Source organism: Aquila chrysaetos, chromosome 1, assembly GCF_900496995.4.
Source record: "Aquila chrysaetos chrysaetos chromosome 1, bAquChr1.4, whole genome shotgun sequence".
NCBI lineage: Eukaryota > Metazoa > Chordata > Aves > Accipitriformes > Accipitridae > Aquila > Aquila chrysaetos.
Window position 1 is genome coordinate 21,700,090 of NC_044004.1, and position 72,089 is coordinate 21,772,178.

A 72,089-nucleotide genomic window follows, 5' to 3' on the forward strand; every position below is an offset into this window, starting at 1 on the left:
AGCTCATGAATGGGAAATATTATTTAAAACTTCAGAAACACTCGACAGGTTCTGTGTTTAAACACAAGCTCAGATCTTGAGTGTTTGCTCTACATTTCTGTTAATTTAGTCTTGGGTTTTTTTTAAACTTGTATTGTTTACTTTTTGCTTATAATATAAATATATATTCCATAAATTTTGCCCAAGATTTGTCCCATGTAAGTCTTCATTAGCATAACATTATAAAGTGTTAAAACATATGAATGCTTAGGCTGGAAACATATAGTGTTAGGTTACTCATAATTATATTTTTAATAGCTTCTTTCCAGTCATGACCATTAGTCATGTAATAGACTTACAAATGTTATTTGTCTCCAAGTTTGCTTCAGCCTTATTCTTTGGTCATTGTCAACATCTTTGTCTCCCTCACTCTGCCTCACATTCTCATGAACATATTACTTCTCCCCTCTTCAGTTTCCTTGATGCTTTCCCATAGTTCTGTATTTAAATGTAAGAAACTTACGATATCGATTTCTCTTCTATACAATCTTTACAAACATGCATTTCATGAGAGTGTTTTTTTTTATGTTTCTCTCTCTGCTTTAGCCCAACCACTTATAAAAAACAAATAAGGGAAATGGGAGAGACTTCTTTCTTTTTTTGTTGTCTATTCTTATTTTAAATTAAGCATACATATGTGTATTAGATTCTTCCCTTCTGCAGTTCTCTGGCGTGGCTTGATGCCATCTTCTTTGTTATTGACATCTCTCTCTTCTTGGCTTATAGCACATGAGGACTTTATCTGAAAGTATGAAGTTTTGAGTATGTTCTCAAATCCCTGGTGAATTTCAACTTAGGAAGAGTGTGAATCATCATATTTGCTAGCATTTACAAAAAAATTGATCACTCTACATCATTGCCACAAACCCAGTAATACTTTCTGCTATTTGCCACCAATATTTTATAAAATCTATCTTGCTCAGCTGTCATAACATATAAAATAAATAGTACTTCTTTGAAAAAAAATGTTCCTTTGTTGAGCAGTTCCCCTGAACAGTTTTTGCTGGTTTGTTTTTATTTTGTATGGGTTTCTTTTCTTTTAAGTTATTTATTTCTTTATTGTCAGGAGTTCAAAGAATTAAATATGTCTTCTTATTAAACTTAAATATTGAAGAATAACCTTTTTTGCTTTTTAAAATATCTCATAGTGGCTAATTCTATCATCCTAAATATAAGTATCTTGACTGGCTCATCACTTATTTCATTTTTACATAGCACTCTAAAAATTATTTTTTTGGACAGAACATAATTTCTGGGTATGCAGAATATCATAACACTTCTATAGTCATCTTATTGTTCATTGTACTGGGTCTGGCTGGGATGAAGTTATGAAGTCTTCATAGCAGCCCCTAAGCTGCTGTGCTTTGCATTTGTGGCTAACACAGTGTTGATAACACACTAGTGTTTTGGTTACTGCTCAACGGTGCTTGCAGAGTGTCAGGGTTTTCTTTCTCTTTCGGCCTGCCAAAGCGAGTAGGCTGGGGGTGGGCTAGAAGCTGGGATGGGACACAGCTGGGACAGCTGACCCAAATTGACCAAAGGGATTTCCCATAGAATATCATGTCATGCTCAGCAATAAAAGCTCTAAGAAAGGAATAAGAAGGAGGGATGTTCATGGTTACTGCACCTGTCTTCCCAATCAACTGTTACACATGCTGAGACTCTGCCTTCCAGAGAAGTGGTTTTGCTTTTCTTGTTAAACAGTCATTATCTTGATTCACAAGTCTTTTTGCCTTCCTTCAATTTTTTTCTCCCCATCCCCTGGGAAAGAGCAGTGATTGAAAGGAAGGATAGGTGTTTGGTTGTACACTGTGTTTATATGGGGCAAGGTTTTGGTACCAGGCAGGGGGGCTGCAAGGGTGGCTTCTGTGAGAACAGAGCAGAAGCTTCCCTCATGTCTGACAGAGCCGGTTCCAGCTGGCTCCAAGACAGACCCACGGCTGGCCAAAGCTGAGCCAATCAGTGATGATGGTAACATGTCTGAGAACATATATTTAAAAAAGGATAAAGAAGTACTGTGCAGCAGCAGCTGGAAGAGAGGAGTGAGAATAAGTGAAAGAAATAACTATGCAGACACCAAGGTGTGAGAGACTGAAAGAGTTTGTCTCAAACATTGTGGCAGGGCAAGTTCCGCCTAACAGCAAACCCTGCATAACAACAAACTGTAGGTGAGAAGCTGGTCAGCAACAGGACAGGGAAGGCATGTGACACAAACTGAAGCCCCAAGCACGCACATCTTCTGGAACTGGACCTCTAGGCTGGCTGGACCAATGGAGAATGTGCAGTTCCCCTATTCTGATATGCTGAGCAGGGCAGGTCACCAAGTATGGCCAAAGGTCAAAGATGGGTCATGCCTGCAAGGAGGAAGAAGTTACTCCCCAAACGACCCCTAAGCCTGCCAACCCATTTCCCGAAGGTTCTGAAGATACAAACTGCGCATGGCACCTAATTAGCCTAATAAGTCTGAGTGCCTGCCCAAAAGAGGGGCAAGGAGATGATAAAAGGGCACAAACTGAAGCCCCACGTGCATGCGCACCCTCCGGAACTGGACCTCTAGGCTGACTGGACCAATGCTGGTCCCAGGACCAGTGAAATCTTTCTCTTTTCCTCTTTATCTCTCTGTCTCGCTCTCTCTTTCTCTCTCCTTTTTCATAATCCCTGCAACTCATCCTTTTAGACATAAAACCATTGACTAAGTCTGGGACTAGGAGTGGATTCAGCTGCCCCATGGCTTTTCTCTGAGAAGGAGTCTATAAACCAAGGGGGTCCACTCTGAACCTCGTGACTCAACGGGAGGGATCTTCTTATTTTCTTCCCTGAACTGATGTATATGGTCACCACGGGTTACCTGGTTTACTGAGGTAGTTTCATGCCAATTCCTATTGTGAGAAACCCCACCACCTACTGTTACACCTTCCAAGCTCAGGCTGCTTCTGCCATCAATAAGAAGTTTAACTGATCGTTTGGTGTTGCTTCACCTTAATTTAGCCCGAGGGAATTCTGAACTCACTACGACCCCTCCCTGGTGTGCCCAGCATGGGTTGTAGCACAAAGTCAGTGAAGAAGGAGGGGGAGGAGGTACTTCAGGCACCAGAGCAGAGATTGTCCTGCAGCTCATGGAGAAGACCATGGTGACACAGGCTGTCCCCCTGCAGCCCACCAAGGTCCAGAGTGGAGCGGATAGCCACACTGAAGCCTGGAGAGGGCCCCACAGTGGAACAGGTGGATGTGGCCCAAAGGAAGCTGTGACCCCATGGAGACCCCTCACTGGAGCAGGTTTCCTGGCAGGACTTGTGACCCAACAGGGTACCCACACTGGAGCACTCTGTTCCTGAAGGACTGAACCCTGTGGAAATGACCCATGCTGGAGCAGTTCTTGAAGAACTACAGCCCATGGGAATGTCCCACATTTGAGAATTTCATGAAGGACTGTCTCCTGTGGAAAAGACCCCATGCTGGAGCAGGGGAAGAGTGTGAGGAGGAAGGATTGGCAGAGACAAATTTTTATGAAGTGGCTGCAACCCCCATCCCCTGTCCCCTGCACCACTCAGAGGGAAGAGGTAGAGAAGTTGAGAGTGAAGCTGAGCCTGGAAAGATGGGAGGAGTGGAGGGAAGGTGTTTTTAGATTTGTTCTTACTTATTATCCTACTCTCATTAATTGGTAATAAACTAAATTAACTTTCCCCAAGCTGAGTCTGTTTTCCCTATGATGGTAATTGCTGAGTGATCTCCTTGTTGTTATCTCAACCCATGAGCTTTTTGTCATATTTTCTCCCCCTGTCCTGATGAGGAAGAAGATTGATAAAGCAGCTTGGTGGGTACCTGGCAGCCAGCCAAGGTCAACCCACATGAGGTTGCTGGCCAGCATCAACCCATGACATTTATAAAAGAAATAATTTAAGCATCATGGATTTTGTTCTCTGGAATTGTATCAGGACATAACACTGAGAAAATTCAAGAGGAAAATAAAATAAGACTTCAGTACACAGGCCATCATGGCTTTATAAGTACTGAAGGTTTTGCTTTGGAAGTGACGAAGTAGCATAGAGAATGTAGCAAGTATATAACAACCAACCAACAAACAAAAAGGTCCAGTTGTTAAAATAACATAGAAAGATAAAGATCTGTCACAGGATCCTGATCAGTCAAGTGGCCTAAAACAGAACTTTTGCAATCTGTAACTCTGTTATGTTTTTCTGGATGGATAGTTTATGCCACCTAAGAGAGATCTTCCTGAATAAGACACAGTAAACAAAACCAATGGGTAGAGAAAACGATTTGTGCAACTGGCAGTTTGGAGACTAAATAAAGACATGGGAATGAGACCGTCATGAAGAGTAATCCTCACTGTGACAGTAAGTTTGCAAAAGTCTTGTGCAATTTCTCTGTCTGCAGTATTTCACCTCACATGCAACATATGGCAAAAACTCATATAGTGCAATGCTAAAGGAGAACCTCATGAATAAAATAATAATTCTGCATTCAGGGTGGACCTTTGACACTATGCAGAAATACATGTTAGAATTATGCATTGAATGGTGAAGATAATGAGAAATACTATACAGCTGCCTTACTTTCTCAATATTTATTACATTCAAAGACCATGTTTCCCTCACTTTACGTGTATCTATACACATAGGCAAATACCAATATATCCATAAATGTGTCTACAGATCTTACATATATACATACATATGTACATATGTATATATGTATGTGTATGTACGTAAGTATATATATAAGCATATATATACACACTCACAAATGCTCCCTTTTTCTTTGGCACACATAGCATGGCTGTGCATTTAGTATATCTTCCAGAGAAAAAGGTCTACCAGCTTTCCACCCCAGATCCAAAATAAACAATAACACAATTTCTACTGAGGTCTAATCTCAAACAAATAAACGAACAAACAAAAACCCTGAAACTGTTAAAAAATTTATGTAAACCTTAAAGAAGCAGAGATTTCTGAACAGACTTTCTTCTTTTGGCTTGGTGCCTGGACTTGCCAGAGCATTCTGGTCCGAATTTTGCCAGCACCCATCTAGTCCAGTCCTGCGAATATTACAAAAAGTGTCTAGCATGACTGTAAACAACAATCCAGGTAAAATGGGCTTTTAATCTTTAAGCCTGAATGGTTTAAAATCAAACTCTCTGAGTTAAATCTGGACATCTGGATTATCTACCTATAATCATCTGGTGGAAGCTCTCACTGAGTAGGGAATCTGCTCTCCATCAATATTTTATCTTGTGAGGCAAGACTGCTTCAGTGTCCTGGCTTGTTTCAGCTTGTTACTTCTCATAAACCTGCAGTTATCATGCAGATTTAAAAAAAGGAAAAAATATATGAGGAAGTCAATATTGGCTTTGGAATAATACTTTTTAACTTCTACAAAAGGAACTAGTCTTGTTTAGAGAACTAAACTATCTGGAGACAAGAGTGCAAAAAAAATAGACCATGTAATATTTTTTCTTTTAGTATGTACAGAAGGTTGATTATTTTTCTCCTTCTATGTGGGTATAATTTACAGTTAATTACAAGCTTGCATCCCTTTCAGAATAAAACTATTATTTCTATTAACTTTCTGTGGGAATTCTGTGGGATGTGAATCACTAATTCTCTTTAACCTCATGAGTAACAATGCTTTTTCTCTGGTTCTTTTTTCCATATTGCTGATAACATTATGACCTGTTGAAACAAAACTATTTCTTAATGTTTTTTGGAGTTTATTTAGAACAGTAGGCTTGTGATCTAGATCAGAATTTTTAGAAAAAAATAATAACAAAGCATATTTGCCGTTTGTCTCATTTTATCAAGATAACCAGGTATGTAGGAATTTTCACTTAAAGAAAATAGAGTAAACTTCTCAAGATACATCCCTTGATACATTCTAACTGGCATGTTCAACTGGTCTTGTGAAATTTTAATCTGAAAATTGTTTTGCACTGACACATTTTGAATTATACTAAGGATCTACTTTTCAAATAAAGATCTAAATTAACAGACATTAACACAGACCAATTCAGATTTGCCTCAAATGTGTTCTTAACCTAGCATGTCAAACCTATTGCTATGGTGAGCTGTTCTATTATGACTTTTTTGTTTGTCATAATGAAAATGATGGCTTTTCTATTATAAATAATAGGAACAAACTAAAAAACCCTCTAAAGTGCAACCTGCAATAACAGATATACCATGTCTAGACTGGTATATTCTTATTATATGTCATCAAGCTTTTTTGACATATTTATATAATACAAATGTTTGTGTGTACTTTCTACTTCGGGAAGAATAGGTTACATAAGCTGAGAAATATTTCAGATATGGCCTTATGTCTCATAAGTACAAAATGAGTATTCTTGCACAATTATTTTGATAATTAAATATTCTGCCAAATTACATTCTAGAAACAGCTTTTGTTATTGTTTCTACAAGCAACCCAATAAGCTGGAACAATTGGCATTGTCAAGGAAGATTACCAGACCTCATGTGTATTGCAGGAGACAGAATGTGGCTGAAAGAAACAAAACCTATACAGAAGCAGTTATACTGATTACTTCTTCCATTTCTATAGAAACTAGGAAGCTTTTCTACTTCATTCAACTGTCTTTGTTAGAGAATAGGAGAATTTGCAACTACCCTCAAAGAAAGGCTGTTGTTTAGAATTCTTTATATCTACAAAACTAACCAGTAGTCTTCACGGTATTGTAAACCATCCAGAGCTGACACTGAGTTTCCACACAGTTTAGCCTCAGGTTTGAGACATATATGACCTAATATTCAGTTTCTATATAATGGTCGAAGGGAATGATCTCTGATGCTTGTACTATAAGCTAGAATAAGTAAAAACAATAGCAGCAAGTTTGTATGGAAAGATAAAAAATAGACAACTCTTTTAAGAGGCACAGAGCCTTAAGAGAAACAAAAGAGAAAGATTGGGATGTTTAAGTGGCACAAATAGGCATTTCCTAAGAAAAGAGTTTTCAAGAGAGCTGTCAAATAGCTAGGAAGAAAACCAAACAGAACACATATTTCTAAAAAGTTGCAAAAGATTTACAAAAACAAATTTCTTGCTGTTTTCTACCAGAGACCTCATTAAAAAATGGTGGTCCTGGGCGTCCTTAAACTTAACTTGGTTACTTCATATTCCTAGAAAATGAGTTTATGAAGGATTATATTAGACTGTTAAATTGTATTTCAGCAGATGTGGGAACATGGCATGACAAAGCTTGAGAAGACCTAGACTACAGAAACAATTTGGAAGTGGTTTAGGTTTGAATATTTCAAAATCAGAGTTCTTCACAAGAAAGTGATCTAAAATCCTAAGTTCTAAACAAAGTCTTTATGTGCAATTCCTTAGTTTCCTTGAAAAGCAAGATTCAAGGGGTTTTCATTACTTATTAAATTCAGGGTTTTTTTTTTATAGATAGGTTTGAAAATACTGTTTTCTTATTTTGTTCATGCCTTAGAATTGTCTTGTTGATCATTTCCCTTTTCTGCATCCCAGAAACATATTCTGTGTTCATTGCACTTTTGAAAACAGAGGAGGAACGTCTATTAACAGACAGAATGTTTTGTTATGCTGTACATTTATTTGTCTTTTGTATTACTCAATGTTCTTTGCAAAAATATGTAATGTATGATTCAGCAGAGAAAGCGAGGCTTTTATTAAACTTTCTAATGACTAAAATTAAAAAAAGTAATGCAATTCAGTTAAGGTTGCTTCAGAAAAAGGCTATGATCTGGATGGAAAATTAGAGCAATGTGTCATAGATTTACTGAGGAAGAGAACTGACTAAAAAAATTATCCCAAATGTGGAAATGCACACTTAGGATCTATCTTAGGCTGTGTAGCATGATGCTCATCTGTAAATTAAGAAGCCAAAAGGAAGCCTTTATGCAAGTGAGTTAAGTTTCTGGTGCCAATAGCTATGCCACTAAATACTTGAATAAATGAATTACAGAACTCTAAAATAGGAGTCAAGAAATGTCAAAACAATAAATGCTGCAACCAGAATGTTAAGGGAAAGACAGTAACATCATTGATTTGTAACAACATGCTAAAGCTTACTATATAAATAACAAAAATAATCTGTCCTTTCAAGCTTTGCAAGCAACAATCTCCAGCTCTTGACAAGACTGCAAACAAACTCTTAGCTGGTAATAATATCAAGATATTTTAAACGAATATTAGAAAAAATAATAATGCATTGTGCTCAGTTGCAGGAAAATCAATGCAACACTAAACTAGACCAAAAATTGTGGGAGGAATTTCTGGGAAAGGAAATACATATTTTCTCATTTTATGGATATGAGGTTTGGATCCAGTGGGGTATGTTTGCAAACAAATCTGCAATACATGGATATGGATGTATGGATTGGTGTGTTACAGGAGGAATGAGATACAGACTCATATCTTTATAACAGTGATGTTATCAAGGGTTCCAGCTTTAGACCTTGGGCTACAATTTATTTCTGTACTCCTAAGGATGTAAATGCCTCTGTTCTGTGCAAATTTCTCTTTTTTCTTTCTCTTCCAAATTTCCACTGTCTCATTCCTGTTTCTCCAAGGTTTATTTTCCTTGTACCTTCCTCCACTAAAAACATGTTCCTATAGTCTTCCACCAGCTTACTCATTTTTCTCCTTCAAACCTATTTCATTCTCTCATTCTCCTTCAGAGGCTTTCTGTGTTCTGTTGTTTTCCTTGAGCTCCTTTTTCATTTCTTGCAGACCAGACATAGATGCTGGCTGGGTGAGTGATAACTAAATAGAATAGAATAGAATGGAATGGAATGGAATGGAATAGAATAGAATAGAATAGAATAGAATAGAATAGAATAGAATAGAATAGAATAGAATATTTCAGTTGGAAGGGACCTACAACAATCATCTAGTGCAACTGCCTGACCATTTCAGGGCTGATCAAAATTTAAAGCAAATTATTAAGGCCATTTTCCAAATGCCTCTTGAACACGGACAGGCATGGGGCATTGACTACCTCTCTAGGAAGACTATTCCAGTGTTTGACCAACTGCTTGGTAAAGAAATGCTTCCTTATGTCCAGTCCAAACCTCCCCGGAGCAGCTTTGAACCATACCCACATGTCCTATCACTGAATACCAGGGAGAAGAGCTCAGCACCTCCCTCTCCACTTCCTGTCCTCAGGAAGCTGTAGAGAGCAAGGAGGTCACCCCTCAGCCTCCTTTTCTCCAAACTAGACAAACTCAAAGTCCTTAGCCACTCCTCGTAGGACATTCCTTCCAGGCCTTTCACCAGCTTTGCTGCCCTCCTCTGGATACATTCAAGGACCTTCACAGCCTTCTTAAATTGTGGGGCCCAGAACTGCACACAGTACTCAAGGTGAGGCCGCACCAACACTGAATACAGCAGGATAATCAGCTCTTTTGACCAGCTGGTTATATTCTGTTTGATGCTGGTTATATTCTGTTAGATGCACCCCAGGATGCGGTTTGTCGTTCTAGCTGCCAGGGCACACTGCTGATTTCTATTGAGCCTGCTGTCAACCAGCACCCCCAGATCCCTTTCTGCAGCGCTGCCCTCCAGCCACTCCTCTCCTAATTTATACTTGTGCCTGGTGTTACTCCATCCCCAGTGCAGAATATGGCATTTGTTCTTGTTAAATTTCATGCCTCTGATGATTGCCCAATGCTCCAATCTGTCTAGATCCCTCTGCAGGGACTCTTGTCCCTTGAGAGAGTCAACAGCACCTCTCAGTTCGGTATCATCAGCAAACTTACTAATGGTCATTCAACTCCTGCATCCAGATCATTGATAAAAATATTGAATAGCTGGCTCTCGAATAGAGCTCTGTGGAACAGCACTGGTGATCGGTCTCCAACCAGATGTATGCCCATTGATACAACTCTTTGAGGCCTGCCATTCAGCCAGTTCTTCACCCAGCACACCATGAACCCACTTAACCCACAGTTGGACAACTTGTCCAGAAGGATGCTGTGAGGAACAGTAGTATCAAAAGCTGTACTAAAATCCACAAAAACTACTTTTTGAAGTAAATCTTTCTGCCATTTGGTAATTTTGAAGTAATTCTTAGTGCAATCAACTTAGTTCCTCAGTCTTCTGTGATGTAGGCAGATAGAGGCAGTTAATCTGTTCCAAAAAAGCACTTGTGATTCTGGTCAGCTGAGAAACAGAAAAACTCATTTATGACTCTAACTGCTTCTTTCCTTAAGCAGGGAATACTCTAAATTAGCTTGTATAATGTGCATCTATACTGATGTAAGACATCTACACAGCATCTGATCTGGCTCGGGTATACCAGCTCTGTACTACATTATAAACTGGATATTTACTAAGCAGCCTCAGGGCTCAGACAAATGATCAAGTCATCCAAATCATCTGAGCTAATTAATTGGCTATGTTCTTAGTTCGCCTCTGACAAACATGAAGTGAAATGACAACTTAATCAAAGAAGGTTAAGGGATGTTATCTCTGGTACCAGATTTTTTAATTCAGCCTAGCTTATTAGCCAAGACAAACCAGATATTAGCCTGAGTCTTCAGGCTACCCTTCATGTAGGTAGACCTACCCGTTGGGTGTAGTGGCAATGGTACAAATGTAACAGCTCTTCTGCACAGGCTCCAGTAGTCTTATGAAATGTCTGTGGATTTCCATTAAAAATTATAATTTTAATACCTTTGTTTCTTTTAAGCTGCTAGACATTATTATGGCAGCAAAAGGCTGAAGTACAGAAGCCTGAAAAAACAAGACAAGTAAGCCCAAGTAACATTTCCAAAATCAGTTTTTAAAGTAATCCCACAACTTTCAATACAGTCCCACAATTCTGATGACACGGATGTCATTTTTTTCACTTCTGGAAGCTTTTTGCACCAAGTTTTGGCTGTCATTACCTATGTATCTCATTCATTCAAAAAATTCTTCATTCTTGTACAGCTGATGCTTTCCTAGCATGAAAGAAACTCATTAAAGAATGGAAAAATTCATAGGTTACACAGATTTTCTGCTGGTGGACACGGTCAATATCTGCCATATCCAGGTTTGTAACATCATGATACCACTGGAGAAGTCTTGTAGGTGTTCTTCTCCTTATGAACAGTTAAGTATGGCTTGGGCAAAATTTTTGCATAACTTACAGAAGAAAAAAAATAACATCACTAACGTCTTCAGTTTTCTTAGGTAAATATTTTGAAAAACATAAAAGAACTGTGTTGAGGTAGGTGATGAGCAGGTCTAAGTGAACAGTTTCATCAAGCAACTGAGAATCCTCCTCAAGGAGTAGGGACCAATAGAGCTTCATATGTAAGGAAAGTTCTTTTTTCACATGGACCTATGAAGGATTTTGTATCCCAAGAGAGTAACTAAAAAAGAAAGAGATATTGGATATGAAAATACTAACTTTTCTCGATATTGTGTGTAAGACAGGAAATGGCACTTGAAAGCATTTTTTCATTTGGCAGCGTTGCCATAATAGTTTAATTGCATTGACTGCATTATTTGAATACTTGTCTTTCAGGTGAAATAAAAGCATATTGAATCTGAGACCATAACAAAAGAAGATGATTTCAAGTCCAACTCCTTTTTCACTAATAAAGAAAGTAGACTAAGATATTGACTCTTAAAAAAAAAAAAAGTGCTTTATCAAACAGCAGGGGGCAATGAAACATAAATCAAAATAAAAAAGCTTCTTTACAAAGCAGAGGAAACATAAAATAGAATATTACTACCTGAACATTGTGTTTGCTTTAGTGAATGTTTTATGAGCAGATAAAAATACAATGGGGATTTTTTGGAGAGGAAAAGAAAGGACAATTTTTCATGTAACCTACAAAAGTATATGACCAGAGGTATATGTAGTTTGTGACATGTCAGAAGCATAATAAATTTTTTTCTGCAGAAATTTTTAAACATTTTTAAGTGGTTACCAATTTCAGATCTGTAAACATCCTTATGTATCTGTAGGCTGAATGATATAAAAGCTGTATGGAAATAAGATTCCACTGAAAACTGGAGTTTGGTTTCCTCTAAAAAAGCACATTATAGTAACTTGTCAGTCTTTCATTGCAGCATATGTTTAGTGTATGCAATTAGATTTTTTGTCATTCTTATTATTTATACAAAACAGTGTAGTACTTAGACATTTGGGACCCTTATTTATTATCAAAAGTGCTAACTAGTTTCAAATTTAAATGCAATTATCCCTATATGCTGCAACTCATTTTCACAGCACATATTTCAGAGTTAAATGTGTAATTGTACATTTTGTCATTGAAATGAAAGTTTACTCATCTCCTTAGCTTACTGTTTTGGATTTATGTGGTTGGATTTTTGCTAGTGGGGGAGGGGCTGCAGGGGTGGCTGCTAGAAGCTTCCCTGGCTCCAAGTTGGACCCGCCTCTGGCCAAGGCTGACCCAATCAGTGATGGTGGTAGCGCCTCTGGGAGAACAGATTTAAGAGGGGGAACCTGCAGTGAGTTGGGGAGTGGAATGTGAGAGGAACCCCTCTGCAGACACCGAGGTCAGTGAGGAAGGCGGGGGAGGAGGTGGGCCGGAGGAGGGGATGCCCCTGCAGCCCGTGGTGAGATGGTAGGCTGTCCCCCCCAGCCCGTGGAGGGGAGCAGGGGAGCAGATGTCCACCTGCAGCCTGGGGAGGAGCCCACGCTGAAGCAGGGGGATGCCTCCCAAGATGTCCATGACCATGGGAAAGCCTGCACTGGAGCAGTCTGTGACTGAAGATCAGCCTGTGGAAAGGACCCACGCCAGGTAAGTTCATGAAGGACTGCAGCCCGTGGGAAGGACTCACATGTGGAGAAGTTCGTGAAGGACTGTCTCCCGTGGGAGGGACCCCATGCTGAAGGAGGGAAAGAGTAAGGAGTCCTCCCCCTGAGGAGGAAGGAGCAGCAGAGACAAGGTGTGTCGAGCTGACCCCAACCCCCATCCCCTGTTCCCCTGCACTGCTGGGGGGAGGAGGGAGAGAGAACCGGGAGTGGAGCTGAGCCGGGAAGGAGGGAGGGGTGGGGGGAAGGCGTTCTGAGGTTTGGGTTTACTTCTCAGTATCCTTGTTTTGATTTGATTGGTAGTAAATCAAATTGATTTTGTTTCTTCCCCAAGCTGAGCCTGTCTTTTGCCCATGACCATAAGTTTTGAGTGATCCATCCCAGTCCTTGTCTCAATCCATGAGCTTTCTTTATATTTTCTCCTCATCCCACTGACCCGGGGGGGGGGAAGAGTGAGTGAGCGGCTTTGTGGTGTTTTGTTATCAGCTGGGCTTAAACCATGACACTTACTAATATATGGAGTATATAACATACACTTTTGTGTCTTAGAGTCATTTATGTGAATAATATGTGAGAATTTCTTAGGTTTGTAGTGTCAGGCCTTTAAGAGACATACTTTTACAGGTGGTACACACATACCATCTGCCAGAAGTATGAATGGTGAAATGAATTTATAGTAGGAGGAAGGGAGGCATTTACATATAAGAATGTTAAAGCCCCCCACAAAATAAAAAGGATGTAACGTGTCAATCGTAGTTCCCATTTTAGTAGTTGCATCCAAAGGGAAAGATTTGCTGGGAGTGAAATCCATTAAAACACCTAAGAGCCAAAGCTGACCTATGCCAAAGGCCAAAGCAGTGTTAGGAGATGATCTATATGAGAGTATCCTCAAAAATAAACACTTTCAGAGGTTGTAAGGCTTTCCACTATACCTAGCACTTAGTTTGTACCACCTTTTCTGCCTGTAAGTACCAGAAAGGAGAAAGCTTGCCTCAGCCCCTGCGTAGGATAATGAAAATATCCAGTTCCCGAGACAACTCCTTCATGACAAGTTAGCCTGCTCATACGTTTTACTAACCAAGACTATGCATGCCAGAAAACTAGGTGAAAATTAAAAATGTTTAGTCTATTTCAGTGAAAGATTGGGATGAATGTTTATGGTTGATATTAATAAAAGGAAAAAAAAGAAAGTATTTCAGATCAATCTTCGATCCTCTCTGATATTCTCATGTGATCTTACTTTTTTTTGAGGTAGAACTTTGTTAACCTACTTGATGGAAAACTCACCCTTTGTTGATTTCTATTACCTATATCAGCTTTAGTAAATAGGACCAGTTATCACTCTGGACCCCCTAACTGGTTCATCTACATTGCTACATACTACTTCATATAATTTCCAGCATTCTCTTTCCTTTCCCTAGCCTTTCCTCTTTCATCTGCTCTAGTAAGTGAGTTAGGTTTCCCAGTGTTTGGGCTAGGTTTCACAGGGAGCTCCAACAAGACCACCGCCAGCAGCAACACCAGTCAGACACAGCAGCGACTCTTGGCAGCTCTGGCACATGCAGGATTGTTTCGCTGCCACTTCTGGAGTAAGAAAAATGAAAAACTGCAGTAGGTTCTTGTACGTAATACACATAATCTTCCCTGAATCATGGGGACATTATCAGATGCAACATTTGCTTCTGCCATTGTCTTTTAAAAAATAATTTAAAAAAAATTAACGTTAAAATAAAACATAAAGCAAAACTAGGAGATGCTATCTACTTATTTTGTTATATATCACTGCACAAATAACCTTTAAGGCTGTAAAATGCACAGTTTGTACTAAATAGTAATTCACATATAGATAACTATACCGTATTCAGACAAGCCTGTATGTTTTTGTTCTTCAATTACATGACCACATACTCCATTCTTTGTGTACTTTTTTGTCTTGAAGAGATAACAGCCTTTGTCATTGTCAGGTAGAAAACACTGAGAGGTTGCAGTAATATTGCATGAAGAAGTACAAATCTGTCATCCCCTAATTTCAAAGTGCTTAATTTTTGAAAATTTAAATATATTAATTCAATGTATTTTTTAAAATTTCAAATACAACCCTTTTTTAAGAAATGTTATTTCATATAAATATTTAATGCAGTTATGATATTGACATTTTAATACCTATGTTACTTCTAGATAAAAGACTTATGTAATTATTATTTGTTGTCTGAAAGAAAGTGATCTAAACATTTTAACCTTGTGAGGCAGCAAATGATAACTTAAAAGCCCTTGAAGGCTATGCTGCCACTGTCATAACAAGAAGAAATGCATTAATTTCTAAGGAATTTGGACTGTTTCCCATGAGGACAAGGCTTAAAAAACTGGTAGTCTCTGTGATGCCTAAATTTCATATGTGTAATTATATTAGCAATGGAAAGATAATGTGTAAGAACATACTTTGCAAAGTATAAATAATGTCATAAGTAATGGAAGGTGAGGACGTGCACACAAGTGTTACACAATATCAAAGTTTATGGAGGAATTAGAACAATGATTGTCTCTGGATATGTACATAGCTGCAGTCAAAAGATGCTCTCAGATATAGTCCTTCTATATAGTAATCTGTACTTACATGTTTATGAAGATGTATCTCTTATAACCAATAGTAGACCATAACTTTTACAATGTTCTAGATATAGCAGATATGCTTCTAAGTAGTGTCTGCGATATGTCACAAACATTTTATGTTACATTTTGTATTCTACTGCAAAGCTCTACTGTTGTCATATTACATATTTAGCTTCTAAAATTGATTGATGGCTTCAGAGAAAAGTGTATATGGTATTCCACTTCTTATCTGAGTCAATGTTTTTCTCAATACTGTGAAGTAAATTAAAATAAAGTGTTTAAATCTACTGCTTATGATAAAGAAGACCAAATCTCATTCTAATAAATGTGAAATACAACTTGTCATGTTCCTTTCACTTTGTAGAAATGCTACCACAAGGCTTAGCCAGTTAAGTCTAATATGTTGACATTTATTTTTGCTGCAATAAATGTTAGGATTATATTTTTGCATTAAATTCTGGCATTTTTAAAGATCATGATGACAAGTAATTTATTCTTCAAATCACTCTGGTTTGTTTTTACTTTTTGAATATGGATTTGGCCATGTGTCTCCAAGGCACAGTACAAAGCATATTTCATATGTTTTGCAACCTATTAGTTTGATTTAAATCCACTTTTTTCTGTCAGGATTTATGCAAGCCTTTCTTGATGTTATTTGCTCTGAATTATTGCCCAGAAATAATCACACAGAATCCAATTTCACACAGGCTGTGTGGCCTATGAAGTCTGTCACTGTAAAGCTCTAAAGCTTTTAAAATTTTTTTCAATGGAGGTGATTCTTCAAATTTGTTCAGTATACAGCACTGTCTCATTTTGTTTTCATGTTTACCCCTTTCCCTCAAAGTGTGATGACTTTGAGTGCAGTAAGAACGTAGCAATAAGTGTGTTGCGTTGACCCCAGCTGGACGCCAGATGCCCACCAAAGCCACACCATCACTCTCCTCCTCTCTCCCTGGGCAAGGGAGAGAAAATATAATGAAAGGCTCATAGGTTGAGATAAGGACAGGGAGAGATCAGTCAGCAATTACCGTCATGGGCAAAACAGACTTGACTTTGGGAAATTAGCTTAATTTATTACCAATCAAATCAGAGTAGGATAATCAGAAATAAAACTAAATCTTAAAAACACCTTCTCCCCACCTCTCTCTTCTTCTCAGGCTTAAATTTACTCCAGAATTCTCCACCTCCTCCCCCTCAGCAGTGCACAGGGATAGGAAATGTGGGTTGTGGTCAGTTCATCACACGTTGTCACTGCTGCTCCTTCCTCCTCAGGGGGAATACTCCTCACTCTCTTCCCCTGCTCCAGCGTGGGGATCCTCCCACATGAAACAGTCCTCCATGAACTTCTCCACATGTGAGACCTTTCCATGAGCTGCAGTTCTTCACGAACTGCTCCAGCATGGGTCCCTTCCACGGGCTGCAGTCCTTCAGGCACAGACTGCTCCAGCGTGGGTCCCCCGCAGGGTCACAAGTCCTGCCAGAAAACCTGCTGCAGCGTGAGGTCCTCTCTCCACGGGACCACAGGTCCTGCAGGAGCCTGCTCCAGCGTGGGCTTCCCATGGGGTCACAGCCTCCTTTGGGCACTCACCTGCTCCGACATGGGGTCCTCCACATACTGCAGGTGGATATCTGCTCCACTGTGGACCTCCCTGGGCTGCAGGGGGACAACCTGCCTCACCATGGTCTTCCCCGCTGGCTGCAGGGGAATCTCTGCTCCGGTGCCTGGAGCACCTCTTCCCCCTCCTTCACTGACCTTGGTGTCTGCAGAGTTGTTTCTCTCACATATTCTCACTCCTCTCTTTGGCTGCAGTTTATCTTGTGCAGGTTTCTTTTCCCTCTTTTTAAATATCTTATCCCACAGGTGCTACCACCGTTGCTGATGGGCTTAGCCTTGGCCAGCTGCGGGTCCATCTTGGAGCTGGCTGGCATTGGCTCTGCTGGACATAGGGGAAGCTTCTAACATCTTCTCACAGAAACCACCCCTGTAGCCTCCCCACTATCAAAGCTTGCCACACAAACCCAATACAATCTGTAAAGAAGAAGGAGAAAATGAGAATTTTTTTTAAAAATAACTTTATTATTCTAAAATGCAAAATAAATGAAGGACTAATATAGTATTAAAACCGCACCCTTTTGAATTGTTTGCTCTTTCAAGACATGTGCAATCATTCCACATATTTTTACATATTTGCATGTTACTTTTCAATGGTTTGAAATTGAAATGTGTTCTTTGGAAGGAAATATGAAAAAAAAGGGGGGTTGATTTTTGGAAATGTACTAAACTTCTGTGCTCAAATGTCTCATTCAGAACTGACCCTTACAAAATGTCCACAAGTTTTTATTTTCCAAAACACTTAACAAAAGCCCTTGTAATATTCTATTGCTTAATTTGCATATGTAAGCATGCCCAGAGGCAAACTTAATTTGCATCCTGACTATTTGTGATTACCTCTTTCTACCTCATCTTCATTTAGTGCAGGTACATAAGCTGGCAGTACCTATACTGCAGGAAAAGCTTATTTACCTTTAACATTAAAACAAACAAATTAACAATTCCCTGAAACAGTTAAAGCTAACAAAGGGGGCTCTTTTAGGGTTTTTCTTTCTTTTTCTGTGGGTTTTTTTTCTGTTGTTTGTTTGTTTTGTCTTCAGAAACCATTTTAATTTTTAACCAAATACCTACAGGTTGCTTCATTATATTTATCGTAAATCAATAAAGCCCTCAATCAACACAGCACAAGAAGTATGAGGTAGTTCAAAGGATATGGTGTTTCTCCAAGAGAACTACAGTACTTATTTATTCACTACAAATGTAGCCTGATAGCAGAGTTTTTATGTATTTCCCAAAGCCCTGATCTTAGAATCTGGCTGCATGAAGTCGAACTGCCTTTAAAATAAACAAGCAAGCAACCAAAACCACAAACTCAAACATCATTTATAGCCTTCACAGCAGTAGATAGAAAAGCTAGGGAAAGAAAGACAAGGGCAGTCTAGAGACTTGGGAACTAGAAGATGAGTATTAGGAGTTCCAGGACTAAATTAGTTGTTTAAAGTTATGTCTGCACTTGCAGTCTGGATGGGAACAGTAATGAGGTTTTGAGGGAAGTCCCTTGATTGTCTCCACTTGTTATGTGTTGGGTTAGTTCTCAAAGCAGCTTCAGAACACACACACACTGGGATCCTTCCAGTGGAAATGAAACCAATAAATGCCTCCACTCAATGAACGCCAAAGTATTTCACACCTATCATGCAAGTACACTTGAATCTTCAAAATCTTCTCTGACACCACAAAGTGCTTTTCTTGATATATAGAGACCAAATGCCTTCATATTTGCTGTCAACTGCCAGCCCTCAACTCTTTGAGGTACCACCAGTCCTTCCTCATCTACCTATTCTATTCAGAGCTTATTATCAGCCATCCCTCACAGGAGCTGATCAGGGTAAAAATAGGTCTAAGATCTACAGAAACTGTGTTCTTCAGAAGCTGTGATCTGTGGCAAGGATGATGTTAAGCAGAAAGCTAATGTGTTTTACCTTCAGATACTGAAGGACTGACAGGCTTGTTCTTCTGCTCTCCTCTGATGAAGAGGTTTTGCAGCATCCATGTCCTTCCTGCTGATTTGGCCCCATGTTACTGGAGAAAGGAGACAGTGTGCACAAGAAAAGCCATCCTGAAACAGACGTTGCAGTGCCCCAGTGCCTAGGTGGTGATTTGGACAGAGGAGAAGACAAAGAGGAGGGAGACCATTGAGCCTGTCATCACAAGTGTCATCCAGGGTATTCAGCAGGAACTATAGTTTTGTGTCCACCTAGAGACCAGACAGAAACTCAGGAACAGGATGCACCAGAGCAGGGTGCACTGGATAGGTGCCAATTATGGCTGCTCCAGAAGGAGGTTTTCTTTTGAGAGCTGCCAAACCATGCTTCCAGGTAACAATACCGGGCCAGCTATAGGAAGAAGTAGCAATCAACCTGATCAGCTAATATGCAGTCCCAGACTATAGAGCCACTGTACCCAAGTGCTTTAGATGTCCAGGTAGCCTGGAATGACACAGGAGGCTGCTGGATTTGGAAATTGTAGCTAGGGATTCTTTCATTCTTACCACCTCTGCAAGTGTTGTGCTTGTCCCTTTAGTTAGACCATATTGGCCAGATTTTTCAGTGTTAGTCTCTAGGGGATCATGTTGGCTAACAGTATGATGTTGATTTTGGCCATGTAAACGCCACATATTTCTCCCAGTTTTCTGCCTCTGTTCTTTATTTTAGTAATTTTATGCCATGTTACCCCTTTCCCTCTACCATTCATATGTTTAACCTTGTCAAATGACAGTCTCATGAGCCAGTGGCATACGGGCATGCAGCATCTACCACAATGCAGAATGGCACCAGAATGTCACAGATGTTGTTGTCCTAGCCCAGGAAGAAAGCACCAGTTTCTCCTTTAAGTCTTAGTTCAAGAAGGTATTAGTCCTTCCTTTGAAACCTGCCATGTTTTCATAGATAAACCTCAGTAATACACAAGGGTTTGTGAAACAGTTGAGCGATAGCCCTTGCAATTTATATTCACATACACCTTAGCTTCAACAGCTTCTGGGTCAGTAGATTCCCTCAATGCTTTCTACCCTCTTATCCCCACAACAGAGAAAGCTATGGAAAACGAAGTCCTGAGTGACCTTATTTATAACACTCATCTGCTCTGTTCCAGGAAAGAGCGTGTCCTGAAACCTTGGAGTCTGCACTTTGCCTGTTCCTTTCCAGGCAAATACGTTGACTGAGGGTTCAGGATTAAATCTTCCATACCCTGTCTAGGGTGCCTCATGCTGAACACTGCCAAACTCAGTGGGAAGATGGAGGAGGCAGCAAGCACATGGTGCCACTTGAAAATTGCACAGGAACAGAATTAAAGTTTCTATACATTAGTCTTTACACAGGCAGTGGTGGTGGGGGCACCTGACATGTCTGTTGATCTGCTGTCATCATCTTCATGACACAGGAGAAAAATTAGTGTGATGCATCCAGGGAGATTCCCCAAAGAGACCACACTCAAGGAAGCAAAGCTTTGTGAGATGATAGTTCTTCAGAAAGCTTTGAACTACATGCATAGTGGGGACTTTACACCCAGGAGACCAAATTAAGCCAAATCTGAAGTGAAATCTTCCAAACAGCATATGATGGAAATAAAAGGAGCCCCAGCATCAACTTTGATCTACCAATAGACTCCTTGTGTGCCAAAGTATTTGTTAAAACAAATATAGCCTATACCAGTCATGGTTTTCTTTCACCAATACATTTTGCATAATGATTACAGTGACTTTGTTAGTACTTCAAGAGTCAATCTTCAGTTCTGTGCTTCTTTCTACAACCCTCTCATAGTTTCTTATGTCATTCCTGCATGTTAGCTACAGATAATCCATCATATTCAATGCTAGCAAATATGCAGATTATGTAATCACTGTACTGACATCTAGTATTGCCCTGTTTATACAATATATTAGCCCCTTTGGCTACTGTCACACTGGGAACTTTCTGTTCGGTCAACTTTTCCCTGTGACTTCCAAGTTCTTTTGAGAAACAATGCATGGAGTTTCCTACCATGAATTACAGCTTACATATTACTAGATATATGACTGAGGTTTAGTTATACTAGAAAACAATTTGCTTGCTTTCCTCATCCAATCCATTGATACAGATCAGTGTTCATCAATCACCAGCCCTCTTCATCTCTTCAGAAGAATATCCTCTATCACTCAATTAAAAGGCTAAGACTCATTCAGATCAGGAAATCACAAGAAGTATTTCCACTAGAAGTCCCATGTTTACTATTCTACTTTTGAGATGCCATATAGATGTAATTTGATTAGATTTCATATCATAGTTCCTCAGTAAATTTCTGAGTATGTTCCTCCTTGTGCATGTGAATGTACATATATATACCTTCTTGCTACTGCTACAGATTTACTGACTGTTCTATGTATATAAATAATGAACTGACACTAAGATGGAATATAATTCACTACAGTTCCTTGTACACTGCTTTCATTGGTCTTTGAATTAGGCTGCTGGTGCTAAAGATTTACTGCAGGAATTTGTATTTTAATAAGAGTTCTGTGAAATTCCCCCAAGCCCAGCTTAGGCCAGTGTCTCCTCTAACAAATGGTTGCAATGAATATGAGCCATCAATTGTGATATTGTATATTTTTCCAATTCTGTAGAACCAAAAAAGGAACAAAAGTTTCAGGATATTGTTGACTTATTTTGTCCAGAGTTGTGCTCCTGAAAGTTCCCTACAACATTTTCCAGGTGGATTACACAAAGATTACACCATTGGTTGACATAATCTCTAAACTTCAAGGAACTGGAGACAGGAAGATGACAAGAGGAAATCGTACCTAGATGCATGGTACATGGTTATTTAACCAGTTGGTATTCTAACCTGTACTGATGCATAGTGTTTATTTTGTCCAAAGTGCAGAAGTTTGACATTCTGCTTGCTGAAATTCAATACATTTCTGTTGACTCAGTTGTCAGCTTTCTTCAGGTCCCTCTGAACTGTACCTCTGACGTTTGGTATATCAGCCACTCCCCTCATATAGTAATATCCACACATTTGCTGAGGGTGAATTCTGTTATCATCCAGACCATTGATTAAGATATTGAACACTATTGGTCCCAGCATTGACCCTTGAAGTATTCCATTTGTTACAGGTCACTGATGATGTCAAGCCATTGATCACTACCCTTTGATTCTGGTGGCTCAGTCAATTTTTACATGATCATTTATCTTTACTTGTTAAATGAATTTGTCTCATTTTATGAATATATATTGGAGTTTATGTAGATCCTAGTGTTAGAGCAGATCAATTCTGCGATAACTCCTCACACCCACTGCTTTCTTGTCCTCAGTCACTTCTAAGCATCAATATTCTGTTGAAACACCACCCCCACAAGGGGTTTCATTGTTGAGAGGTCTGATGGAGACATTTTTCTTTGGGGGGGGTAGCATATGTATAAATAGGAGGAGAGATATATTGCCTTTTAAATGGCTTGTGTACTGTCCATGTTAAATATGTATGAAATGGACAATATCATGATATCATGAGTAAAACTTACAAATTGAACCATGCATCCTTGAGAGGAGTGCAACCCCTTTCCCCCCAAGCACCGTCCCCTGGCAAATTAGCAGAGAAAGTGAGTTAGATGAGGTTAAAAAAGAATATGTCCCCTTGTCAAATGATGAAAATATTCACCTTCCTTCATGTCATTACAGTTCTCTAAATCTGCATTCTTTCTCATCGTTGTACTGCTTTGCTTCTCTTCTTGTATAAAGAACATTCCTGTCATTATCAACATACCATCCAGCCTCAGGCAGTTATGATTACCATATACCCAAGAAGAATCTTCACTAATTACCAATACATATGACTTTCTTGCTGTTCATCAAGGGTAAATTGTGATATTATCCTTGAATCTTTATAAGACACATAATATGCACTTTATGTTGAGGTATTTACTGGAAGACTAGGTCTCTACATCAGATATGTGAAAAAGGGGGCAGAGGAAAAAGAGGAAAGATAAAATTGAATGGTATACAAAAGGTATCACTGTTGTGTTAAATACATTTTCTGATGAAACAGGAAAGCATTTGCTGTTTTGGAAATGATCAATAAATCTTCATTTTTAAATGGCAGAGTATAAAAATGGGGACACGCATGCATTTCCTTTTTCCTCTGTTCCTACTTCCTTCCACTTTTGGACCCTAAAAACTAGGCTTGTCCAGCAGTCCTCAATCCTCAAAAAGGGTCATGTGATATAAAAGCCAAATCTCTGTCTGACACCAGCTCTGCAACCAACTATTGACCTGCAGTACCCATCTGCTCCTAAACAAGCCTTTCCCTTTTACCATGAGGACTGGGGAGAAACTATGTGGGCTGCCATGGCCTTCACCCTTGCACCCAGAGCTGTGAAGCCACTCTTGATATGGTTGTCATCTCCCCTCACAGTACCACTAGTGCCCATGTGGATGAACAGCAGCAGGTAATAGTCCAAGGGCTGGACAAGCCTCATCAGTCTCTCCACATCATCTGGTATCCTTTGGCAAGCAACAGGTCTCCTTAGACAGCAAGTGGGAATGGCAGATGGAGGCCTTCATCCCCACAGGAAGGAGTCTCCACCTACTGTTACGTGCTGCTTTCTCTTGACATTGACTTGCATTTCAGGCTTGGCTGGCTCTGAAGCCACCGTAGATGAAGTCTTCTTCCCTTACCTTCTACCAGGGCAATGAAGCTGTTCTGAAGCTGCCTATCTGTGCCTTCCTCCTCTTACTCTTTCTCAGGGACAGAAGTGTCATCCATTCCCTCCTTGTCCCTTTCTGCTTGTTTTGCTCATTAAAAAAAATAAAATAATAAAAAAATAATAACCACAAAAAAGTTTCTACAAAAAGTCTCGGATCTGAGCTCTAGAGAAAAATCAGTCAACTCATGGGACTGTAGGTGGCTCTTCCTCCAGGTTACCTCTCTGCTCAGCTAAGTAAAACTTATGAATATTCAAGCCTTACATCCTTACAGCTAGACAAAGCTAAACAAATTACTTTTTAGTATAAATATTAGTTTTGTAGGTCTTGTAGATTTTGGGGGTATTTTACCTTTAAACTGAGCAAGCTAAAATATGGAATCATTCTGAAGGACTGGTGAGTTTACAGAGTTAGCAAGTGACTAGTTTTTCCCTCCCTGGAATAAAAGAAATTAGTAATACAAAATAGGTGAGCACCCAAATTTCAGCAGAAAAGAGGAAAAAGGCTAAAGTTTTCAAACGGAAATTTTCATGAGTGGAAATGGCATTATGTTAGTAAACAGAAAAAATACAAAGAAACTTAGAAGAAGTATATATATGAAGACTACACCTATTTTTGAAATATGAAATAAGGGTTGATAAGATGTTTTAACTCATAGGCTAAGCCTAATTCATAGGTTAAGGCTAACTGTTCTTTCACAAGCCCACCATTTTCTCTTGTAAGAAATTTAGGATAGGGTAAAACAAGGTTGTTGACGATTCCAGCAATACACCCAGATGAGAAGACATTGGTTTTGTTTTCACATGTTTAAGAATATCACAGTTACTTGGTTTCCGTAAAGAGTGAGTATATTCTTAAGTTTTCCTTCCTGAATGTGAATGCATTTGTATATGAGGAGGATCAGGGAATTTCAAAGGTGGTTTATGTCTAAGCTTTCTACCATACTTTTCCTCTAGCTCTTTGTTAAATCCACATTAAATGCAAAGGAAACTACTAGAACAAATAAACCTATCATTGAAAAATTTTTTGGTCATAGGTTCCAGACAAGAGACAACAAAAAAAACTAAGTATATGAAACATATGTGTTGTACCTCAATTTACAGAAAAAGTCAAAGCTCTAGGAAGTTTTCACTGTAATAAACAAAACTAATTAGATGGTACACTGTTACAATAACCTGTATACAGTAGAGATTTTAAATAGACTACCAAGATACAAGAAAAGAAAGAACAAGAAAAAGAAAGATAATTAATGCATCTAAATTAAACTGTGAACATAAAAAGAATGAAAAAAAGCAACTGAGGAAAGATCTGAAAAAAAAGGAAAGTATCCTTTCAAATATAATTCTGAAATAAAAGGTATGAGAGTGGTTACAATACAAATCTAGAGGCAGAATAATACAAAAATCAATGTGTTTTGTATAGCAAGAATTCAAAAGATTCAGACGTTGTCTGCTAACACTATAATATGATTCAAGGAAGTCCATTTCAAATTAATGAGATTTTTGTTTCACTATTGTATTTTCCAAGTTTTGCTTTTTCAGGTTTGTTTCTGAATATTAAGTATTTATTAAGGGTGGAAGTTTAGGTGGGTTTTTTTTCATGATTCTTCAGAGCCTTATACTTGAGAATTTTTTATGTCCCTGCTGGCAGGGAAAACACAATTTTCTTGACAGAGAAGAGCTTTTGGGGGGGACATATTAGACTTGGTGCAGGTATGTAGATTTTCAGAAAAAAATTAACTGACCTGGATTTTTGATTTTTTTTTTTCAATCTTAGCCTCTCCAACACAGAAGTGTTGAACTCACTCATAGCCAGAGAATGGAGCACTGTGGTTGTTTGCAGAAATCCCAGGTAAATTAGAGTTATCAAGGAGAGGAAACATTTTTGTTCTTTAGGGCTAATCTAATTCTTGCAATAGCAATGTTGGGAAGAAACTTTTCTCTAGAACTCCTTTATAATTACTGCTCTTACATATTATTTTGCAGGAAGGGGTGTACTACATCATGTCATGTCCCATATTGAGGTTCTGGACAAAAACATGAAAAAAAAAAGAATTTGGTAGTTTAACTTTTATTCAACCTTTTCTAATGTCTGTAGGACACTACAGACTTCTCAAAAAGTACTTAAGTCTTTTATTTTTAACATCTAATTCAGCCAATAAAAAAGCTACTTTTTATTTCTTTTTACTTCCAGAACACTAAGTCTGGTGCTTTGGATTAAAGATTAATAAAAGAAAGCTACAGTTCTACAGTTTGAACTTTATTCTGAAGTAAAATAGTTTGCTACATGTGTATACGGAGGGGTTAAAAGATGGAATTTTGGTCCGTGGATGAACACTGGGGGAGAAGTAGATAGCCAAGAAAAACACAGTCAGCACAGAAAATGGATGGTTTGTTGCCCATTGCTTGGAATGCTGACCGTGGAGATAAGAGAGCTGAGCAATACTGGGGGAGGATGTGCAGCGGGCTGTTGCACAGTACAGCTGTAAGCATGGTCGGCGCGTGACTGCTGGATTATGACAATATGCCGTGTGTACAAAGCCCATGAACCAATAGACAGGATGGCTATGGCTCGTGCAGTGCACCTGGCCAGTGAGAACATGCGTCATAGGCTCCCTATGTTGCAACCGAGGAGTGTTTTGGCACCTGCTGGCCAGGTGTGCCAAAACCAGCTCCTCTGCAAATGTATAAATACCAGGATTTCCCGAAGAGCATCAGGCTGGTGTATGGCAAGGTCACCGTTGCCTCCGTGGGGACGCCCACATAAAACTGGCACCTACCGATTGCTGGGCTGAGCTCGCGGCACAAGACGGCACAAGAATGTACAGATGGTCCATCTTCCTCACGGTTCTCGGGTTGGTATGTTAATCTGCTTTACAAGATACCCTTAGCATAATGAATGTCTGTAGTTAATAAATGCTTGCTTTTTCCCTTATAGTCAGTGTGTGTGTTTGCCTTCTCAGGAATCCTCGAAACCACCCTAAAACAACATGTTAAATTGAGCAATTCCATTTTCATTTGAACTCACTCTCGTCCATTAACACTTACAGCTCATTCTGAAGTTTGTGTACTAGTGGACCCCAGAATTAACTTCTCCTAGTTCTTCATCCATATTCGAACGACCCTGGCATTAGGAAAAAGACAGTATATGGAAAGATGTATTCAAACTTCCTGTTCCGGACTTAAGCAAATTTAGTGTTCTTTGCTACTGGAACTTCTATCATGTCTTTAATTTCTTAGGAATCATAAGGCATACAGAAAGACTGTCTCTACAATAGCTTGTTAATGAGCTACTAATGACAGAAAGTTTATTCAAGAAAAAAATCAACACAACTTTGAGGCTTCCATAGTAAATATTACTAGCACTAACATAAAGCCAAAGAAATCAACCATTAACTGCTGTTAAAGACAAAAATATTATTAATATTTTTAAGTACTATATATCATTAAAAATGGGACAGAGAAGTTTAACATTAAAAAGAGTCAATTTTGTCCTACATCTTCCCCCTTTAATATATATTGATAAGTATTTGTTGTTCAAACTGGTAAACTAACTTTCAGACCATGCAAACAACCAGTGCTTCATAAACATGCCAGTTTTTACAAGACCAGGGCTCAAAGAAAGGCAGTGGGTGAGAAGGATACATCTTTTCCTCAACCATACAAACCCCTTCTAATTCCAAACTGAAAAGGCTCTTCATAGCATTGAAAATTATGACTGGCTTGTGAAACTAATGACAGACTTTAAAATGGATTTCTTCAAGGTTAATGAATTTAAATTCCCATATCCAAAACCTTCCCGGCAGTAACATACTCCCACTTTGGACCATTATTCGTATGATATTTCTAAATGTTCACCTCAGCACAAAATGCTGCATTATACATTTTGAAAAAATACATATTTTTCTGTGGTATGTAATATACAAAAAACAGTCTCCTCTGCAGCAGCCTGCAGGCAAACTTTCAAGGTTTAAAAAGCAGCCTCTAGAGAAGCTTAAAAAGATGACAAAGTCAATTAAGTAATAAGAAACCCTTTATTTTTATGAAGAGGGAACATATTAGAAATTTTATTATCAGTCAGTGCTGTAGTGCATGTTTCTCCTTTGCAATTTAGAAATCCTGACTTCTGTTGCAAATTAACCACTACAGTTCAAACAACTGAGATGCTCCTTAGAGGAACACTAAACAGCTTTTCACTCTCTGTTGAAAAAAAGGAATGTATCTTAATTTAGAGGGTGAAGCCTACTCCAAACTGTTTTATTACTTAGACCTTGATAAATATCTTAGAAAATATTTTATTACTATGAAGCAAGACATTTCAGACAATGCATAAAATTACCTACTGAACTCAAAGTAGGCTGCACCTTTGAAACAATCAATTCAAAATGCAGTAGCAAGTGTTACAGTGATAAATGAACCAGTCAGAGACTGTTGCTAGTGCCTTTTGCTGAATGACAAAGCACAAGAAACCTTCCACAGATGTTGAAATTATGAGGGAGCAAACCAGGTGCTTAAATCCTATGTACTAAAGATAGAAACAATCATCACGTTGTAAAAGGAGCCTACATTTAATATGTCAAGCTCAACCTGTGCTGTGCAGCTCTTAGTACTCCACCAGTTTATGATGAGCCTAATACTCCACATTTTGGTCCATAATAATGAATCTGCTCTAGATTTTACAGGTAACATAAAGATTCAGGCTACATTAAATAAGTCTTGATAAAGTTTTGTTGAAAAATTAAGCATTATATTAAAATATATTTAATATGCCTACAACAAAATTGTTTGCCATCCTGTTAACATTCCCACTAATTTTTCTCTACTGTTTGAGCTAAATATTAATAGTATCTGGACAAAAAACATTTTGCTAATTCTGAAATTTTAAAACAAGATAAAATCAGCTTTTAAATATAAATTGGGGAGACATTATAGCCACATGATATTAATAAGAAAATTGTTGTACTTATCTATTGGTAGTATAAGTACATCAAACTTGCTTTCACTGTGCTATGGGTTCCCTCAGGTCTCCTCCACATCCTTTATGAAAAGCTCATTTTTCTCTCTCTCTTACTTAAAATCACACTTCCAGCAATTCAAGACGACCTTTTCTTGTAGCTTCCATTCACCTAAATAGAAGTGCACTATGACCTCTATGACATCTCTGGGAGATAAAGATCAGGACCATAATTTTGTGAGGTGTTTGGGTTGCTAATATGTCGTGCTTTGGCACTTATCAAGTCTAGACTACTCATGCTGAAACACATATATTAATAAAGGCTGCTATCATACTTTCATCTTGATTTAATTATATAGGAATATAGCAAATTTTATATATATTTTATATATATACAAATAAACAATTCCTTAGTATGGAGGGTATTTGTTAATCTGCTTTTTGAATCTTACCCTTTTTGGGTCTTTTTGGCCTGATCATACACAGCAGTAGTAGCATCACAGAAAGGTATAAACACAGAAAGTGCCACTAAATAGTTATGAACTTCCTTATTCAACAGATGAATGAGTGATACTAGTCCTGAGATTGTCTTAATTGATTTTTCACTTAATCAAGATATTTTCTGTGTGATTCTTACCACTTTAAGTTCTGCTACGCTTTTGGGATGCTGGACCAAGGAAGGACATTTTATAATTTACCTGCCATATTAAATGCTATTCTTAATTTTACAGCTTTGGGTAAAACATTTGCTGGACTTGAAAAATAACTTGGACTGGGAACCCATATTTTTGCAGAAATGGTTATTGCCTTTAGAAAGCAAAACCCCTGAGAACCAAATGATAAGGAAACTGCTTTGCAGGAATTTATCTTTATGTGGACATTTAGTGCACTGGCTCATAGAATGATTCATATTTAAATAGCTGAAGAGACAAATAACTTCAAGCCTAGAGAAAGAAAGAGGAAATGTGTTAAGAAAGAAAGATTTAAATCTGCTTTTGATATAATTAGAAGGATTAAAGAAGCTATTAAAGATGCAAAATTAGTACCTACTTGTCCTGGTTTCCACTGGGATAGAGTTAACTGTCTTCCTAGTAGCTGGTAAGGTGCTATGTTTTGAGTTCACTATGTGAAGAATGTTGATAACACTGATGTTTTCAGCTGTTGCTCAGTAGTGTTTAGACTAAAGCCAAGGATTTTTCAGCTTCTCATGCCCAGCCAGCGAGAAAGCTGGAGGGGCACAAGAAGTTGCACAGGACAGCTGGGCAGCTGACCCAAACTGGCCAACAGGGTATTCCATACCATGTGACGTCCCATCTAGTATAGGAACTGGGAAGTGGGGGCGGGGAATCACCGCTCGGGGACTAGCTGGGTGTCGGTCGGCGGGTGGTGAGCAATTACACTGTGTATCATTTGTACATTCCAATCCTTTTATTATTGCTGTTGTCATTTTATTGGTGTTGTCATTATCATTATTAGTTTCTTCTTTTCTGTTCTATTAAACCGTTCTTATCTCAACCCACGGGTTTTGTTTCTTTTCCCAATTTTCTCCCCCATCCCACTGGGTTGGGGGGGAGTGAGTGAGCGGCTGCATGGTGCTTAGTTGCTGGCTGGGGTTAAACCACGACACTACTGTACAATCCAATGAGGTTTCATACACAGTACCAACTATAGGAAAGACACAGAGAATGAGAATAATAATTTTTTTTATAGTTGAGGGCTTTTTTTAAAAATTTCTATGTATTCCTTTCCTGAAAAAAATACTTTCTAAGAGCCTGCAACTGTTTTGATGTGGAATTACAGTGCCATAAAAGTGATTTAAATTAGGCTTATGAGATATTTTAATATTAGTTCATGATTGAGAAGAATATGTCAGTCTTGTGTACTGAGATTAATGTATATGATACATGTAGCATCTATAAAACAGTGGGAAGTTTTATTTCTGAATTAGATTGGCAAGTACTGTTGAAGTGGTAAACATAAGAACATGAAAACGTTGCTATGCTCTAATAATTAAATAAATATATGCTTACATTTCTGATTTTTAGCTTAAAATTAATTGTTTATAAGAAGTAAATCGACTAAGCCAGAAGTTAATTGGACTCATCTAAGAAACATGCTAAACTCAGTGAATAGTTTCAGCTGACCCACTGCAAAAATCAGGGGTAATATTTTTAAAACATTGTGGTGGGTTGAACCTGGCTGGATGCCAGGTGCCTACCAAAGCCGTTCTATGACTCCACCCTCCTCAGCTGGACAGGGGAGAGAAAATATAACAAAGGGCTCGTGGGTTGAGATAAGGACAGGGAGAGATCATTCAACCAATTACTGTCATGGGCAAAACAGACTCAACTTCGTGAAAATTAACTGAATTTATTGCCAGTCAACCAGACTAGGGTAATGAGAAATAAAAACAAGTCTTAAAACACCTTCTTCCCCCCTGCTTCTTCCCAGGCACAGCTTCACTCCCGGATTCTCTACCTAACCCCCACAGTGGCACAAGGGGATGAGGAATGGGGGTTACAATCAGTCCATCACATGTTGTCTCTGCCACTTCATCCTCTTCAGGGGCAGGACTCATGACAACCTTCCCCTGCTTCAGTGTGGGGTCCTACCCACAGGATACAGTCCTCCACAAACTTCTCCAACATGGGTCATTCCCATGGGCTGCAGTTCTTCATGAATGGCTCCAGCGTGGGTCCCTTCCACAGGCTCAAAAGTCCTGCCAGGAGCCTGCTCCAGTGTAGGCTTCCCACAGGGTCACAGCCTCCTTCAGGCTCTCACCTGCTCCGACATGGGGTCCTCCCCAGGCTGCAGGTGGATATCTTCTCCACTGTGGACCTCCATGGGCTGCAGGGGCACAGCCTGTCTCACCATGGTGAGGGGGAATCTCTGCTCCAACATCTGGAGCACCTCCTTCCCCTCCTTCTTCACTGACCTTGGGGTCTGCAGAGTTGTTTCTCTTACAAGTTCTCACTCCTCTCTCTGGCTGCAGTTTTTGTGTCTGCTGCAACTTTTTTCCCTTCTTAAATATGTTATCACAGAGGCACTACCACTGTCACTGATGGGCTCAGCCTTGGCCAGCAGTGGGTCCATCCTGGAGCCAGCTGGCATTGGCTCTGTTGGACATAGGGGAAGCTTCTAGCAGCTTCTCACAGAAGCCACCCTGTACCCCTCTGCTACCAAAACCTTGCTACACAAACCCAATACAAATATCAAAATATTTTACTTTCTCAATAACATGACTTCATGTGGAAAGGCACTATGTTTTATTTTCACATCCTGAAAATGAATCTTTTTGTATTTTTACTTTGTTCTTTACATAAATGAACCTAAATAAAACAAACAAACAAACAAAAAAACCCACTAAACTACTAGTGGTAGTAAACCACTACTAAACCACTTCTGAATTATATGAAATATTTTGCTCTAAAGTAAATAAAGCTTTTTAATTTTATAGAATACACAATTATTGTTAAAAAGAAATTCATTCAGACTAAAATGCAGAAGAGCATGGTTTGTGTTGAACTGAAACAACTAAGCAATTATATTGAAATATATTGTTTGTTAATGGGTTCTTAGAATTATCTTGACTTTGACTATGATCAATAACCCCTTATACTTCACACAACAGCTGATCATAGGACTGGAAAGGTTTATCACGGTCATCAAAGCAATTATCTCTGATGGCAACAGAAAAAATATAGTCTTAAAAGATCTTTTATTCCTTATTATTTCATCAATAAAAAAAAAAAAAGGAGAGGGTATATAAGTAGTTTAACTTTAACCAAGATTCAGCAGGTATTCCTATTTGGGTTTATAAATTTCTTTATTACCTCTTCAGTTGCAGCATGAAAACACGCACTTAAATTCCCACAGGTCAGTTGCTGCTTTGACAGCACAAGGGCAATAGCCAAACACTACTTTATTCTCAAGTTTCTTCAAGAATTGCCTCCTTACTCATGGAATAAATCCTCCTTTCTTGTGAATCCCTCCTCCTACTCTCCTATTAGAAATTTTCCACTGTCCCCTTCCCTATGAAGCAGACCTCTCTGCTGTCATTAAACTGGAGGCAGAGTCTTGTTTGCTTTGCCCTCCCTTTCTGAAGATAATGGCTGAATGAAACAAACACTCAAAACAGAAGTGTACAGTTTTCATGGAACAAAACTACTGGATAGTCTTTAAAAAGGTCTACCAGACTACCTGCTCAGAAGTGAGAAAAGTCTCTATAAAGCTTCTGAAAGTGTCTAGGTCTCTTTATCTAGATTCATGTGTCAGGAACTTCCAGTCATTGACGACTTGGTCTTCATGCCCAGGAAGCTTAAGGAAATAGTGACTAAACTAAAAAGATACTGATACCTCTGTTGGAGCTAGAATCTTTATAAGATCATTTATTGCTGATGAAAGGTTATCTAATTGTCCACCCTTTTTATCAAACACATATACTTGCAATTTAGCATATTTTACACTCAAATAGAGCTAAAGAAGTATGCAAATGATATAGTTATCTCTTCTTAAATGGGGACTACCTTTTGTAACATTATCACTATGCTACCTAAGTTTTAATCTCCATTAGTTGCTACGCGCATATGGCCAGAACATGATAAACTTATCATAACACGTCTTTGGTAAGGCAACAAAACCACCCTGATATCAGGTTACCCTGTGCTAGTTCTGTTTTAAAGTTTTGCTTACCAATGGTAGTTTCATTTCAAAAAGCTAATAATACCCCTCTAAGAATCCCATCCAGCAGCAAAATAAAAGCTCTCAGAAAACAAAAGTTTAAGATTTTACACTGCAGAAGAATGAGTAACAGGAAAGTCTATGTTTTAGTCCACAGTAAGGCATAGGTCTGGTTTAACATAAATAGAACTATGTCAAAGTTTTGGCAGTATAATATCCAGTTTGAGAAACATTTGGCACTGGGGCACTAATTACTGAGAGGAAGCAACCTCACTGTTGCTTTTTTTTTGAAGGATCTTAAGGAGTATTTCTTAGTTAAAATTATCTTAACATTTAATAAAATAATGTGAAAGTCTGATACTTAATTAGAAAGTGTTATCTTACTACATAGCACTATCTTAAATATTTTATTCAGAAAGACTCACCAAGTGCCATATTTAGAAATGTATGGTTTTAACTAAGATAAGTACATGTATTTTCCAGAAAAAAAAAAAAATTATATTCTATGTATTTGGTAAATTCACGCCTTCTGTCACTCTCTTTTCTCACTTCTTTTCCACTTCTCCTTTTGCTAAAAGAGAACTGACCTAGAGGTATACTGATTCTTCACATCTCAGCAAAGAGGAATGTAGAACCCATCATCTTTGGCAGTGATCTTAGTGCTGCAAGATTTTCTTGTGAGAAGTTCCACAGGTTTCAGCCATAAAAAACTGAAAGTTTTTGTTCTTTTTTTTTTCCTTCTTTCTTTTTGTGTTTGTGGTTTTTGTTTTTAAATATACTTCATATACTAGTTCCAATCTATGGCCAGAAACATCAAACTGTCACATAATGCAACTTTCTTGCACTAAAACTCTTCCATGTAAGGAAAATATTTTCTCATAATGAAACTAGACTTCAGAAATCTGTGTAAGTACTATCAAAAAAAAAAAAAAAAGTAAGCTAATATAACTGTAAGAAATTGCTTTTTTTGGTATTTTACAAGGTTCTTTCCTTGTTAGAACTTGAATATAATAGCCTAAGTGGAGCAACATAATTTGAATATTTACTTATTTAGTTAACATTACTTTGATCTTTTTTTTTTTTCAGGGAAAAAATTTCTCAATACTTCAGTTTTTTTTAGTAGCAGTGGTGTTGATTTTAAAAGTTTCTTAAAAATGCATCCTCCTTATGCCATTGAAGTTTTTTGTGTCCCTGACATCATTCCTTCTCTTTTCCTGTATTTTTAATCATACTAAATTCTGAGACTTGATATGTAAACAGCATGTAAACAAAACACATTAAGAAAGTAAAGTGATTGTCATTATGTACAGCTACCCATGATGATCAAACAAAGCTACTTCTCTTCTCTGATCTTCTTTCTCTGTCCACAGCAACTGCATCACTATGACCAGTTCCTTATGTTTTTTTTATATTGTTTATTTGCTTTTTTTCCCCTCAGATAACTAGCAGGGAGCTCTACTAGGACTAGTATAATGATGTTCTGTAAAAAAAAATAGAAATCCTGTGATTCCAACAGCTCAGGTATTAATAACCTAAGTGTCAAAATTAATCTGGTCCAGATATTTATCCTTATTTTCAGTGAGATAAATTTGAATAGGTAAGATACGACAATAAAGTTCAAAATCTTGTGCAAGAATCACATAATCTATCTGAGAAAGAGTTCAGGGTAAAAAAAGGGACTCTGGGAAACAAGACAACAACAAAAGATTTCCTTCTCATTATTTGCAAAGCTATACTTTAGGCTTTTTATAACAGTTAAATATAAAATGCTTTAACTGTTTAGGTAAAGTTTTGTTAAACAATGAAGTGTAAAACTTTTCCAAATAATCAGGCCATTTGACTCTATAGTTACCATATATGTACAGCCAGTGACAAAGATCATATGCCCAATCCATCTAAAAAAGCTGTATGAGATATTTTGTTTTGCTTTTTAAAATATGTGTTATGCAGGGCATTGAATGCAAAGCAAACAGCAGGGGACATCTTCTCTCCTGCAGGACCCTTCCTTTTTTTTAATTGTTTGCTTGACAAGACAACACACTACCACAAAGACAGTTTAAGAAGAGTTGCTTTGGACCTAATTCTCTAATGTTATATTCTGGCACTGCCACTGCCCTTCAAAAAACCAATTAAATTTGCACTATGGCAAAAGTCCATTAAATCAACAGATTCCTAGTTATTTTGGTGTATTTTGGATCAGGCCCATCAAAGGTCATAGTTATAAGTGATGTTGCACCCCAACTCCTTCTCTGGTTTACTGGTAGTAGTAGTTATCCATGGAGAGGTATGAATTTGCATATCACTCTTTAAAAACCAGGGCAACATATTTTTGCTGTGGACATAAGAAATGCTCTAGGTTCCATTTATTCTGTTAAATAATTTAATGGAGTTTCCTTAAACAGCATCTGTAAAACCTCTGTTTCTTCTGTTTCCTACAACACAGTCATGTTTTCCCTTTCCCCTCCCCAGGACCAAATTGCCCTGTGTCAATATAACAAAATTGTACTTTGCATGCCAAGTAACCTTGCAGCTGAATAGGTCAAACTGCCACGGAGACACCGCCTGCCGCTTTATTATAGACTTGCTCAGTACAGAAGGTCACAGCTACTTTTTCAGGTGAATTGAACCCTAAGGGCTCAGTAAGAATTTGTACCTTAACTTCTCCTTGCAAGGAGGCAGAGATGGAGGGGGAAGCAGTTTTAATCTGTGCAGGACTATTTCAGGGAAAAAAAGAGACCTGTGGAGATGATTATTTATATGGTATTAATTACCCAATTTGAAGTCTATTTTACACTTCTGTCTGATAACATTAAGCAGGGAATCAAACTTTTGTTTCAAAAACTTCTCTGAACTTAGTTTGCTTCAGGCATTCCTTTTCTATGGTTTAACTGCCCTTCCTGAACTATGAGTACCTTGTGAACAGATAATTTAAATATATTTAAAGAGACCTTAATAACTCTTTCTACACTAAGGTCCCTGTTTTCTATACTTTCTTCACCTACCAGTTTTATGAGGTTGTAAAATGTGCATTGCTGTGAAATTCAATATTTAAGAAAGTAAAAATCAAAACAAATTATCAATTAACTACAACCTGACAATGGCAAGAAAAAATACATTGTGACTTCTATTGCGGGTTAAAAATTGTCTAAGCACACTGTCCCTCACCTCACTCTAAAATGGTTGTTTGTCTCATCTGTTTATAAAGTGCTATATCCTAGATGGTAAGCCCTTAGGAAAGAATTACCATTTATACCACGTTTCCTAAATAGTATGCAGTTATTTCTCACTAAGATATCTCTAGGAGATATCTAACATATTATTTTATTGCATGTTTTATGAACATGAAAGAAACCCCAGAATATTCTGTTTCTCCTCTCTGCCACTCCTTTCCCCCTCAATATGAACTCAAATATCATAGAATCATAGAATGGTCAGAATCAGAATGACAGATGACGTCAGTCATATTGTGCACACCAGACAACAAAGGGAGGGAAGATCTTCAGGGAATTAGGTCTCACATGTTCCAGGATTTACAGAACTACTCATTCATTGTTCACATACATCAGTACTAAGAGCCCTGAAACCTAGTTGTGACAGTATAAATGTCATATATGAGTAGCCTCAATACATATGGACAAAATGAAATAAAATATGATGCAGAATCTAGAAACTGAATGACTAACTATACATGCAATTTCCATATAATCAGGAAGTGAGGTTCAGCGTGTTCCACTCCTATGACACATTGATGAGAGCAATATACTTTCACATTCACAACAATAGTTATATCTATCAATCAGTATATCTTTTTCTTTATTCACAATTTGGAAACAAAAAGTCTAATATTCGAATTAGGAATGGTTTTAGACAATCCATCTGTAAGATTGTAAAACCTGGCAATCCTTGGAGATGCTTGGGACACAAACTGACAATAAAATGAGCCACTGTTTGCCCTGGAGGTCTCTGAATCTGCATGGATTGAAAAATACAATATGTGGGAAGTATTAGGAAGAAGAGAGCTTCAGGAAGGAAGCATATCAGAATAGCTTAGAGTAGATATTTAATTTTTACAAGGTTAAATCTTGGAGAGAAGTCACTGTGTGACTTGCTCAGATCACGCTGACAAGGCTCACCTACTTGCCTGTTTTTGCCATAATGAAGAGATGTCAAAAAGCAGTCAGGAAACCTCAAATCTTACAACTTCTGGTACACAAAAGCATCTCTCCAAAATGGATGTGACTTGGAAATTTAAAACTCTCATAAATGTCCATAAAACACAGTCATCATATTCAGTGGTATACTAGAAAGCCTTAAAAGCATTTGGTACTTCTTTTATAATCAAGCTTTTACATATGAAGAGTAATTTAACTGTCTTCACAGCACTTCTCCTTCCCAAAACAATGACAGGAAGAACACATTAGATATATTTCTACAATATTCTTTCTTTAGCAGAAATCACTGAGAGCTGCAGCTGTTTAATATCTCCAAAGAACAGCTTCTTAACGTATACAGTGTTACAAAGATAAAGTAAGGATTGGAAAGTGCTTAAAGATGTGAAAATATAGAGGTTTCCTGGTTAAAAAAAAAAGAGAAGAAAAAAAGAAAAAAAAGTCACATAAAAATAATGTGCTAAAGATGAAAAAGTTTTACTTTTTAAAATGGGAGAATAATATCTAATGCAGTCAGAAAACTAAGAGGTGCTTTTTAGACTGATGAATTTGAAGAAGGACCTGCCAGATAGGTTGCTATAATTTCACATATGAAGCTCATTGAATGCTCTTAAAAGAGAATAAATTTTCCAAGAACAGAGAACAACAAGAAATTCTCTCTGTTCTTTTCCTCACTACTTGAAACCATCCATGCATATCCACCAAAGGAGTCTTTTTAACTTTGTACACCCCTTAATGGCCAGGCAGGATTATTAAATTTAATTTTGGAAAATAAATTAACTAAGCTTTCAAAAAATCAAGTAGCCCACTAAAAAAAGTAAGACCTTTTAAATATGAAATTTTACACATATGAATTTTTGCATTTCTTTTTGGTATTGACAAATTTGGAAATTTTCTCATATTTTCTAAGTTTCCTTGTGATATTTCTTTAAAACATTATTGGAACAGTTGCAACTTCAAAATAGTAAATAGCACAAGAAGGTCCACAGTCTTATGCATCTGAATTGCCCCTAAATTCCCATGGCTTATGAATCACTGAATGACCAGTTGTGCTTAGAGCAACAGTGAGTTTGACCTCGTCACACACACAGACACACATATATACACACACTCCCTATACCATTTCAAAACTTCTGCACTAGCTCCCACATTATTACAAATAATTAACTGCTATTATGATGCAGTAAAAAGGTATTAATATGCATGTTCAAACCTGATTTCCATTGCAATATACATTGTTTGACAAAACTAGTCTCGCTTAATTTATAAAGCCCATGTAGACTTGTCAGAACCCGTGCTGGACAGACCAGGGAGTCGTGGTGAGTTTGGAATTCCCTTGGGCTAAATTAAGGTAAAACGACACCAAACAATGAGTTAAACATTTTATTCATGGCAGAAGCAGCCTGAACTTGGAAGGTGGTAAGAGTAAGTGGTGGGGTTTCTCTCAACAGGAATTGGCATGAAACCACCTCAGTAAACTGGGTAACCCGTGGTGACCATATACATCAATTCAGGGAAAAAGGAGTTCCCTCCCGTTGAGTCACAAGGTTCAGAGAGGACCCCCTTGCTTTCTAAACTCCTTCTCAGAGAGGAACCCAGGGGCAGCTGGTTCCCCTCCTAATCCCAGACTTGGTCAGTGGTTTTATGTCTAAAGGGATGAGGTGTAGGGATTGTGGAAAAGGAGAGAGAAAGAGAGAGTAAGACAGAGAGAGAAAGAGGAAAAGAGAAAGACTTCACCGGTCCTGGGTCCAGCATTGGTCCAGTCAGCCGAGGGGTCCAGTTCCAGTGGGCTTGCGCACCTGGGGCTTCAGTTTGTGTCCTTTTATCATCCTTGCCCCTCCTTTGGGTGGGCACTCGAATTCATTAGGCTAATTATGTGTCATGCACAGTTTGTGCTTCCAGAACCTTTGCGAAACGGGTCAGTGGGCTTGGGGGTCATTTGGGGAGTAACTTCTTCCTCCTTGCAAGCATGACTTGTTTGATCTTTGGCCATACCTGGTGAGCTGCCCTGCTCAGTGTATCAGAACAGGGAGCTGTGCATCCTGCTGCACAGCCTCCCTGTCCTGTTGCTGATGTCCTGTGCTGATCTGTGCTGATGGGCTTCTCTGAGACATTAACTCTTTCAGTCTCTCACAAGACTTAAATTACTGTGCTGCATAAATAGGTGCAGTATAAAATAAGCCAATGACCTACTGCCCTTTCTTGGTTTCTCTTTCTTTGGTTTTGTATATGTTGACTTTGATTTTTGTATATTTTGACTTGCTCAACTCCTCTATTCTCAGCTTTTGACATGCCAGATGCCCTAAAATATCTTTCTATGATATGCTAAATTAACATATCTCATTTGCTTTGCAATCATTCACTGTTAAAATTTTTTTTAAAGTTTTTGGTTTCCTGTAAGTATTTAGAAGTTTTCTATTTCTTTCAATATTATTTACTAGGAGAAAAATACTGCCTAAAATCAGTTCTGAGCGTTTCATAATTTTACTAGTATATTCAATGACCTACTGAGCTTTACATTCATAGCATTCTCATTTTACAATGACTTTCCCAATGATGTCAACAAGTTCTTTCTCATGCAGATTGGGAAACCAACAATAAGCATGATGAATTGGACAGGTTTCAACTTACTGTGTGACCCTCCATTGCAATGTTGTAAAAGTACAAACTATAAAATGTACAAACATAAACCCTGAAATGTATCAGGAGAAGTATTCTAGAGCATTAATATGAAGGCATATCCATAATACATCCTCCAAAATACAATGTACCATATAGTCACTCATATTCCTGAAAGATTCACTTAAATTCATACTAAGTCTTATAGGAACTAATGCAGAAAAGGGCTATGAGTATTACCAAGAGAATGGCTTGGCTTGTATGACCAAACAAAATAAAGGCTTAGAGAGTGGCTAGGTTCATTTTTTATAAATTCCAAAAAGAGAAGACAAAAACTCTGGAGAGCTAAAAAACAATGGACTGAAAGAAGAGCTTACACATGCAAAGAGGCATAGATAATTTTACATTTTTTGAGATGATGGATAGAAGCAATACATTCAGCTTTTTTTTTCCTCCTTTAACAAACGATGCATTAAAGGAAAACAGTTTCACTATGTGTCCAAGTGTTTACATATATATATTAATTTTTCATCAGTTGGATTATTTTTAACAAACAACTTCAAATCACATTTCCATTCACACAGATAAATCATACAAGACAACAGGTACACAATGGCAGAAACATAACAGCACAAACCAGACTTTATACTGGCAATTCTTAGTATTAACCAAGCTTATAACTATTTTTCAGTCAAGGCTTTCTATTTGTTTCATTACACCTTAGATCAACATCAGAATGACATCAATTAATGTATCAACATCAATTAAAATGAGTCTTTTGATGAGCTAGTTAAGTTTACCACCTCTAAAGATGTTCTGAAATAAATAGGTTTTGCATTAAATAATCCTATCAGCGTGTACTTAGACACTCACAGACAAATGATGAGCTCCTGTATTTTTAAAGATATAAAATAAACTTTTCTAACTGTCTCATCAGTAGTATATTATAAAAAATATTAGTTACTAAAATGAATTAAGATCTTACAATGCAATGATGATAGCATTTCATTTTTTTGTTCATGCCACATTCCTAGGTGGAAAATACTGGCTTATCCATACGGTACTGCTATGATACCAAAAGTTAATTCTTTTTACAGTTTATTAAAATAACATTAATTAGACTTGTTTCCATAACCAGAACCTTGCTTCTAAGTATACCAGAATACATATCCAGTGCACCTGAGGAAGGAAAGACAGTAAAAGTTGTTAACTCTGATGTCTGTTTCCTTCACTCTGGTCCACCATGAGGCCATTTGGATTCCAAATGTACCTCTGAATAAATTCAGATTTTAAAATCTAAAATCAGAATCTAAATCATTATAACATCAGCAAGTTATTACATGACAAATGTGCAAAATTACAAATATAGTTTATAATAAAATTTAATATAACCAAAGAAATTCAGTTTCTTAGAGATAACATACACAAACCCATTAATTTTTATTTTTCTGGGTTTTACTGGTAAGGGTCACGTTCCAAAACACAATTTAAAATTAAAAGGTCCTTTTTTATATATGCAGAAATATGCAATGTTTACCTTCACTGAAATTTTTGACTGTGTGAAAACACAGAATTATAATCTTCTTTTTTGGAAAGTTTTGTTATCATTTTATTGTACTGGCCACTTTAAATGAAATTTTAACTGCACCCAAAAGAAAAATACAGTAACTAAGAGTTCAGGAAGAAAAGGTGTCAAAGAAAGAATCTCTATATAATATACTATCTCTTAGGAAGAAAAAACTAAATTTAGAAAAGACTAAAGAAACATTTTTTAAGTTAAAAAATAACTTTTTTTATAAAGTTTTCTAGGCCTTATTAAAACTGCCTAGAGTTTTTGAAGAAAAGAAAGCACTTTGAAATGACAGCTTGCTCTTCTCACTTTTATAATTAGTAGAGGGTCTGAATCTGAAGTATTAATATTCTTTGTTTTGTTTTGTTTTGTTATGTGTCTTATGAAGAAAATTGCAGCAGATTCAAGCTTTAATGAACACAATCTCATACCAAAGGACTCATGTCTATCAAATCTTTCTTCAAAAAAACCAAAGGTCTAAGTCTTACCTCACTTACTAGCCGTGAACACACACTTCAGCTAGTGAAACAACAGAGGATTGAATATGGTTTTACTAGACACCAGTATCTTACACAATCCCTCTTTAGTGGGAAACTAGAAAACAAGACCTGTGTTGAAAATAATGAATAACGGGACAAATTAACATTATTGTTGATAGAAAGAATATCAGAAATGTCTGCTGTAGTAGCTCAAAATGGATTTGAAAGATTGCCTGGGGAAGCTGAAGGCCAGAGTCAGGAGAACAAGCAGTAGCATTATAGGTCACCATGGAGCATATTTTGGCAACTTATTTTGGAAACTGACTTGGATACAGAATTTCAAAGAAGACAGACCATCAGATGAATAACTCACTCTAGAACTTTAAGAAGGTATAGTCCCTGCTCAACACAGAGCTAAGCAAAAATGAAGCTTTAGATTAAATAAATTAATAAATACACTTAAAGGTCTGTGGAATAACTACTGGAGGTAACTTAGAAATTAAACCTATATTAGAAGTTCGGCATTGTTCACACATTAAGGAAAGATATAACACTGAAGAAGCTTTCAGGGTGGAACGCAACTGGTATGCAAGGCATACCATAATGGTTCCCTAGACAACACTACCTGCAAACTGGCATGGAGGGTGGAACTGGGTGAAGACTCCGTGGCCAGACTCTGTGAATCACTGCAGAAATGGGAACTTCATGGGACTATGGTACTGATAAACTGCATATTTGACCCCCTGGACCAACATTCTGTCATGTTCACTGTCCTTTGTGCAAACTTTGCTCATTATAATATCATTATAATACTAAAACACACCTCCATTTCAAAGACTACCCACCTCCAAGGTGCAACCACCCCCTCACTGAGCCTGCACTTTGAATTTTTGTTAATCTATACCTTTAAAAGTGAAGCCAGAGAATTTTATACCAATCACAATAAAGGTATGTATGACTAGAGTCACTCAAGCTCCACCTTGAAGTAAAAATTGTCTAGAAACAGCCTAAGGAAGGGGGAATGTTAAGGAAGGGAACATCGAAGACAAGTCAGGGAAGATACCATGGCAGACTACCTCTGACTCCTGGGATCAGTCGATGGGCTGAGCCTCCCTTCCCCCCTATAGGGTTGCCTTTGGGTAAGATACGGATTACATAGTAATCTCTGTATATATAGAATTGCTTTTCCTTTTGATTTCATGCGCTGTATTTAATGTTTGCACGTGCTTTTGCAGACAGTATATTTATCAACGGCAATCCATAAGAACCTGTAAATCTGTTGCTTTAATAAACTGCACTATTCCTTAAGCTAGCCGTAAAAGTTTCTCATTGGGTGCTGCCAACTCTCTAAGTCTGGCCGTGTGAGTCCATGAAGCATGACCAAACTGAAAGTGCAGTGCGCTATTAGTGAATCCGTAATTGTGAGAGTTCAATAAGTTGAGCGCGACCGGACTAATAGTGCCAAATTGGATATCACTCAGAATCTAAACCTAGCTGCCCCTAGCCCCTCTGACATCTGAGGATAGACTGGAATGAAAGGGGGTTTATTTTCTGCCAAATTACTCCACCCTTTCATGCGACAAGGTCCCAATAAAATTCATAGATTATGCACACTGTGGAAACTCCACACCCTGCTGGGCTTTCCTATATCACAGGTGTAGCATGAAGACTAAAGTCATACCTTTGAACCAATTTCTGCAATATAAGGAAGACATAAAACATCTAGAATCCTGGTGTCTCTAATCTGACACAGACCCACATTTTATTTTCTCTTTTGAGCTAGCGATAGGATTTATACAGGTTTTTTTACAGTCTTTGATCTTAAAGGTTGGAGTGGGGTAATAAAATGATGAGAAATACATTATATCTGATGCTCTAGGAACATTTGAAACATGCCGAGGCCAGTCCATCTTAAAATAATGTTAAATTCATCTAGCACTAGGAAAGGGACCAACTCAAAGCCTCACAAAATCAAAGATGAAAGGGAAGTAACCAGGATCAGCAAAGCTATTTTTTTAAAAGTATTTATAAGTCTACCTATAGATTTTCTTGGTTTGAGACTTCTTGAATGTCAAAAGTTCACCCATTTCTACAAAATATAAATACATTCACCATAAAACTGGGAAGCATTTTTTTGCCAACATGGGGACAGATAAAATGATTTAACGGGTCACTTAGGCTTTGACTTTGATTTTATCTGAAAAAATCTGGAGAGTGTTGCAGAGTTATTTTGTTACTTTGCCTGAGAGAAGTGTGACACCTACACTATTTTAATGAAAGTTATTTTATAAATCCAGATTGACTATGTAATTGTTCTTGATTCTGTTTTGTCCTGCTCCCCCAAAACATGTTGCTCAAATTCATCCATTTGAATTGGATACTTTTCTCCAGCAAAGACTGAGATATACCTTAGCAAAGCCATCAATGGTAGCTGGAAAGTACAACGGGTAAAGCACTGTGGAAATTTATCTAACTAAAAAGGACATTTTATTATGTTGATAATTTTATTATATACTTGTAACAGTTGAACAGTCCCATATAATCTTCCAAAGAAGTAATAAGAAAAAAACAAAAAAATGAACTGCTAACCCCCCCCTAAAAACTGCAAAATTATAACTTTTTATCACAGACCCCGTTGCTGGTTAAATGATATTTTAATTGGTAACGCAAAATTCAAGATATACCTATGAAGTAAGAGTATTAGTTACATTATTGTTACATAATTGAGTCAATCTTAAGGACAGGGTTCAGAGTGGCAGCCTCGACATTGAGTCATACTTCGGCAGCTTTCTAAAAGAACAGATCTTTGTGGGTTTTTTTCAGATCTCTCTTAATTTTGAATACTTATGACTAAAATGAACATTTTTTTCTCTGTTTTTCTATCAGAAAAAAACAGCTTGACAAAATTGTTAAATTTTGTAGGAAGGTGTTGCTTTTCTTGAATATTCTGACAGAAACCAGGCAGATTTCCCAGGATAAGGTTTCTTGCCAGCAAGCCTATCTCTTTGGCAATCTGATAATATCAACTATCTGCCATAAAACTGGATACCTCATCACTGAGGAGGTCTATCTTTAGCCAGGATACTCCATGGAGAGACAGTTTCTTGTCAGGATATTCAGGGCACCTAAATCCTTCAGCTGAGTTGGCAGGAAGCTTTGCATTTCTGATGTTCTGGCAGCATCTGCTTGAGTAAGACTTCTTTGGGCATAGACTCATTCAGTTTTGCAATGTGGTTGGGAAGCTGAGACTTCAGATCTACAGCAGGCATTTTATTTCCAAGTTAAAAAGAAAAAAAAACAGTTGCTTTAAATTATTTTTAAAAATTTGTTACAGTGTGAGTATTTTATGGAGAAGTGGATTTCTGAATCCTCAGTCATAAAATTTCTGGGGTTACCAAGTGTAAAAGGAACAACACAAACAATAAAGACAAAGCAAATTAAATCATGATAATGAAATTGTGTTTTCTCTTAGAAATTTTGAACTTACCTTACTCTTTTCCCATCTGTACACATAACTTTGATTTTTCAATATATTGTCAGCCCATTTAAAAATATTTCTTGTTTCTGTTAGCAGGATCAGAAAGCAGATTTCAGCTGGTCAGGTGTACAGTGACATGAAGAGAAGAATTCAACACGCTCATTATCTATCAGCATGGAAAGAACTCTGGGTTTAATTTTTACTCTTTTCTGGTATTATAATTAGAGCTGATCAACATTTATCTTTTTTCATGTTTTCCTGAAGACAGTGCTGTGTTTCAAAAATAAGAATTCTTTATAACTAGACAGTTTTTGAATTAAAAAAAAAAAAAAAACAGAAAAAAATAGTAGACTAAAATACTTGGGGTTTTGAATTTTTTTTCCAAAGTATATTTTATAATACAAATACTTATAAAATGTCAATATTTGAGCCAGAAAAATATTTTTGTTTTCTAAAAAAAAAATTTAAGTATTTGTCAAAGTTTTCAAACTACTTTCTTTTCTGTTCCTCAGAATAGATTTTAAATTTTATTTAACTTTAAGGGCAAAAGATGGCATACAGTTTGTAGGTTGTGGGAGTTTTGGAGGGATTTGGGTTTTTTTGGTGTTTTTTTTTTTTTCTGGTTAGTAAATTCAACATTGCTTTAAAATTGGCGGGAGAATAAAATTGCAGAAAAAAAACTTTTTAAGTTATTATCTTACCAAGAAGCAATACTTCCTTTATATTTGAAGAACCTATTTTTAGTGACAAAAGTGACTAAAAGTTTCCTTGTATTTTCTTGTTCTATACCACATTTATGTTCTGATTGTGATGATGAGTGTGGAAGCAAAATATCAGGTCTTATAAGTTAGATACTGTCTTAACATGAGGGTCTTCCTACGAGATTTTAAAATTAAAATAGACATTGGAGCTGTGAGCTCAGGTGATCTCCCTTCCTGTTTCTCTATTATTACTGTATTTTGGTTACAAAAAAGTGCTGTGAAGTTTCAGCCTGATAAACATAGCTGTTACTGGCATTCAGGAGGAAGAGAAGAGGGAGACAGAAGGAAATACAGTACTGGCTCAGCTGAACTGGTGGATGAAAAGCTGGCCATGACCTGGCAATGTGCACTCGCAACCCAGAAGGCCAACCGTATCCTGGGCTGCATCAAAAGAACTGTGGCCAGCAGGTCGAGAGAGGTGATTCTGCCCCTCTACTCCACTCTGGTGAGACCCCACCTGCGGTACTGCATCCAGCTCTGGAGTCCTCAGTACAGGAAAGACATGGACCTGTTGGAGTGAGTCCAGAGGAGGGCCGCAAAAACTATAAGAGGGCTGGAGCACCACTCCTATGAAGACAGGCTGAGAGAGTTGGGGTTGTTCAGCCTGGAGAAGAGAAGGCTCCAGGGAGACCTTATAGCAGCCTTTCAATACTTAAAGGGGGCTTATAAGAAAGATGGGGACAAACTTTTTATCAGGGCCTGTTGCAATAAGACAAAAGGGTAATGGCTTTAAACTAAAAGAGGGTAGATTCAGACTAGATCTAAGGAAGAAATTTTTACAGTGAAGCTGGTGAAACACTGGAACAGGCTGCCTGGAGGGGTGGTAGATGCCCCATCCCTGGAAGCATTCAAGGGGAGGCTGGACAAGGCTCTGAGCAACCTGATCTAGTTGAAGATGTCCCTTCTCATTGCAGGGGGCTTGGACTAGATGACCTTTAAAGGTCCCTTCCAACCCAAACTATTCTATAATTCTATGAATTTCTTCTCACTCTCACATGCAGCCCAAGCCTGTAGCTGGACGCCTGGACAGAGCTGGGAATGGAAGAATTAGGAATCAATAGCAATTAAGCTCTTTCCAAATAGTTAATAAGACACTGATGTATATAATGTAATACCAGTATCCTCAAAGACTACCCAAAATCGTTTCTACAGGGAGCTCTAGAAGCTTTGTAACTGCATAAACAGAGTGCAGTGCTGTGGGCAGCTCATGGTTTTCTGGGGTCAAGCTGGTGTCCCTGTGTAGCATTTGACTCTTTTATGTAAACCTATCAGCTCATTCATAAGTTATCTGGATATTTCTACACAGCCTTGCACTAGAAATTTCGTTACTAGATTCTCACTGGACTCAAGGTCATGTACCTTAGTGCCTGAGCATACATAAAGGCAGGAAGAGACTGGCCCAAAGTAGTTTAAGATAAAGAATTCAGTGAAGCATAGTCAACTGAAAAGGAGTTCAGTTTGATTTGAGTTTGCATAAGTTTCACTTCCACTGCTTTTTTTATTTAATCAGTAATTGAAACATGAGAGAAAGATCTTATTTATGACATCTATTTTCAATTTGTTCATATTTTGAGGCACAAATGCCTTATTGTTGGGAAACAGAAGTGGGAGAAAGGTAACGTACTTTTACTACTGTTTGTCCTTCTTTTTTTTTTGCCTGGAAAAGTGTGTGAAATTTGCTTTGTATGGCAGTTAATTAAGAATAATCTTTATTTTCTTTTAACATTTCATATGAAAATACATTTCTTCTTCTCTGTGTAAAATTTAAAAATGTCAGCAAATTCACAGCCCTATAATTTATCGCTTTGACATTAAAACCCATATATATATAAAAAATATCTGACAAATTATGTAAGCATTGCACTTCCATAAGTCTTGGTGGAACTTTATCCAATTATTCTGATGCCTGTGCTACAAACAAAATATATTTTGGTGCATTTTAAGAGAGACAAAGACATGCCACTGAGGCAGTCGTGACAGGTTACTGAGTATTCTAGCAGGTAGAGGGGGTGTAAAAAGTGGAAATAAATTAGAAAAAGGGAAGCCTTGAATGCTAACCCTGAATTATTTGTAAAACTTTTCCAGAATAGAGCCAAATGCACTGCAAATGCATGACAGTTGTGGCTAGGAAATAAACTAGCCCATGAAGAGTTTGAGAACTAAGTCTATTGGAGTCTATAGGCTGTATTTTTTGAGTAAGCATATGACTCTCTTTATTGTAGACAAGTTATTGTCAGACTTGAAACATAATTAATCTTGGTGCCCAAGGTATTTTTGCTCTCTATCACATCTTGGACTGGGAATTTACTATTTTGGCCAACCGTATAAATTGACTCCTGACAAGAATATAACCTTCAAATAGCAGTTATGTGTCAATTATGCAATCCATCTATTTCCATCTTCCCATCTTCTCTACATACCCATGAAAGCACAAAGAGGTAAATCCAGTGAAGACAGTTTATCTTCTCTCAATCCATAGCAAAGTTTGCAGTGATTCTAACAGGGAAGTTAAACATAACCAGTTGTAAAAGACAGAAACATAATTTGATATTTCATACCCTTTGTAATACTTTGGCCTACTAGACTGAAAAATTTTACTTCTTTACAGTTGACTGAGGTGAGAGGGAAAAGAAAAAAATCTTCACCTAAATTTTGAAAGAATAAAATATGCTGTTGTTACAATTTTCTTTCCTTTTCAAGGACAGCTGCTTTGTCAGACTTCTTGTCTCACCAATAAGTTTCTGCTGTTCTGCCTTTGCAGTAGGTCAACAGAGTTAATAGTTCTGCGCTGAACCATACCTACTTCATATGATGAAATATTTTGGCTCTTTCCTCCTCTTCTATTTTTAAACACAAAATGTTGCACTAAAAATCCAGAAAACAGAAGCAGAAAATATGGTTGTGAAGTTATCGGTTTGTAATTAAGAAGAGAAGGAAAAGGTGAAGTAAAGTCTAGGGTTTGTATACTTGAAGTAAAATAAACAGTGGAAAATTGTATCTCTGCTGTTCATATTAAAGTTGAGACATGTGGTCTTGGCTTTCAGTAGCTGACAGAGTGGAAAAGTGATGTAGATTTTATCAATAGCTATAGTGACAATTCATTGCTTTACTTCTGTTTTAGGGTTTTTTTGTTTTAGTTTGGTTTGGTTTTTTTGTCAGGTCTCTAAACTGTGAAGTATCTTTTTATTTTTCAGAAAAGACCTTTTAGTTATTTATTAGGATTTAATGATTTTTTATGTATTCACCACCCTCTGAGACACAGTCAATACCCCTAGTAGTTTCCTCCCTGAAGGAAAAAGAGAGAAATAGGCAAAAGGACACGCTTGGGAATACTGGGGGGGGGGGGGGGGGGGGGGAAGTGATCTGACCAGCTAAAAACTGTTAAGTGTATTCAAAAATATGTGTTTAAACACTATGAAAGAGTAATGTATTTTAATATATTTTATATGTGTATTAAATACAGACACATTTACATTTTTAATTAGCATAATCTTTTAAGTAAAAGCAACAATTATTGCAGGTAAATAAAGACAAGTTCTGAAAAAAGAATTGTTTTACAATAAAGATAGGTATAGGTTAATCTTTTGAGTACAGTTAGGAAGCACAGATACTATCAAACAAAAAGGAAAAGTACACAATATATTTCAAAGTAAGATTATTACACTAATCATACTGTTAAGTTGCTAAACTCCTATCTCGATATGGAAATGTCCTTCTGAAATCCTGTCATTTATACAAGACAAGAAATTGCAATCCTGCATTACAATTACACCAACACACATTTCTCTGAAGGTTTATAAAATTTTTATTACCTGAAAAATTATTTTCCAATAGACTTACAATTTTTTTCCTTTACTGTATGCTGCCATTTAACGAGCCTCTGGAGAAGTACAAATCTCAGCACCAGTAACTACTCTTTCCCTTTTTCTTCTGAAGATGTCATATTGTAAAAAAAGCTGCACAATTAGATTAAGTATTTAAAGAACATAAAAAATTAAGTTCAGTTGAGAGTTCTAATATTTTTTTGCTTACTTAAACTTAATTTCAAAAGCCAAATATATTAACCTACTTTAAAGTGTTCAGAAATTATCTACAGAAAGTATCCTGAAAATATTAACTAAGTGCTAATTTTATCTCTTTAGTCCACATTTCTTATATAAAAGAAGGACTGTAATTCCAAATTATTTCACTGTTCAGTATTTTGTCAAGGTAAGAGGAGCAATAGTCTTTAAGTTATAAGTAACAAAAGTATCAAGTCTTTTAATACCTGCCTTAGTTATTGATGAACTTTAAGGAATGAACAAAATGTATTTTACTGGTCAATGTTAGTATTGATATTATTACTTCTATTGTTATACCAGTTATGATGCTTCAGTTACATGGCAACACAAACTTTGGTCCTCTTTTTGGCCATTCAGATATATATCTCAAAAAGGGCATACTTTCCTGTTTGCATCTGTCCTTTTCCTCCTAGAGCTTTTTTTTTTTTTTTCCCTAAAAATGACTTCTTCATAACTGAGCATTATTTATTCTTTCATTTGAAGATATATTGCAAGACGAGCAGAACTCAAACAGTCTAGTCTCATATGTTTAGGTTCCTCAAACCTCCATCTTAATATTTCTTTACAACAATTTTTAAGCCTTTATCAACCTAACTAATTCCTGCCTCTGGAAAGTCTTTTTTTTTTGTCTCTGCAGGCTTGCATGCATTCATATCAACTCTCACCAAGATTTTTGGAACAGTTCTTTATCTGTCTCTCTCTCATCCAGCCTCTTCTAAGCAACAGAATTATATGATTTGGTATCTTATTTCTATCATCTTAGTTATTATTAGCCAGAACAAAAACAGGTAAGGTATGTTCTTATATAAACAGACTCCTAATAGTTTCCTTTATGAATAACTCATACATTGTTTCATGTTCCCACCTGATCACTTTAAAATTACTTTGGCTTAGATTAAGTAGTAAAAGATCACACTGGTAATGTAAATTAGACATGACATTTATTAAAAGTACAATACAAATTTTATTTCTCTGAAGCTGAGCAGAAGTTAAGATTCTGTTACACAAAATGGTGTACATGTATACATGGAAACAGAATGACTCTGCCACAAAAAGCTTTAAATTTAATAAACCTTTACTACCCAAATAATTATAAACAATTAAATTGATCTGTCTAAAGAGTCTAATCTAAGACCTGGATTTTCCCAACCTGAACTGCTATGAACACTCCCCAGTTATACATGAAACTGCACTGAAGCCAGTAATAAGTAAGGAATAAATTACATGAGATAAGGAGATTTTTTTTTTCAGGCTTTCTGATAGTCATCAAAGGGAAAAGATTGATGTCTTAAAAAAAAATCTGATAAAAAGCTTTTAAACTGCCCACATAATATCACACTATCTGCCCACTGCCTTCAATATCTGACCACTTGCATCATAAAAATGAAATCATATCCAAATGCACAAAACCAATTCATTTTTACACAATGTCAGAAAGTATAATAAAAATTAATGTTGAAGAAGCATGAAGAAAAGCAAGTGCTAAAAAGGTCCTATAACAGATAATGTTCTCTGTCACTTGCAAAATATTCCTAGGATCACTGGTGTCCCATTGGAGTAACAGAAGCACCAAAAATAGTTAAAAAATAAAATCATTGTAATGATTTTTATTTGTGGTGTTACTACTATTAGAATGTGGCAATATTTAGAATTTACAACTACCCCCACCTCCCCCCCAAAAAAACCCCACAAACAGAACAAAAAAACCACAAACACACCAATGAAAGATGTTATATGAAAGAAACAAGGAATAATTAAAAAAATGAAAATGGAGGGTTCAGGGAAAAAAGATTAAATCTCTGGAATGTTACTAAGATTTTGCAACATGTTTAGATTCCTTCATGGCACTTACCAACAAAGTTAAGCAAATAAATACACATTTGACGAAGTACTTGTATTGGGTTTGCATGGCAAGGTTTTGATAGCAGAGGGGCTACAGGAGTGGTTTCTGTGAGAAGCTGCTAGAAGCTTCCCTTATGTCCCATGGAGCCAATGCCAGCCAGCTCCAAGATGGATCTACTGCTGGCCAAGGCCAAGGCCATCAGGGACAGTGGGGATAACATATTTAAGAAGGGGAAAAAAAACCTGCTGTGCAACAGCAATCAGAGGAGAGGAGTGAGAATAAGTGAGAGAAACAACCCTGCAGACCCCCAGGTCAGTGAAGAAGGAGGGGGAGGAGGTGCTCCAGCCACCAGAGCAGAGATTCCCGTGCAGCCCATGGTGAAGACCATGGTGAGGCAGGCTGTCCCCCTGCAGCCCATGGAGGTCCACGGTGGAGCAGATATCCACCTGCAGCCCGTGGAGGACCCCACGCCAGAGCAGCTGGGTGCCCGAAGGAGGCTGTGACCCCGTGGGAAACCCATGCTGGAGCAGACTCCTGGCAGGACCTGTGGCCCTGTGGAGAGAGAAGCCTACGCTGGAGCAGGTTTTCTGGAAGGACTTGTGACCCTGCGGGGGACCCATGCTGGAGCAGTCTGTGCCTGAAGGACTGCACCCCGTGGGAAGGACCCACGCTGGAGCAGGGGAAGAATGAGGAGTCCTTGCCCCAAGGAGAAAGGAGCAGCAGAGACAACATGTGATGAACTGACTGCAACCCCCATTCCCCATCCCCCTGCACCGCTGAGAGGCAAGGAGGTAGAGAAAATCAAGGGTGAAGTTGAGCCCAGGAAGAAGGGAGGGGAATGTGTTTGATTTTGACTGGTAATAAATTAAGCAAATTTCCCAAAGTCGAGTCTGTTTTGACCATGACAGTGATTGCTGAGTGATCTCTCCCTGTCCTTATCTCGACCCATGAGGCTTTCATTATATTTTCTCTCCCCTGTCCAGCTGAGGGGGGAGTGATAGAGCAGATTTCGTGGGCACCTGTCACCCAGCCAGGCTCAAGCCACCACAATATTGTAAGACACATGCTCATAGTGTTAACTTTTTTTCCTGCCTGAATATTTATATAAATTGAAAGACACTAAATTTAGTATATCTAACTTTGGAATAGTAATTGACCATGGAAGTCTGATGAAAAGTTGTGGGTGCTGGGAAATTTGAGAATAACTAAAACGTGGTGAAATACACAGGAATCAGAAAAATACATCCAGACATGGAGTGAGACAAGAAAAGGCACTGATCTAAATGTTCAGAAAGAGTGATCTGGTTGACTCAATTTTTTTTATATCCATCCTGAAGCATTGTCAAGGGAAACAGTCTTCAGTTAGTTTGTCAAATTTACCTGAATGTAAGCAGTCTGTTAAGATATCTCACAGTGAGCTATCACAATGACTATTCAGCTCTGAACACAGAAGACAGGTTTTAACTGTTCTGGTTTCGGCTGGGATAGAATTAATTTTCTTTCTAGTAGCTGGTATAGTGTTATGTTTTGGGTTCAGTATGAGAAGAATGTTGATAACACACTGATGTTTTCAGTTGTTGCTAAGTAGTGTTTAGACTAAAAGTCAAGGGTTTTTCAGCTTCTCATGCCCAGCCAGCAAGAAGGCTAGAGGGGCACAAGAAATTGGGAGGGGACACAGCCAGGGCAGCTGACCCAAACTGGCCAAAGGGGTATTCCATACCATGTGACATCATGTCCATTATACAAACTGGGGGGGAGTTGGCCTGGGAGGGATCACTGCTTGGGAACTAACTGGGCATGGCTCAGCGAGTGGTGAGCAATTGCATTGTGCATCACTTGTTTTGTATATTCCAATCTTTTATTATTATTGTAATTTTATTATTGTTATTATTATAATTATTATTTTCTTCCTTTCTGTTCTATTAAACTGTTCTTATATCAACCCACAAGATTTACTTTTTTCCCCGATTGTCTCCCCCATCCCACTGGGTGGGGGGCAAGTGAGTGAGCGGCTGTGTGGTACTTAGTTGCTGTCTGGGGTTAAACCACGACACATTGACACACCATGACATGACACAGCCATGTATTATATTAGTCAGAATCCATTTATCTTTTCACAGTTAAGAGTTGTTGAACTAAGAATAAAATTTTGGTGTTAGCCATTTGTTAAAATTAAAAAAGCCTCAAGAAAAGCATTTGAGGCAAGCATATACAGTAAAAAGAGAAAAAGAACATCATTAAAATATCTCTGTATCTCACTAGTTTGCAAAAACTTTGTTTCTGATATTATTATTCAAGTCTCTAAAGTCTTATCTTCTAGGAGGTTAGACAGAGAAAACAACAGACATAAGCATATGACTACCAGGCTTACAGATTTGAAACACAATTTATGCAATGACTCAGTAGTGAATAGTCCTTATTTTAGACAGCATTTTATTGTCCAACTCAATGTATCAGAAGTGTGCCTTAGGACTGTGTTGAACCTTGAGAAGGGAAAATAAAAAAAGAACACCTGATCATTTACAACAATCAAAACATATTTTCTCAAGAATGAAATTATTCAGATTCTGAGAAAAAGATTGCCTGTCAAAAAAAAGGGGGGTTGGAAGCCCAGAGATACTGTTTAATGGTGCAGTATTTTTCCCACTGACTGCTCATTGCCCCTTGGCATGGACTAATCAGATATAGAGAAAGCATGCTTGAATTTTAAGATGGTACTGAGCTCTGCAGCCTTTTAAATTCACAATTAGTCATTGAACTGACACCAAGTATATCAATGCAGACAATTTATTCTGATATAAAACTGGCTGGAGAGTTTCTTTTTAAAAGAGCTACGACTTGTAACAGAGTTAAATGTTCAAGCTGGAATTATGTATGTCTAAGAAAAGGAAGGATATACTATTTACTTTCAGTGATCTGTAAAGAATAAGTCACGGTTTTCATAATTTGTATGTATGTTCTGAACTAACATCAACATAAAAATTCCAAAGAAAGAGATGTTGAGGCATCTCTCTTTTTTTTTTTTTTCCTGCCTGTATACAGACTTTCAAAGAAAAGCCAGAAAATGTAACCTGAGAGAAGCTGTGAGGTAGGAGAAAAAAAATCTGTTTATTGATTAGACCAATGGTAAAGAATTCAGGAGTCTCCATTCTGTTCTTGACTTTATCACTAAATTAGTTGGGGTCTTAGAGTGATTTGGTTTAACTTAGTGCATCTCTGTGCCTACATCTGTAAATTCTAGAATAAGTAAAAAAGATTGTACAGGGTTATGAAACCTGGACTAAATGTTAATGGAGTCAGTTTGTTTCTAACTAAAGTGAGGTAGGTACAGAGGACATAATGCACTTTAATTCTGTGTGATAGTACTGTATTTTGATAGTGAAGCAGTATGAAGTGGAAAGTTGAGTACCATAAATATTTGATCTAAAAATACAGCATAGAAACACACTTGGTTGTGTTTGGTTTTCATACTGTTGATTTGATTTTTTACAATTTTCTTTTTTATTTTTTTTCCACCATTGTATGGGAAAGTGGTCGCTATAGTTAAGTTTTCAAGTATGAAACATTACACAAATCATGATAAATTTACAAAATTTTGCTGCATGCTTTGAAGAAAAGGCATTTAATGAAAAATTAATTATTTTTCCCAGGAAATTTACATTTCTTAGGATAAAAATTTTATTGTGCTAAACAAGAAATACACTTGATTTTGTGTTTATGACAGATTACATAAATAGGATAGATCTTGTTCAAATCTGTGTGATTTAGATCTGAGTTAAACCAATTGATGTTCCGATTCTCTTATTAAAGATTTTTCCATCATATTTATAAGTAGACCAGGAAAAAATCCTAAATGCATTTTGTTTATACTAATTTCACTTTTTTTTTCCAATTTAAGATTTAGAGCATAGCTTCTATAGCATCTATACAGTAGCTTATAAATATTTATTCCTAATGTAATTTTGTTGCTTGGGAAACCTAGAATTATCATCACTTCAATCTGCTAAGGCTTAACTAATAAAATTAATAAGGTCATTATGTTTGTCTTGATTAAACAAAGTAATTCAAAATTAACCTGTGACTTTCTAAAATTTCGAAGAATTATACACAACACTTCAAATTCCAAATTGCAGATAGGTTTTCCACATACTTAATCTTCTCCTTGCAGTCTGTATTAATTCATTTGCAAAGATCCCTTTAGTAGTTCCAATTTGAAGCACATTCAATACAAATCAACAATACTGACTAAAAAGATAAGTTCTTATTTTCTGAGTTCTATGGAACAAGGTAGGGGAGTCATATTTGTAACTTCTTTTCCTTCTCAATAAATGACACCAGCTGACCAAACATTGTATATAGTATGTGTTTGCATTTAAATAAATCTACATGTTAAAAAGAGTGTCACTAAAGGATGCCAGGTATCCACCTTCACTGTTGCTTAAAATAGTTGGTGAAATTGTATTTTCTTGCCTGTGTTTGTGCAACACCACTACTGTCACTAAGTTCTAGCCACTTAAGTTGTTAGGAAAATATCCTCCTGTGGTTTTGTGTACACTGGTACAATTTTTGAAGATACTCTTCATTAACCTGCCTCAGGACCTCAAGTGTTTATCTGCCTTTCTATATAGGAGTGACATCTACTAAGTCTCCCCTTCTAGACTTTGCTCCTTTGCTATGATTATCCAAACTGTCACAACAATCATCTCAACAAGTCTGAGTTAGTCTTGCACCTGAATCTTGGCCAGAAAATCATAGGATTAAATTCCAGTAAATTAAGTATCATCAAACAACAGAGTTACTTATTTGAAACAAAGGTAAACCAGAAAAGATGCATTTAAATTTACTAACAACAGATATCTATTTCTGCTTTATGGAGTAATAACTTATTTTTCACATGAAAAGTATTCCAAAATCTGAAAAAAATAAAATTCTCTAACTTAATTTTCAGTTTGTCATTGATTCAAAAGTTTCAGTTTTCAGATGACACCTCACTCTGTAGGTCAGAAGAGGTCATTCTTTGAGCTTGAAATATTTTTTTCCCACTGTTATTACTGTGTTAGGTAGAACTGTTGTTATGATTTTCTTTAATACTGGTAGTCTCACAAAACTCAGAAATTTCTTACCTACATCATTTCTTTTTTGTTGATGTTTCATATGCCATAAAAAAAAACCCTGAAAACACTATATTGAACACCATCTTTAGTTCCTGTTGGAGGCAATCTTTATCTTTCCATTTAACCAGGAATACAATCGTTGGCAAGGCCATAAGGCTGCAAAAACATTTATTAAATTAATACATTGGTCTTTGAATACTGCATGATGTCACAGCATCTGTCACAGACTCCTTCATGCACCAGTAGGTGAAGAATGGAGGGTGTTTTGGCTGCAATCTCTAATATGACATTCACCAGAGAGTAGATATAATAGAGGAAGAAAAAAGTTGGCAGAGGGCTTCCGGTGATAACTTTCCCACAGAGGAAATGAGGCTCTCCTTGCTGACTCTGTTATACAGTTCTGCACTGTTCACTGCCCCATTTGGGGCTGTTTGTTGATGGGAATTTCTGTGTTAAATATTGATACTGTACTTCATAATACCAACGACTTGTTTTAAACTAGTAAGAAATTCAATGCAGATGTGAAATTATTTCTACCTGCTTAGGGCTCAAAGGAGGCTGGCAAACCGTAATTCAGCATGACTAACAGCTCAGAAGATGTTTCAGTTTCCAGTTCCTGCATTACTATTCTGCAAGATAGTCTTAATGCTACCTGATTAATGAGAAAAAAGGCAGGTATAAAGCATTGTTCTACTAAAATGTAATAAAACACCTTCATTAAGCTTTATTTGAAACATAGAAGATTTAATAAAAATTATCACAGGGTTCTTTACATTCATCAGCCTTTGAAATTCTATATATGTAAAAGAAAAAAAACCCATCAACTTTATGCCCTTGGATGATATATGTCAGCAGAACAAGCAAGTACTTCTTTTAAAAATAATTTTGTTACTGAACATTCCATATTTGGAGGTATTTAAACTGGCAGCAAATCTGGAAAGCAAATCTCTTTTTCTAGTCTTCTAAAGAATTATTATTAAGCAAATATTGCAAAACAAGCTGCAATCCAAAGTATTTTCTTCATACTAATTGTCTAGATTTCCTGTGCAGCCACAAAGAGAAATAGACTCTTCTAAAATTAGTCATCTGACTTGTTTTAGATGCCTGTCTCAGACTGAGTTAAATAAAGCCTGAGAAATACTTATTTATCACCATCAGCTAAAAAGGAAGGCTAGAAGACTTGCTCAGTTTTCTACTTCTAAGTTGTAGCTCTTTAAAAGTTATATTTAAAGCATCCTTTACCTTTTTAAGGTAAAAGAAACAACACTGAGGAATTATAAGATGAATACAGAATTAGAATTTTTTTTATTAGAATTAGAAAATTAGCATTATTTTTATATATACAAAGATTAAGAAATTGTGTCAAATGTGATATTAACAGAAATTATGCTGTTTCACTGTTTTCAAGCACAGTTCGTGAGGCTTTCTCATCAACAGAAACTCTATTTGTAAACAAGGACACTGAGTAGTTTTCTTCATGACACACTTTGATTTCAACTTCCACTTCACCTATTGCAATTAGCTAATCACATTCTGGAATGTACATCCTCTGCACACAATAAAGACCACTTTCAAGTATCAAAGTACAGTTATCACCAAACTCCTACATTTAGCATTCAGTCAACACTTAATCAGATAACAATAAATATCACTGTGACATTAAAATAATTGTTTTAGAATAATATGCATACGTAATTAAAGTCTATGGGTGGGATAATTGTTTTACCTTTTCTTTCACATCCTACTGGAAAGAGATGGCCTTATGCAGGAAACTCTTCTGTCCTTCAGATTTCTTTCTTCCTCTTTTTTTTCAGCTACCTCTGAGTCTGAAATTTTAAACCTTTTGGGGTGATATTTCGATTTAATTTCAATGACAAAATTTTATGAACTTAAAAAAAAATTGGAACTAAGGTATCCAGCCAGAAAGTGCTTACATGTGAAGCTGTAAATGTCAAGGGTCTGAGAGTTCCTCCTGCCCATCAGGAAAATGCTGCAAGAGAAGGATTAAGAGACTTGTTTCTGAGTCTTGATAAAAGAAGAAAATACTAAGGTAACTAACATGTTAACAGGGCAGACATGATATTTATACTATGTGTACATTAGTTGTTAAATGTGTATTAGGTTATTTGTATATTATGTACACTGAAAATGAAAATTTACATATATGAACCTGTTATAAGCAAAGCAGTCTTGACTTGAGGAACTTCATTCAGTTTCATTTATTGCAAATTAACATGAAATTTAATTACTGATTCAGGTATTAAGGGGGGGGGGAAGTTAATTAAACAAACAGCAAAATAACTTTTCTACCTGCTCCCCAGGCTCAGCTTTGGTCCAGCACTTCTCTTCCCCCTTCCTCATTTTTACGCCCCTTGTTTTCACCAAATGTTATACCCAGTCCCTTCCAACCCCTTCAGTGGCACAATGGTCAGTGCACAGTAGTTTCTTTCTGTTGTACCTTGCTTCTTACTGTTCTCCTGCCCCAGCGTGGGTCCCTCACAGACCACAGTCCCTTTGGGGGTGTCCTTGCTCCCACGTGGGTCCTTCACAGGCTGCAGTCCCTCAGAGCATCCCTCTTTCATCAGGAGTGCCTCCTTCCAAGAGGTCATCTTCAGTCACAGAATCATAGAATCATAGAATCATAGAATCATTTAGGTTGGAAAAGACCTTCAAGATCATCGAGTCCAACCATTAACCATGCCCACTAAACCATGTCCTTAAGTACCCTGTCCACTTGCTTTTTGAATATCTCCAGGGATGGTGACTCAACCACTTCCCTGGGCAGCCCATTCCAATGTTTAACAACCCTCTCAGTAAAGAAATTTTTCCTAATATCTAACCTAAATCTCCCTTGCCTCAACTTGAGGCCATTTCCTCTTGTCCTATCTCCAGCCGCCTGACAGAAGAGACCAACACCCACCTCACTACAACCCCCTTTCAGGTAGTTGTAGAGAGTGATAAGGTCTCCCCTCAGCCTTCTCTTTTCTAGACTGAACAGCCCCAGTTCCCTAAGCTGCTCCTCATAAGACTTGTGCTCCAGGCCCCTCACCAACTTGGTTGCCCTCCTCTGAACATGCTCCAGCAACTCAATGTCCTTCCTGGAGTGAGGGGCCCAAAACTGAACACAGTACTCGAGGTGCAGCCTCACCAGTGCTGAGTACAGGGGAACAACCACCTCCCTGTTCCTGCTGGCCACACTATTTCTGATACAGGCTAGGATGCGATTGGCCTTCTTGGCCACCTGGTCACACTGCTGGCTCATGTTCAGCCAGCTGTCAACCAGCACACCCAGGTCTTTCTCTGCCGGGCAGCTTTCCAGCCACTCTTCCCCAAGCCTGTAGCGCTGCATGGGGTTGCCGTGACCGAAGTGCAGGACCCGGCACTTGGCCTTGTTGAACTTCATATGATTGGCTTCAGCCCATTGATCCAGCCTGTCCAGATCCCTCTGTAGAGCCTCCCTACCCTCAAGCAGATCGACCCTTCCCCCCAACTTGGTGTCGTCTGCAAACTTGCTGAGGGTGCACTCAATCCCCTCATCCAAATCATCGATAAAGATATTAAACAGAACAGGGCCCAACACCGAGCCCTGGGGAACACCACTTGTGACCTGCCGCCAACTGGATTTCACCCCATTCACCACAACCCTCTGGGCTCGTCCATCCAGCCATTTTTTCACCCAGCGAAGAGTGCATTTATCCAGGCCACAAGACGCCAGTTTCTCAAGGAGTATGCCATGAGAGACAGTGTCAAAGGCCTTGCTGAAGTCCAGGAAAATAACATCCACAGCCTTTCCCTCATCCACTAGGTGGGTCACCTGGTCATAGAAGGAGATCGGGTTGGTGAAGCGGGACCTGCCTTTCGTAAACCCATGCTGACTGGGCCCCAACAATAACCCCTTCCACATTCCTCCTCCTTTTTCTCCAAACCTGCCTCTTTACTTACTTCCTCACAGGTCCTTTTTTGAGTGTCCTGTGTCTCCTCTCACATTTCTCCTTCTTGCATCTCTTGTCCCCAGCAGCTGCCACCCTTCCTCAAGCACACCTGAGCAGAGGCACTGAGTGCTCCTCTGGCTGTTTGAAGGTTTGGGGCACGACAGGCTGTTTCCATCATTTTCAGAGTCATCTGGAACCTGCTGTGACTGGCACAGGGCAGTTCATGGCCTCAGTCCACACAGGGACCCTGCAGCCCCTGTTACAAAACCCTGCCTTTTATGCCCAATACAGAGCCTTACAAATTAAAGTGATGTATTTTTTTCATGCTGCACTTGCTCTGTTTCCACAGTCCCATAGATACATGCATGAATGCACATTTTGTCTACAGCTTATTCAATAACTAAGCATAAATCCATTTTGTCATTTCATTACTATGTTACTCATATCTTGTCTACATTAATATACAGCAATAGGTCTTCAACAACTTCTTTTACTCTCATTCTCTTTTTATATGTTCATGTCTTTAAGAATGTGAAATGGAAGCAAGATTTGAACTTTTGAGCCACACCAAAGTGTGAATATCTAATCAAATATTCCTCTTCTGAGAGACGTTAATAGTGGACATTGAGGGAAAACTATAAGAACAAGGCTTCCACACTGAGCCATCTCTACTACCTCCTGACAAACTAATTTTAGATAATCTTGATCTATAAATTGCATTCAGGCTTTGATATTTTAGCCAGGGATGAATCTCTCCTCCCTGAATTTCTTGAAAAGCTTTTGAAATACCTTTGTGCTTAAGGTTTCCACAATTTAATTCAATACTTTAAAAAAAACCAAAAACATTACCACCAACAAAAAAGCCACCCTCCTTATGTTTATTTTTAGTGTACTATATGGCAATTTAATCAGGAACACCCCTGTGCTTAAGCACTTAATTAGCCAGATATGAACAATAGTCCATTTCATTGAAGAAATGCTAGTCACTTGAACCATCCTTCATTCTTTTGCAGGAATAGAGACGCCAGTAAAAATTTCTACTAAGATCAATGCTTGATACCGATTAAGAACTAATAGGAAGGGATAAAAGATCTCTAAATCTGGGTCTAGCTTTAGCAGGGAGAAAGTATTGATGGCTATTCACAGCTGAGACTAAAACCTGATCATCTGCAGTCCTGGTGGGTAGGCAATCGTACAAGGCTTGACTTGACACAAGACAAACATGGGGTACAAACACAGCTTTTGTGAAACAGCTGAAAGTATTTTTCAGCTGAAAGTATCATGAGATACTCAAAAGTTTACATTTTATGATGGCCTCAGGGTTTTTTTCACTGATTTAGGGCCAGAAGATTTAATTTATTTTTTTGCAATTTACTGCAAGAAAATGGAGAATGATCTTCACAAGTACTATCATAAGTTGGTAGGGTACAATCTCATGAAAACATTTTATCTTACACTTGCAGTGTGTTTCAAGAACATAGAACTTCACAGTCAGGTCTCATTATTTAGCTGATAAAAAAATCATGATAGAAAATCAGAAATAAGCAAGTAAATACATTAGGGGTGTTCTGTTTTCTGCTTGGGACTATCTGAAGCACAGTGGAAGAAAACTAACAAAAACCACTACAGAAATACAGAAATTTTAACATAAACTCCATGCAGTGGTTCATATATATACCCCATTGACTATTAGGGCTGGTTTATGCAGTCTGTTTATGCAGTCTTTCACAGGTCTGTATGGCCAAGAAAGAGAAAACTAGAAGTGTCTTACTGTAGCTTTTCAAATAGCCTACACCAGTTCTGCAGTAATTTAAGATGTAACTGAAGTGAAGCTTCTCACTTCAGTGAGATTTTGTTCTAAACCACAGAACTGATCAAATGGAAAAGAGAGGGTCCATTGTATTTTGTTCTTTTTCTTTAACAAGTGAACTTCTTTGGCTTTAAAATAATCATATCCTGTCTGATTTGGTTATACAGATACACTTTCAGTGGGACTTTCTACATCAGTCTCTGCACCAATTTTCTTTACAAATTCAATTAATATAAACCTGATTCAGGCCTATATGGTTTTAAAAGCATTATATATTAACATATCCTAGAAAAATGAATTATAGCAAAGAAGCCTGAAAGCGAACAGAAGACTTGTCTGCATATAGTCAGAATCATGAAAATAGCTGTCCTGAAACTGTACCTGTTGTGTTAATCTATTTCCCATTTGCATCACGATGGTTTTTTTCATGGTGGAAATTTTTTTTTTTTTTTCTTTAAATTTACCTGTATAATCCAGTGGTAGCCATAAGTGCAGAGAGGAGAGAAGTAATTTGAAATAGAACTGAAAAAAGATGACAATATGATTTGGAGAAATGCAACAGCAAGAGTCTCCACCACAGTTTGAAAGAGATTTTTTGCCACAGACAACTGTTTGGAATTCAAAAGGTCAGAAGTTAGTCATGTAGTTGTAGGTACTGCAACATTCCTCTATGATGTTGGCTAAATCACCTGTCATCTGGTGACACCTGGCCTGTCATCTATGCCTTTCTTTATCTATCATATGGTGATAATAATGTTGATTTACTTCACAGGAATGCTGTGAAGATTAATTAGATTCCTCAGAAAGCAAGTACTTCTGAAGTGTGAAGTATCATCTACATACAGTACAGAAATACTTTTTTTTCTCTAGCACAGACTGTTAATTATCTGCAAAACTGTGCTTGGCAAACATTTGATCTGAAACTTTGTAGATAAGGTTATGTGGGTTTTTTACAATTCCTTTTTTCTTTTCTCTTCCTCTCACATACTGTAAAGCAAAGCAATTTCTAATGCTAACCTTGCATTTTTGCATAACTTTAGATTAACTTTTAATTAGATTAGATATTGACCTGGTGGCTATGTTGTACCTTAATAATTTTTGCATGTAATCTGTTAAACATTTATAAATTTCATGTAGGTGATTCAACACAGATTAATTCACAGAATTCTATGAGTGGGGTAATAAAAGTTCACACATTTATACTATGGTTAATGATCAAATTATGTTGAGTGTTTGGACAAGCACTTTGCTGTATGCAAAAGAAAATTACTATACTGGGAAGTATTGTTAAGTGTCTGAATATTTTGCTATCTGCCTGGCTTAGTATCTGAAATATTTCAGGTATATCCTAATTTTTTTTAATTTTTTTCTTATAGGAGAGCTGCACCTATCAAAGATCTAATTGAAGCAGGGGACAGCTTCTCAGTTGCAGAGCTAAAAGCATATCATTTAACTGGAGTACATCCAGTGCCCTGAGCAGGTAGAAAATTCTCAAGTTCCCCTGCATCTGTGACAGTATGGCTAAATGATGTAACAGAATTTTTAACAAGTGATCATTCGTTTGTTGAATATCTCTAACCAGAGTGTCCATTTAGGACCTGTTTTTTTCAGAAGTGAGAACACTCAGCCTTTGGTGGTAAGAGCATTTATTTACATCAGTTGAAGAGATAAAATAGTTCAACAAATAAAATAATTCCACTCACTTCTATTCACAGCTGAGCATCTGGTCCACCAAACTGAATGTTGTCATATGTGTATGTTGTCACCTAATATGTCTCATCAACTAGATCTACAGATTGCAAGCTGATACGTGTGAACTACATTGATTCTCAAAACTTTTCTTATATATTTTGCAGAGAAGAATCATATCAATTCTCCTCCCAAGCCAGTTTTCATGTTTGCACAACTGAAGCAAGATCTGTTCTCTGGGTATTCTGGCAGGACCTTATCCAATCATTAGTTGTACAGTATTTTCAAGAAGTCGATTCCAAGGAGATAAAAAGAATTGTTTAATGTTATGAGAGTGGATTAGTTGTATGTTGAATATGAGGAAAAGTCATCAGGTCTACAAGAAATTGTCACACATACTATTTTTATGTGCATGAAATTTCAAGTATATGCTCTTTTAAAAGAGAACTCTGTATGTGATTGTCGTGGTTTAACCCCAGCCAGCAACTAAGCACCACGCAGCCGCTCACTCACTCCCCCCCCCACACCCAGTGGGATGGGGGAGAAAATCGGGAAAAAGAAGCAAAACCCATGGGTTGAGATAAGAATGGTTTAATAGAACAGAAAAGAAGAAACTAATAATGATAATGATAACACTAATAAAATGACAACAGCAATAATGAAAGGATTGGAATGTACAAATGATGCACAGTGCAATTGCTCACCACCCACCGACAGACACCCAGCTAGTCCCTGAGCGACCGATTCCCCGCCCCCACTTCCCAGTTCCTATACTAGATGGGACGTCACATGGTATGGAATACCCTGTTGGCCACTTTGGGTCAGCTGCCCTGGCTGTGTCCTGTGCCAACTTCTTGTGCCCCTCCAGCTTTCTCGCTGGCTGGGCATGAGAAGCTGAAAAATCCTTGACATTAGTCTAAACACTACTTAGCAACAACTGAAAACATCAGTGTTATCAACATTCTTCGCATAGTGAACTCAAAACATAGCACTGTACCAGCTACTAGGAAGACAGTTAACTCTATCCCAGATGAAACTAGGACAGTGATTATTTTCATTAGCTCTAGGATAACAAGAAAGCAGAAAAGTGTAAGAATTTTAAAAAATTGTATGTTTTGTATACATATAATTTTTTTTTTAAAGTATATATAAGACTGTTATCTGCAACATCTTGATATGATATTAAAACAAAGGCAAATTTTTTGTTGGCTGCAAAAATTATGCTCCCACTTTTTGAACAAGAATGATGTTTCCAAAGTAATAATGAGAGTTTTCATAATCCACAGTCTTTCAATGCATTCTGTATGGAAGGTTCTACTATGGAAAACACTGTTAATATAATCTTTACTGAAGTAACGTATTTAGTAATTTCTTCATTTTTGCATTTGTGAGTTTCCCATATATCATTCAGTCATATCTCAGGTCTCACTAAGTAGTAATTGTTTCTGAATGTTCTAAAACTTTCTGCAAACTAATCATGAGCTTTTAAATTATTTTTCAATCATCACAATCCAAGCATAGCTACCATATTTTTCATGACATTTCATGACATCTCATAGCGCTCAGTCTGGTGGTATAACAACATACTATGGTAGCATATAATTGGAACAACTGTATTTCTGTTATTAAAATCCAGAATGCCCAGAAAATCTGTAGCTAGGTAAGAGGGACACAAGGTTGGTGTGTCTTGGATAGGGGAGGTGGGCAGTGGTGGTGGTGTTTCCATTTATAAAATATGCCTTAACCCTCCAGATATAGAAATTAATAGTCAGTTAAAAATATATTGTTTCAGAAAAGGAATTCCTGTGACCTGTGTCAGATTATTAAGAAGCTCATTGTGATCTAAATATAGGGTCTGTTTCACTTCCCTCCTCTGTCCTCCCCAGATATGAACATGTAACTTATTTTGGAATAATTTACTGCTTTTATTGAAGGATTATACTGAAAGTTTGCACGGCTAAAAACTCAGTACACAGAAAAATATAGAGAATTATGAAAGAAATCTTGCATTAGTGGAGAGCTGAATTAAATAATAATTTTTGATAGCCTTTAAAGTCATCAATATCAACAGAAATATCCATAATTTCATTGCTTTAAGTGAGGCCTTGGGCCTTACATTAGATAATAATTTACCATTCTTTCTTTGGTATATTGTATTTGTTTTTCAAGCAGGTTGGCATTACAGCAAGTTATAATTGTGTCCTATTTGCTGTATTGTACAATATATGTTTTAAAGGAAGCTCACCTTCATTGTAATTGGTTTTGTGTATCTGAAAGGAAAACAATATCCACTTTAGCCACTGAACACTGAAGAGTCCATCTACCATTGAATATCAGAAACTGAGAAGTATAGTACTTTTAGCAATACAGAAAGATCATGCTTAAGGAAACTGTTGCTCTCTAATACAGACTGAAAATGAAGGATCAGTATGCATTTTAATCCTTTTTCTGAATAGGAAAATATGGTTGTGTTTTATGGTTCTGTTTTCTAGTCCAAGCTGTTCTATTAGTAAGTAATTTTATGGAAAAATACTCTTTCTCAGCTAAAGAACAGGCTTTAGTAATGTCTAATCTATTTTTAATAAGTTCATAATTCTGTTAAAGCTTGGATTACACATCAGAAGAAAATTTTTCTAGGTGGTCCTTGAAACTTCTAGGTTGAATATTAGACAATATAGGAAATAAAGCAGGATATATCTTTTTTTTTTTTTTTTTTTAATAAATTTAATCTATTATTACAGTTCTAGCATAATTTTCTATCTTTTTTACAATACCTTTTTTCTGATCTATTACCTTTGGCATTCTCATCCTGAATGGCTTGATTATATTAATTAGCTGCTACTTTAAAAGAAAGCCCCAGAAATGTAAATAACATTTCATTTTTCATTATTCTTCAGTAAAATGAAAAACATAGCTCCTTGTTTACTCATGAATGGAGATAAATTTTGACAATTTCAGACTGATAGGTGACATTTTCAGAAAGTTATGAGTGACTGAAGAGTTAGACTGTGATGGCTCCAGTTGCCTAAGGTCAACAAATAATAAGCAGAAATTATACAGTATGTATTTAGTTAAAGTTTCCTGATTATGCTCTGACCTGACTCTGGCATAAGACATATTGATATAACTGGTGTACTTGAGAATAAATGCAGGTTTACCCACTTTTCATTTGGGTAATGTCATGTTTACCTGCTTCCTATATACAGTGAACAAGAAGAGTTTACTCATTCTTCAATTTCGTAAGTCACTGGCTACTCTTCATTCTGTTAGTGGCCAGCGGGTATTCAACAAACTGTCCCAGAGACACCATGCACTTACCCTTATTTCTATCAGCATTTACTCTGTGGCAAAAATGGAAGAATCTGGTTCTCCCAAGCCAGTGCTGGGGATACATCTCTAGAAGTGGTATTCTTCATTGCTTAGTCAAGTCTGATTCAACTTACCTACCCTGACAACAGAAACAGATAAATTATAATGGAAGATCTAACCAGTAGCTGAAATTCTTAATACAGCGCTGAGTTCAGTCCTAAGGAAAAGAATGCATATCAGATGTTAAATGCCATTATGTCTGAGTTTCTGAGCACTACTTTGCACCTCCCAAGAAGAAAAAAAAAAAAAAAATACCCTTCTTTAAGAAAACTACATTTAAATCTGTAAGTAGTAAGTGTGTATATATATAAAAACTCATAATATTAACAATTTTTATTTCTTTAGAGTCTTTGTATAGATGTAGTTACACAGAGGTCTCAAACAGCACATCAAAATTGTCCTCAGTTTATCACTTGGAATGGACTTCTTCAAAATACTACTCTTATAATTCTTTCTAAATCAAAGTACCCCAAAATCCATTTAGCAGCACTGATATTCCCAAAATATGTGGTTGCAGCTATACGCAAGGATGTAAAGGTAATTGGAGAAGCAAGCGTTAAAGGACAAAACATTGTCCCTCTGTGATAGATGCACTCAACTCTAACCAAACTAGCGGTAGTTTGGTACCGGGTCCAAAGGAGGTAAAGGTCTAAGCCGTCGTCACGACCCAGACTGGACAGACCAGGGAGTCGTGTTTAATTTCAAAATTCCCTCAGGCTAAATTAAGATGAAACGGCACCAAACAATGAGTTAAAGATTTTATTCATGACAGAAGCAAACTGAACTGGCAAGGCGTGGTAGTAGGTGGTGGTGGGGTTCTCACAACAGGAACTGGCATAAGACTACTTCTGTAAACTGTGTAACCCCTGGTAACCATATACATCAATTCAGGGAATAAGGAGATCCCTCCCATTGGGTCACGAGGTTCAGTGCAGGCCCCCTTGCTTTCTAGACTCCTCCTCAGAGAAGGGCCCAGGGGCAGCTGGATCCACTCCTAGTCCCAGACTTGGTCAACAGTTTATGTCTTGAAACGAATGAGGTGTAGGGATTGTGGAAAAGGAGAGAGAAAGAGAGAGTAAGACAGAGAGAGAAAGAGGAAAAGAGAAAGACTTCACCGGTCCTGGGTCCAGCATTGGTCCAGTCAGCCGAGGGGTCCAGTTCCAGTGGGCTTGCGCACCTGGGGCTTCAGTTTGTGTCCTTTTATCATCCTTGCCCCTCCTTTGGGCAGGCACCCGAACTCGTCAGGTTAATGAGCAGTGTGTGAGCCTTTGGGCTTGGGGGTCGTTTGGGGAGTAACTTCTCCTTCCCTGCAGACATGGCCATTGTTTGATCTTTGTCTCAGAACAGCTTATGAGAACAGGGAGCTGCCCACCCTCCAGCACGCCCTCCCCCTCCTGTTCCTGATGTCTGATCTGATGGGCTTTTCACCTTGGTTCCTTGCTGTGCAGGGTTTGTCTTTAAGCAGAACTTGCCCCACCACAATGTTTGAGACATTAACTCTTTCAGTCTCTCACAGCCATAACTGGGCCAAGAACTTATCCAGTTCAAATCTGTTTTCTGAAAGCCCGCAAAGGAACAGAGTAAGACTGTGAGCATTGATGCATATGAGCTTGGAACACCAGTCATGTGATTGACATGTGAATAGCAGGTGGCTTTTCCAAGACTCATTTATCAAGGAACAGAGAAAGTTGTGGGTACAAGGAATCTCATGCATACCTTTCCCATCATATGTTACTTGACATGTACAAGCCAACCACTTTATTCCATAAATATGACAGCCTAAATGGGCCTTCTTTGAGCTCTCCCTGATAAGCAGCTGGCTGCATGGTAGTGTCCCCTGCGCTGGGACACCTCTCAAGGTTGCTCATTGAGGCAGAGACACCTCTTACAAACTGTAGATCTTTGGTAAGTGACCAATATTGCGCATAACCCTTTGTTATAGTGCACTAAAATGTGGACACATATTTAGCTAACGGTCGCAAGAGCATTCCAGACACCTTTAGAAGACCTTGAACAGAATAAACAAGAAGACAAAAAAAGAAAGATGCCAATTAGAACACAGGTGCGCATTCCACAATAAAGAGAACTTGGCACAAAGAACCTCAATTCGGCAGTTTATCTTGACCAATTAGACTGAGACAAGTTTCGCATATTTTAGTTGGTATAACCAATTATGTCCTATGTTTATGCGCGTGTACAGAGTTGGTATAACCAATCATATTTTTTGCTTGTGCGCGTGTACAGTGACTTTGCAGAATATGTGATTATAAATATGTGTGTGTTTTAGCAATAAACATCGTCTGCTTTCAACTTTACAGGCGTCTGTTTATTTCTACCTCCTGCACTAAAATTCTGTATTGGTAACTTTGATTTTGTCTTGGTAACTTTGATTCTATCTTGGCAGTTTTGAATCATTGTTATATTCTTTGTGAAGTAAATAATAGAGTGAACCTTGCCATCAAATTTTCTTAAGTTGCACTTTAACAACATCATATTTCAATAAAACCACTTGCTAATACTTTTGGTGATCGTTTTTTAAGTGGTCTAAATTACCCATTCATGACACCTTCATACGTGATTGTAGAGGTTTTTCCTTTCAGCCCTTTTACTTAAGCATATTCTTTCTCACCATTACAAGCTATAATGATACATGTTGATTATTTAACAACCCCTTGCTACCACAAATTAGATTCAACAGTAGGAAAACAGACAACTATTTGGCTATTTGTTTGTTTTGTTTTGTTTTTGTTGTTCTCCCAATTTACATTGATTTAAATTCTTAGAGGAGAGTGCCAAATACTTATTCACTCCTGGCATCTACTCTCAACATATGAGCTGAGGCAATGGTCAGTGGAGAGATCCTATGCTATATCATTCCTTGATATAAATTCTGGCAAAACCCAGACTTTCCTTGCAAGCTGGGTGCTAATACTATATTCCTCTCTTACTTTTAACTCTGCCAAAACACAGCATCTGCTCCCATATAGGGTGTTGACAGTTGAAGCATTTTTCCATTGTGTTGTAACTCTGCCGAGACCTGGCATCTGCTCACAAATAGAGGTGTTGACAGTTTGAGCTCTAGCACTTCCCCTTTGTGCATCAACTCTGTGGAAATCTGGCATCTGCTCACACACACAAGTTTTGACAGCATAAACTACAGTCTAACACTAAGTTACTCCAATGTAGGGGAACACATGTGGTCATAGTTTTGGAGGGAGACTACTTCTTCATGACATCAAAACCTGAGATCAGAAGACAAAGTAGGTATAGGGCTTGGAGCATTTTTTATGCAGCAAGAGTCTTCACAGGATCAACATATTGTGTCAATGAATTATACGGAGAATTTTTCCTTCATAATATATACCAGGAAAAAATTAACTAGCACTCCAAAATCTCACATTATACCTTTTCCCCATGACTTAGGCAGTTGCACTGTGTTTAATACTTGAGTAAGATCATTCCTGTTTCTCGTTATACTGATAGACTGAACAGCAGAATTGCTGTGATCCTGTTGTTTTCTGTTGGAACTTATCTTGAATCCTCAGCCATTTTTAAGGTAAGAGTAACCTTTCCTGTACATTTTAAAGACATAGGAAAAAAAGATAATTGTGCCAGGGAGTCAGAACCGACATGACATGTTGCTTATTATTATATGAAGTAAACCAGAAAAAAGACGTCAGGTGACAATATTCTCTTTTTTATTGTTGGGCATCAACACAGTATTTTACATGAACCAAGGCCATCTCCTGCATGGGAAGCAGGATAAATTGTAGTTCAGTAACATTAACATGTATTTGTTTCGAACTCTGATATGAAAGCAGAGTTAAAGTCCCTATACTGTATTTCAG

The 72,089-nt window shown here is 37.5% G+C and overlaps 1 long non-coding RNA gene across 1 annotated transcript; it reads right to left on the reverse strand.

Moving 5' to 3' along the window:
• Positions 1-14,242: 14,242 nt before the first annotated feature.
• On the reverse strand, positions 14,243-31,363 carry LOC115347341. Its single transcript, XR_003925458.1, has 3 exons — positions 30,846-31,363; positions 20,625-20,630; positions 14,243-14,253 (listed from the first exon to the last, which is right to left on the reverse strand). It is a non-coding gene; the product is annotated as an uncharacterized LOC115347341 (long non-coding RNA).
• Positions 31,364-72,089: the final 40,726 nt, after the last annotated feature.